Source organism: Lathamus discolor, chromosome 13, assembly GCF_037157495.1.
Source record: "Lathamus discolor isolate bLatDis1 chromosome 13, bLatDis1.hap1, whole genome shotgun sequence".
NCBI classification, from domain to species: Eukaryota; Metazoa; Chordata; class Aves; order Psittaciformes; family Psittacidae; genus Lathamus; species Lathamus discolor.
In genome coordinates, this window is record NC_088896.1 from 2,597,734 (window position 1) to 2,655,581 (window position 57,848).

The following is a 57,848-nucleotide window of genomic DNA, read 5'->3' on the forward strand; positions in this document are numbered from 1 at the left end:
TCATAATCAGGTTGAGGGAGGTGATCTTCCCCACTGCTTAGCACTGGGAATGAGGTAAAATGAACTGCAGACATTATCAGAGCAGGGAATGGAGAAACAGAAAACAACAACAAAACCCACAAAATAAACACAAAACGAAGCAACAAAAACCCCAAACAAATGAGTTCCCAGATTTTTGCTGCATTACAATATAAGTCTGTAATACCTGAATACAGTGGCCCTTCTTATCCCTAATGTCAAAAAGGAGATAGCAGAACAAGATCGAACTATTAGTTTCTACCTGGTTCTAGCAGGACTAGCAGAACTGTCCTGGGAGAACAATAAAGATAGTGGATTAGAGATTTGAACAGGATGGTTTACCTGGACTCATATGAATAATTGTTTCTTATGGACTTATTCTCCAATAATTAGCCTAATTTTTTATGTAATTAAAAAAAAAAAAAGAAAAAAAATAACTAAAAGAAAGCTTTTTAATTCTTTTTAATCTCATTTACCCTTTGACCCTCACAGTGTTCTGTGGAAATTATTTTAATGGCTAAATTGCAGACTCTAAGAAAAAATATTTCATTAGTCCTGGGTATCCCTTAGCTATTTTTCCATACTCATTTTTTTCCAGATTATTATCCAGACAGTATTTTCCTGTTGTCTTTGAGACCTAAGTGTAATCAGCCACTCCCAAAAGAGAAGGGTTCTGTGCTATGTAGTATCCTTTATGTGAAGGCCACTCCTGATCCCTGGTCACCATCACGTTGTGATTTTTGGGCACGGGGGGTGGTTCTACTATTTACATCAGTTTTTAAGTGAAGTGACTACATGGACTCTCATGCCTAATTGTGGGTGCCAAATCAATTTATTAGCATATCAGAGTAATGTCTCCTTGGCTTAGATTCTATTAATGTTCTGAGTGCTGCCAAGCTCTGACCGATTTTTTCTTTTTTTCTTTCTTTTAAAAATCACAATTTTTACTTCCTTTTTCTGAAGTCTCTGAGATGTCTGATTCTGCCAGGACCCTGAAATGATCAAAACTTTGCAGCTGATTTTTATAAGGGACTCCATGTGACACTGTTTACATTGGGTTGGCTTATCAAATTAGAAACAAAATCTGACATTTACATAGCTCGTCTGTTCACTGCAGAGGTGGCAAAACTGTGTCCAACAGGGAGGCGGCTCCTGGTCCCTTCTCACAGAGGTCATCACTGCAACCCCTGCTACAAAAACCTTGCCACAGACACCTAATACATAGAGTTAAGTAATTTAGCACTGGGTTGTTTTTTTCTTGTGGTGGAAAATGTTTGTGCTGTATGTTTAAAGAAGGATTGAATTACACTTTTTCTAAGCGTTTTTTACTTCATTTCTCCTTTTTTCTTTTTTTTTCCTCTCTGTAACTTTGAAAAACATAAGAAGGCCTCAAAAGTTACAGGACACTTACTGAAGCGAAGAAAAGGAGTGAGGAAAAATAATTGTGTTGGAAAAGATTGCTTCCATGAATAAACAAATAGCTATAGGGATGAGGGGAAAAAACAGGTGAACTTTAGTAAGGATCTTATATTGTATTCTGCAGCAGTCTTACTCAGGCAATGCATTGGATAGATGGACTATTAGGTTTGTTGAATTTTGGCTGGACCTCTGAGTTCAAGAGACAGTTATGAATGGCTTGATATTCGGTTAGCTGTCAATAACAAGAACAGTGGTTCAACACTGTGGCCCATATTATTCAACATTCTCATCACCATCCTGGACAATGATGATGCAGGGAAGTCCTTGAGAAATCTTCAGATGACAAGTGTGAATATGAGCCAGCAGCGCACTCTTATTGTAAAGGAAACAAACCCTATATTAGGTTGCATTAGGAAGAGTGTCACCACCATACTGAAGAAAGCTATTCTTTCCCCTCTGTTCAAGAAGGATATGGAATAACTGGAGAGTGCAGCAGTATGTTAGCAACTTGATCAGCACACACAACCTGCAAGGAGTTTGGTCTGTCAAAGAGGCTTGGGATTGGTACAGCAGCCTATAACTACTTGGCATGTTGTTAAAAAAGCGATGAAGGCGAACTCTTGGTAGTGTCTGATAATAAAACACAAGTAGAGGCTTGGAAGTTTCAGCCTTGACTCTGTTTTTCAGTATGACAACAGTGAACCATGGCAACAGATTTTTGAAAGACGTGGAGTATTTTCCTGACTCAAAAACATGACTAGGGCCCTCCAGGGGTCCTTTACCACCACCATGTCTGTGGTTCTATGGAGTTATTATTCTTTTTCTGCTGCAGACGGATGAGTCTGGGGAGCGAAGACCTACAAAGTGTCAAGCTGGAGAAGGAGAAAGATGAGTTAAAGATTAAGATCAATGATTTGGCCAGTAACATGAAGTCCACCTCTACTACCAATCACAGGACAAGTATAACCATCGCTCTGTTGTATTTACGAATCCTTTTCCATACACAAGTGAAAAATTTTCATGCATTTTTTTCCAAAACTTTAAAAATAGGAGGGAGCATCTGAAGTGCAGGTTGACATTATACCATCCCAGTTGAACAAATTCTTTGAAATGAGTTTAATGGGATCAGGGAATGTCACAAAAATGAAAAATTATTCAAAAGACTGACAGAACATTAAATTGTTGCTTTTCTGTAATAATAACTTTCTGTTTTCTTATTTTCTAGACACTGAAGATTACAGAGATCACTGCAAGTAATAAAAATCCAAATTTGGGGGTGTACTATGGATCTGTCCACCTCTGAATTACATTCTACAGGTACTCGCATTATGATATTGTCTACTGTTTAACTAATATTTGTTCACCCTCTATTGCACCTTATGTTGTTGTCTGTGGGAAAAAAAAACCACATCAGTTTACCACAAAAATTAGAAAGATCTTGGCTTGAAAAATTCCCAGACCTACTTTTGATAGTTATGCCTTTCCATCAACTGTTTTAGGCCCAAAAAGCGCTGATTAAAGGGTTGTGACCTTGTTTAGGAAAACCTTTATCTGACCATCAGCTTTGCAACAACAACAGCAGTCTCCTCAGGAACAGGAAATATGATGTTAAAGACCAGAGCAGTATTTCCTGGCTAGGACTGAGGGAGCCTTCTGTGACTGTCATCCTTTACTGTGTTCTGACCTTGCATCAACACCCCAGGCAGAATCAGCCTTACTCAGAAGATGGACCGGGGACATTTAAGCCAAATATCCTATGCAAGGCAGGGACAGCTCACTTACTGCTCTTTATACGCTCATCAGGCTGAGAATCAGGATAGAAGTAATAGGAATACCTCATCTCTTATGCAGCAAAGTGAGCAGAAATGCTTCTGCCTTGGCAAGTTGTCTTTCTAGACAGGTAATGGATAGAACCTTTTCCCAGACAGGTTAAAGTCTCCCCATTCTCACTTTTCCAAGCTAAATAGAGGGACAAGGCAAACACCAAGAACTCAGGGCTCCAGGATGGCAAGTGTACTTGCTGTGGGGTAAATATATGTGAGGTGCTAATTCTTGAGCTAGGCAGAGGAAAGACATGTATTATAGAAGGTGGACCTTTATCACCAGCTCTCTAGGAAGGGAAGCTAAAGGCACAGGGAACAGAAAAACAAGTCAGCTGTCATTCCTTTTGTTGCCCTCCCAGATGATTTCCATTACCCTATGAGGTGAAACAAAACACAAGAAGTCAAACTGACAGAGAAGATGATATACTTCAAGTGTGATCTCTGAACTAGTGTCCTGGAATTCAAGTCATCTGCTTTAACATGTGCAGAGGTCCCAAGAAGGAAACTGAAATAGTAAGAATCATTTTGCAATTACTACTAGAAACATAAGCAAATTAATGACCGTAACAGTGGATAATGCCAGTGTCTGAGAGAGTCTTTATCAGAATTAAAAAGTTTAGAAGTTTCTCACAGCTAGGTGGATGTCAGCTGCTAAGTTTTCTGTTCCTGAACAATTTGGAAGTCACTATGTCAACAGTCAGAGGCAAATTTAAGAAAGAACTGCAGATCTAACTTGGAGTTAATTTCATGTGTCATAGAAAGAACAGTCAAGTCTATTCTTTGCTAAACAATTATTATTTCTATCAATAACTTTTTAATTTGCTAAACAACTAGAAGAGCTATAGTTTCTTTCCCACCCATTATCCTCTTTTGCAATAAGAGTTTTCCATTTTCTTCAATGATACTTCTACAAGTATTCAATATTATTTTTCAAACAGAAACAAAATCTCTACATCTATTGTTCAGAAAGACATTGGCAGCCTCATAAAAGAATACTCGATCTCAGATATTTCAGTTGTATGTGCAGTGTTGGAAACATGAAAGTTCATCAAAGCAGTGAGTTGAGAAGACTGGTCATCCTCTCTGACCCTTCTTAGACTGCTTCAAATCCCAGACATCTGAGGGAGAGTGTGAATTCCAGAATATGACAGCTCTGCAGGACCCAGAAAGTATTTCCATCCACCTCATGAATCTCAAACTTTTATTATATAAAGCAGCTAGAGCATTCCACTTGTGCCTTTTCCCTCTGCACCCTTCCCACAAGATATGATACAAATTTTCTGCTGTATGATGAATATCTGCAGCACCAGAGGTTATGGCCACACCACCGTAAAGTGGCCACAACTGTAGAAGACCCTATGAATTGCTAAAAGCCATGAGTGGCTTTTTTTTCCATTACTTAATACATCTCTTAATAGGTTTACCTTAAGTTCACCTTCACTGAGAACTATCATGCTTATTTTGAAATATACCTGTAAAAATAAACTTGTTTGTCCATAGATAAGCAACATGCTTCTCTTAGGGTACAATTCATTGTAATAGATGTATCAAAACAGGTCAAGTGCTCTTCTTTCTCTGTGTGTCCAAACAACATCAAAAACCTCTGTGAATTTTGCTTAAACTAATTATTTTTTGGTTTTTTGTTTGTTTTAGAAATTTCAAGGCATTTTAAGATTAAGAAAAAACTTCCTTCTTCATCTTGATTTGTATTTTTAAGGTAGAGTTTAGGTTGCTTTTGTTAATACATTCTGTTGAATGAAGCTCTGAAAGAATAAAATACACCTAGAATACCTAGGATTTTCATTGGATTGATGCAGGGAGGAGGGGGAAAATAAAATCATCTCTACACCCACAGGTGAGACATGTGAAGACCCAGAGACTCTCAGGGGTTCTCTGAATTTCTGTGGAGTTTGTGTTTGGGAAGGCTGGAGGAGGTGTGTTTGTTATCTAAACCTTATGCTTGCATTTGTTACCTATAGCTACTGTCCAAGGTCTCTACAATAGCAACAAATTGGTGACTTAAAACTGCCAATTAACCTAAAAGACGAAGGACACAAAATGCCAGTGAGCACAGCTAATGTGGCCATACCAATACTTCTGCTAGAAATACATCTGAGCAAACCAGCACAGCCAGATATGAAGAACAGCAAAACAATGTTTTTAAAATCCAATTTAAAATTCTAGCCAATTGGCAATACTTCAGAAGAAGGAAAAAGATGTAATTAAATTGTGAATCAAGTGGGATAAACAGTCTTCTCTGATCTTTTGGAAGTAGCCAGGAAATAGCTAAGGAGCTGTAAACAGGTGCAGTAGCACAAGGGTGATATGGTAGTCCAGACTTTCAATTAAGACTAGACTAGATTGTTTCTGTTCTTTATTTCCAGGATATTTCAGAATAGAATCTCCCCAAAGCTCTCTATAACAGTAATCCTGCCCACTACTGCCAAGTCCTGAGGCACATGAATCTTTAATGTCAAACAGCAATTCAGAGTCAGGAAAAGAGTAGCCAACTGTTTCAAGTCCCAGTGTCCTACTCTATTTGCTGGGCTGCACTTCCTCCTTTCAGATTCCTAGTCAAAATATTTATAGGAGATTTATTCACATAGCTAGTAAGACTTCATATATTTCTAAATATATCCATTAGCACGAATGGGAATCATGCACTCGGTCAAGTTTGCCAAACAATGCTTTGCCAAAAATTTTTTGACCTAAGAAAGAGGAGGAGGGAGTTGTATATGCAGACCAGAATCTATAAAAGTGCTGGTATGACCAAGTGTGTTCTGTCTCCACGGAAAGCTTCAAGGTAAGAGTATGGAGGGCTGGGTGCTAGCAGAATGCCACTGCAATCCTGCTGCTTGTGGGACTGCTTTCATCAAAGGGCTGTCTGTATCAATAGATTTTCTTTCCGCTTTCAAGTCACCAGCATATTTTTGCCCTTGGAATTCCATGCAAAATAAGAAAGAAGTTGTCATTTCTGTTTTTCAGTATTGACCAGCTCCAGCCTGAGAGGCAGCTGGTACCACAAGAGGTAAGACTGATTTACCTGCTCTATAGGAATAGATATCCCTGTCAGTGCCAGGTTGGATGGGGATCTGAGCAAGCTGTTCTAGCGGAAGGTTTCTCTGCCCATGGGAGGGTGTTGAAACTAGATGAGCTTTGAGGTTCCTTACAAACCAAACTATTCTGTGATTCTAAGATTCTAATATTTTTATGTTTTTTATGCAGCAGTAATGGCACTCCCCATACCCCTTTACATCTGTGCATGCTAATGCAGTGCAATTCTATCTGAGGTGTACTGCCTAAAATAGCATAACTGCGTTGGACACGTTTGTTTCGTACCTGATGGAAAATAGATGACCTTTTACCACACACAGAACTATTTAAAGGAGATTGACTGTAAACAGAAATCCAGGAAAAATAAGATGAATGAACAGTGCACACAGAGAGATTTTGTCAAATGCCTCTAAGTACTTTTTATTGAGATGTTTTCCTTTTTTGATACAAGTTGATCTAAAGGATCAGCTTGAAATGGAAAACAGAAAACCCAGAGAAGCTAGCTGTCTGATTTCTAACTGAGAAAAAGCTTTGCATAGACAGTTCACACCTGTGCCTCTGCTTATTCTACACATTTTTTCTTGATGTTGCTCATCTTCTATATTTGATGCAAATTACATGGTATAAAATGTGCAAGAAAGAAAGGTTATAAGTGGGTTTTCAAAATTTCAGTAAGATTAGTTCCCTTGGTAGCTGCTGTTTTGTATTAAAAATGTTTCTATTATGCCAGTCAGTCTAATTATTCTGCAGAGCATACTAACACACTATAAGACCTAAAGAATTGAACACATAAACAGGACTAAGGGAAAGAAAGTTAATACAAATCAAAGACATATCTTATTTAGGATCTAAATAAATTAAAAGATATCTAGAGTGAAATCAGAGAAGACAAAGAGCGAAGTTCTTTGAAGAAGAACTGAAGAACTGGCAGAGAACAATACAGAGAGTCAGGTGTGTGGTGCTAAGGCATTGCTTCCTTCACTCAACGCTGTACCATGTCTCTCCACTTCAGTCCCGTGCTGTGCTGCACTCAATAAACTGCAGCCATGTCGACAGATGCTGACATGGCTATCTTCGGAGAGGCAGCTCCTTACCTCCGGAAGTCAGAAAAGGAGAGAATTGCTGCCCAGAACAAGCCTTTTGATGCTAAGACATCGGTCTTTGTGGTGCATTCTAAGGAATCCTATGTGAAAAGCACAGTCCAGAGCAAAGAATCAGGGAAGGTCACTGTCAAGACTGAAGGCGGAGAGGTGAATAAAATGCAAGATTTATAAACAACATGAAATTCCCATTTTGAGCTCCTAGATGACATGCATGTACCTTTCTTTCCTCTGACAGACCCTGACCGTGAAGGATGATCAGATCTTTCCCATGAACCCTCCCAAGTATGATAAAATCGAGGACATGGCCATGATGACCCACCTCCATGAACCCGCTGTGCTGTACAACCTCAAAGAGCGTTACGCAGCCTGGATGATCTACGTAAGTACCAGCTGCAGCCTTCCTCTGGGTAGCTGGGAGGAACTGCTCTGCCAGCCTAAGTGGAAGCCAACGTGCTGTCTCCCTTCCCCACAGACCTACTCGGGTCTCTTCTGTGTCACCGTCAACCCCTACAAGTGGCTGCCGGTGTACAACCCGGAGGTGGTGTTGGCCTACCGAGGCAAGAAGCGCCAGGAGGCCCCTCCACACATCTTCTCCATCTCTGACAATGCCTATCAGTTCATGCTGACTGGTGAGTTTCTCTGTCTCAGTAATACTCTGTCTCAGTAATGTGAGGAGACTTCTTGAAAGCTTTCATGGTTCTGATGCGTACATACACTGTGTGCTTTACTATCTTCACACCATTGTTTCTACTGTTCTAAGTGAAAGACACCCCTGCCTTCAGTGAGGTGCTCTGTCATTTGCTTGTTTGTTCAAATTCATTCTAACAGCTGAGTGGCTGTCAGAGGGTTTCTATCAAAAAGATATTTTAACAGTAATCACAGAGTTTCCTTTTCTTAAGGCATCATTAGAGTTTTATTTCAGCATAGCATTAATCACTGATAATTTAAACATGTATTTTTCATGCTGATATTTCTAAAAAGGAAGTATATTTCCACAGATAGTTGTCAGGAAGACCAATAAGCCAAATGGACTGGGTGGAGCAGGGAATATAATTACGCTTGTAATGAAATACTAAAACTGAACAGATGATGTGAAATTACTGTCTAGTGATGTCAAATTATTTCACCAGAGCACAGAAAACATCTACATCCCAAATTCAGATTTGTCTTGATAAAACCATGACATGAAAATTTAAATAGAATTACATATTACTGCTAGTTTTGCTTCCACCATTTCATTCCTTTCTTTTTCCTGTGCTGTTGAGTTCAGAGCTATTAACCAGTCTCAGGATTCTTTTGTCATATGCTCTTACTATCCCTCTCTAAATGCAGTCTGTGTCGCAGAAAATTAATGCAGAAGAAAAAAAAGACCATAGAGTGGAGTAGGGAGGAACCGTATGACTTTTCAAGGCTTTTCGATGTCCATAGAAAACTACTATAGAGTCATAGAATCATAGAACAATTTGGGCTGGAAAGAGTATTTAAAATCATATAGTCCTTCCCTCTGGGATTGGAAGGGGCATCTCGCACTAGATTAGGTTGCTCAAATTTCTCTCCAGCCTGACCTGAAACACTTGTAATGATGGGGCATCCACAGCTTCTCTAAGCAACTTGTTCCACTGTCTCACAATGCTCATCATAAAATATTTCTTCTTTATATCCAAATGAAATCTACCCTCCTTCAATTTAAAACTGTTTCCTCTTGTTCTGTCACTACAGGCCATCATCCTGTCACTATAGATCATGGTAAAAAGTTTCTCTCCGTCATTTTCATAAGCTCCCTTTAAGTATTGAAACGCCACAAGGCTCCCAGGAGCCTTCTCTTCTTCAGTCTGAACACCTCCAACTCTCTCAGCCTTTCTTCATAAGAAAGGTGCTCCAGACCTCGATTCATTTTCATGGCCCTCATCTGAACCAACTCTGCTAGGTCCATGTCTTTCTCGTATTGTAGACCCAAGGGAATATATCAGGTGAGGTGTCACAAGAGCAAAGGAGAAGGACACAATCATGTACCTTGCCCTGCTGGCCACACTTCTTTTAATGCAGCCCAGGATCTGGTTGGCTTCCTGGGCGGTAAGTGCACATTGCCAGCTCATCCACCAGTACCCCCAAATCCTTCTCTACAGGGCTGCTCTCATGGCAGCCATCCCGCAGTCTAGACTGATACTGGAGATTCCCACAGTTGAGAGCAGGACATTGCACTTCACCTTGCTGAACTTCATGATGTCCACATGGGCCCACTCCTGAAGCTTGTAAAGGTAATTCTGGATGGAAAACCTCCCCACCAGCACATTAATAGCACCACTCATCTTGGTGTCATAGAATCATAGAATAATTAGGGTAGGAAAGGACCTCAAGATCATCCAGTTCCAACCCCCCTGCCACGGACAGGGACACCTCACACTAAACCATCTGACCCAAGGCTCTGTCCAGCCTGGCCTTCAACACCTCCAGAGATAGAGCATTCACAACCTCCCTGGGCAACCCATTCCACTGCCTCACCACCCTTACAGTAAAGAACTTCCTCTTTATATCGAATCTAAACTTCCCCTGTTTAAGTTTTAACCCATTACCCCTTGTTCTATCACTACAGTCCCTAATGAAGAGTCCATCCCCAGCATCCTTATAGCCCCCGCTTCAGATACTGGAAGGCTGCTATGAGGTCTCCACGCAGCCTTCTCTTCTTCAGGCTGAACAGCCCCAACTTTCTCAGCCTATCTTCATACGGGAGGTGCTCCAGTCCATCTTCAAACTTGCTAAGTCTGCACTCAATCCCACTATGTATGTCATTGATGGAGTTATTAAATAGTACTGGTCCACTACAAAACCTTGTATGACACAACTCATTAACCATTTGGGTATTGAGCCTTTGACTGCAACACTCTGGATCAAGCCAATTACTTAACCATCTGACAGTCCACCCATCAAACGCATACCTCCCTAGCTTAGAGGCAAAACTGTTGTACGGTTAGAGGTAAGAATATGGTAGAAATTGCTTTGCAAGGAATTGAAATAGAAAAAGAAATTAGCAAAAAAGGAAGAAAACCATGCAGAATTGTTTTCTTGTCATAACTTTCACTTACTACATTAATTTTCACTCTTTTTTTTTTTTTATTTTGTTCTTCATTTACAAAATCTATTTCTTTGCCTCCTTCACAGATCGCGAGAACCAGTCAATCCTGATCACGTATGTACACTCCCTGCTCTAGTCCCTGCAGGGCTACCTGGTGCCAGGGAACCTCCTGCCTAACCACATGCTCTCTGCTTCTCTTTGGTTGCACAGCGGAGAATCCGGAGCAGGGAAGACTGTGAACACAAAGCGTGTCATCCAGTACTTTGCAACAATTGCAGCGAGTGGGGACAAGAAGAAGGAAGAGCAGCAGACGTCAGGCAAAATGCAGGTGAGATCCTAGGAGCAGGAACCTGCAACTATCAAATTCATTGATGAGCTATATCATGACAACAAGATTTCTATTTTAGGGGACACTTGAGGATCAAATCATCAGTGCCAACCCACTGCTGGAGGCTTTTGGTAATGCCAAGACCGTGAGGAATGACAACTCCTCGCGCTTCGTAAGTTGTCGCCTGGCACTAAATTTCTTCTAGCTGTCAGCACGCTGACTCACATGTTCTTGCTATCAGGATTGATCAAATAGATCTCCACTGGCTTTTCTGCTTCTTTCAGGGTAAGTTCATCAGAATCCATTTTGGTGCCACGGGGAAACTGGCTTCTGCAGACATTGAAACATGTAAGTGGCCCTCCTGGCCTCATCCCTTGCCTTCCAGCCTTCCTCAGTTCTTGCTCTAACTCTGTCCTACCGTCCTTGCCAGATCTGCTGGAGAAGTCCAGAGTCACTTTCCAGCTCAAAGCAGAAAGAAGCTACCACATATTCTACCAGATCATGTCCAACAAGAAGCCAGAGCTCATTGGTAGGAAAGATCACTAACTTCTACAGACAAAACTCACGGAACAACATTTAACTCTTTATGTGCTAGCTACCATTGATCTGTATGTGGTTTGCCCTTCTTTCCAGAGATGTTACTGATCACCACCAATCCATATGACTATCTGTATGTGAGTCAAGGTGAGATCACGGTTCCCAGCATTAACGACCAGGAAGAGCTGATGGCCACAGATGTAAGTAATGCACTGAAGTTATCAGACAGATTGTGACCTATACCAGGCACGTTATTTACTTGTGATTCTTTTGTTAGAGTGCCATTGACATCCTGGGCTTCACTCCTGATGAGAAGACAGCCATCTATAAGCTGACAGGGGCTGTCATGCATTATGGCAACCTGAAGTTTAAGCAGAAGCAGCGTGAGGAGCAGGCAGAGCCAGATGGCACAGAAGGTACTAGCAAACCTATACTGGTGCATAGTATAGACCAGAGCCCTCACTAACACAGGCAGTAAAATTCACGGTCAGAATCATTGATTCAGCCTGCACTTTTCCGCACATGCTAGTATTGTATTGTAAAATGACTAGATGGAGTAAAATTGAAAGGAATCTCATAGTGATGAACAGTAATAGTAGAATAGGCTACAAATAATAGCTGTAACTTTACTCAGGTGATGGCATTTTGCTGTGGAAATACTTGGAGTAGTGTGTACTGATTCCATTGAAATCAGTTCTGATGCACAGACACTGGAATCCTCTTCTGAGGACTACTCAGAGCCTATGAACAAATTTCTCAGTGTGACAAAGTCGTCTTTTATTTTGCTTGTTTTAGTTGCTCGTGAAGCTGAGAGTGAAGTGTGGCAGTGCATCTTCTCCACCTGCTATGGACCCTGCTTACTGTGCCATCTTTGTATCTGCTTTTGAAAACATTGAGAAAAACATTCAACCTATTCTAGTATTTCACTATCCTAACTCATTGGAAACTTTTCCCTAGTTTCTAGCCTAAATGTTTCTTGACACAAGTTCAGACTGTTAGATCATGTCCAACATTCATGCATGAATCTGCTATACTTTTGTATGATGATTACATACTATGCCTGCTGGCAGCATTAAAAGCAATAGCAGAATGTTAAATGCCAAACTTTATTTCAGGCCCATATGTTTATTTGTAAAGGCATAATTTGCACTTTTTACCTTTTTAACTTTACCAGAATTGAGTTTTAATACTTGTTTTAAAGGAACACTAATGTCTTCTGGTACCTTATTTTGGTCTTTAGTTGCTGACAAGGCTGCCTATTTGATGGGTCTGAACTCAGCTGACCTGCTGAAGGCCCTTTGCTACCCCCGAGTCAAAGTTGGGAATGAATATGTGACCAAGGGTCAAACCGTGCAGCAGGTAACAAAACTCCCCATTTTGTTGACTAATCCTCTCGCCTTCCTCTTTTGATTTACATAATAACTATGAGAATTCTGTTTTTTTTTTATTTTAGGTCTACAATTCAGTTGGTGCCCTGGCAAAAGCCGTCTTTGAGAAGATGTTCTTGTGGATGGTTGTTCGCATCAACCAGCAGCTGGACACCAAACAACCCAGACAGTACTTCATTGGTGTCCTGGACATTGCCGGCTTTGAGATCTTTGATGTAAGAATAGTGTTTTATTAGCATGCCTTTAGAAGTAACTCTGTTATATGCCAAAGTACTTTAGAAGGAATTATATGCTTTTTTTTTTTTTCTCAGAAATTATTTGATCCTTTGAGATTGCACCTAAAGTATCACGATTCCCACAGATTTTTAATTAGAATAAGTTTTGGTGTTGCACATATACCAGTGGAAATCTATAAATATAGGGTTTTTTACCGTTTACAAACAGTAGATTAACACAGCGTTTCGTACCTATGTGCAGAGACATCAGTTCCTTAGTCAAACTTGTGATTAGAATTCTTGGGACATGCTTTGAAATCAGCATTTGGGAATGTTGGATAAACTGTTGCACTTTGGGGTCTCCAATGTCTGAATTAGCCCAGTCCAGTAGGTATCAAAACTGACAAGTCTGACAAGTGGCCCAAACTTCCAGGGGTCGTAAACATTCAGATGAGAAACATTCAGATTGACAAGAGAGACACTGACAGCAGTTCCAAACTCCTGGTTAAGCAAAGAAGAAACAATTGCAGATCCTGCTGTGGTTTGGTACAAAAAGCCAGTACTGTTCTTTATCCCTATCTTTTAAAATTTACTTTAATAGTAATCTTTATTTGCAATTGTGCAGTTCAACAGCCTGGAGCAGCTGTGCATCAACTTCACCAATGAGAAACTGCAACAGTTCTTCAACCACCACATGTTCGTGCTGGAGCAGGAGGAGTACAAGAAGGAAGGAATTGAATGGGAGTTCATTGACTTTGGGATGGACCTGGCTGCCTGCATTGAGCTCATTGAGAAGGTATTTGTGCAATTCAAACCTAGTATTTCAGAAATGCATCAATCTTTTGTATCTTTATAAATGTGGCTTGAAAGGGTGAGTATGATGTTGTAAATACATTACAAATACATTGTGAGCTTAGATTATTTTGCATAATTTGCCCTGCTGGGAAGAAAAATCCTTGGGAGTGGGGATTTGATGTTGTCCCCCTCAGGAAACTTTTTCTTTATCTGTGATTCTTTCTGCCTTTTCACCTCTTCTTTCTTCCTTCTGCTTCTCCCAGCCCATGGGCATCTTCTCCATCCTGGAAGAGGAGTGCATGTTCCCCAAGGCAACTGACACCTCTTTCAAGAACAAGCTCTATGACCAGCATCTGGGCAAGTCCAACAACTTCCAGAAGCCAAAGCCTGGCAAAGGCAAGGCTGAGGCTCACTTCTCCCTGGTGCACTATGCTGGCACGGTGGACTACAACATCACTGGCTGGCTTGACAAGAACAAGGACCCCCTGAATGAAACTGTTGTGGGGCTGTATCAGAAATCATCCCTGAAGACACTGGCCTTACTTTTTGCATCTGCTGGAGGAGAAGCAGGTCAGTTCTGTGATATTCGTATTTTTATCATCTAGAGTGTTTTAAAGGAACTACATGTTGTTCAGTCTCCCATGTCTTCGATTTTTCAGTAAATGAAAAGATTAAATCTATTTCAGGCCTTCCACTCAGGCATGATAATCTCTTGGATTATCACACGCCTTTGGTCCTGTGTTCCTTTAGATAGAATGTTGACTCTGTTTGTTACTGCTTCCTAGGTTCCTTTCTTAGCATGACTGATACATGTAAGGAAGCTTCTTGAAGCCTCATAGAGAAAAATTTTACAAAACAAAGTTTTAAAACCATCTCTTTTTTTTTTTGCTGCTCTTCAGAGGCTAGTGGTGGCAAGAAGGGAGGCAAGAAGAAGGGTTCTTCTTTCCAGACTGTATCAGCTCTTTTCAGGGTAAGTACAAAAGTCATTCTATTTTCTCCGTCTTTCTCTCTATTTTAATTTTAATTTTGGTTAAAGATTGTGAAACCTCACTCTAACTCCAACAAGGCTGTTTTACTGCACCTATGAACGTTTTTCTGCACGAAGACACCAAGAACATTTCTTCGTTTCTTTATAAAAGAACTGACTGCAAGCCAGCTGAGGTCATCTCAGGAAGATACATCTTGATCTAGCCTTTCTTCCAGTGTTAGAAAAAGTACTCTAGGTCAGGCTACAATTTCACTTAGAGGGAGTCTCAATTTGGATCTGGATTTGAGCATGATTATATGTATGAAGACAAGGCAATAGGGAAATGCCACCAATGGACAGAGCTTAAGGGAGATGAAAACACATTTGTTTCAGCACCTGCATGCATCTATATACTGACTGGCATCCTGAACAGTTTTTCACACTATAAAAAAAGTACTTGAGCAGCTTTGTTCCTGCACCAAAACAGGGCTGAACTGGGAACTGTTAGGACCTAGCTAGTAACAGGAATTGCTAAAATCAGAGAGAGATCATGGGTTTGCTTTTAGAAGCACTTCTAGAAAGTGGTGCTCTGGGACCTGTCACTCATGCCTTTTCTCTATGACTTGTGGCCTTATTCTAACTGAACAGGGGGTCCTTCTTGTCTTCCCAGATCAACCAAATATATCTTCACAAGTAGCACTTAATGCACTTAACCTTCCCCTTCCCATCCCTTTCTGCAAAACTAGTCCTTGCCCCTCTTACCTTTTGTCCTGTTTTTGGTTTTGTTTCCATGCCCATCAATAGTCAGCATCTTCCATTCAGTGAGAATCATCTTTCACTCAAAATTATGATTTTTGCCACGAACTTCTTGTCACTATTCTCAATAGGTGTCCTGTCTGAGTATGGGTATCCCTCAGTCTCATGAGAACACATTACACAGTTTTGCGACTTTCTCTCATGCTTAAGACTGAAAGGCAGAAGAAAACATATAGCTATATGTGGGAAAACTAAATTCATTGTAGCTTTCTAACAGTTTTGTCACATTTGAGAGTGTAACTGTGGAGGTATCATTTGTTAATGAAAAAGCTTTACTCATGAAAAAGCAATAATGAAAAATTTACTCATGAAAAATTTGTTGGAGCAATCCCAGGCACAGCTACAGGTTGGGCAGAGAAGAGATTCAGAGCGGCCCTGCAGAGAAGGACTTGGGGGTGTTGGTTGATGGGAAAACGAGCATGAGCCAGCAGTGTGCACTCACACCCCAGAGACCAACCGTATCCTGGGCTGCATCAAAAGGAGCGTGACCAGCAGGTTGAAGGATGTGATCCTGCCCCTCTACTCTGCTCTCGTGAGACCTCACCTGGAGCATTGTGTGCAGTTCTGGTGTCCTCAACATAAAAAGGACATGGAACTGCTGGAACAAGTCCAGAGGAGGCCACGAGGATGATCAGGGACTGGAGCACCTCCCGTATGAAGACAGGCTGAGGAAGTTGGGGCTGTTCAGCCTGAAGAAGAGAAGGCTGCGTGGAGACCTCATAGCAGCCTTCCAGTACCTGAAGGGGGCCTATAAGGATGCTGAGGAGGGATTCTTCATTACGGACTTGTAGTGACAGGACAAGGAGTAATGGGTTAAAACTTAAACAGGGGAAGATTAGATCGGATATAAGGAGGAAATTCTTTCCTGTTAGGGTGGTGAGGCACTGGAATGGGTTGCCCAGGGAAGTTGTGAATGTTCCATCCCTGGCAGTGTTCAAGGCCAGGTTGGGCAGAGCCCTTGGGTGAGATGGTTTAGTGTGAGGTGTCCCTGCCCATGGCAGGGGGTTGGAACTTGATGATCTTGAGGTCCTGTCCTACACTAACTATTCTATGATTCTATGAACCCACAGGAGAACCTGAACAAGCTGATGACCAATCTACGGAGCACTCACCCCCATTTTGTGCGCTGTATCATCCCCAATGAAACAAAAACACCTGGTAAGAACTTCAAGTAAAGACAAACAGTATTGCAATGCAGCCGTTATTCTCTATGCTTTAACATGAAGTATCAAATAATTGTCTTATTTGCTTAAGGTGCAATGGAACATGAACTGGTGCTACACCAGCTGCGCTGCAACGGCGTGCTGGAAGGCATCAGGATTTGCAGGAAGGGATTTCCCAGCAGAATCCTCTATGCTGACTTCAAACAGAGGTCAGTCTCCTTTCTGCTGTCCCTTCTGTCTTTACTGCATAAGTTGTAATTCCTAACAATTTTAACATTTGTTAACTTTAATTAATGTTAATTAATTAAATTAATTAATTTTAATTAAGTTTAATTAATTAACTTTTTAATGCCAAATATCTGAAAGATAAGTATCACAAGATAAATATCAAAAAACGGAAAGAGGAGAATAATGAAATGTATAAAGAAAGAGTAACATGTAAGGCTAGAAAAAGAGAAATTGTTGAGAAATTAAGAGATGTCAGGTGTCCTGACTGTTTGCTGGTCACCCCACAACTGAACTCTGCCGGTGTCTCTGGATATGGAAGCACAATAAAGCTATACAAACCAGTGATCACAAGATTTAAAAATGCAGATTAGCATGTGGCTACAAGAAGTTCTCCAAAAAAAATTTCCAAACTCAGTAGAGTGCTTTAGCCATTGTATCAGCTGCAAGTTTCAGGGGAAGATGCTTTCTTCCTATACACATAGGGACGATGTTCCTCTAGAGATTTTTTCTACAGCGTAGGTTAAGTGAAAAAGATCTCAGAATGAAACAGCTGGAGATCAGTGTCCTCATCTATGATGGATCACCTAAAGACAATAAAAGTTTCCTTAACTTTCTTATCAGATTAGAACTTCAGTATAACTGTATCTCTAAACAAGAAATGAATTTCCAGCTTTCTCCCCCACTCTGCTGCACAGACTAATGGTAACTTCAATGACATTTATACCGTTATGATTTGAAATTATCCTTATTTGTATTTCCTCCTCATTCCACAGGTACAAGGTGCTTAATGCCAGTGCAATCCCAGAGGGACAGTTCATTGACAGCAAGAAGGCTTCTGAGAAGCTTCTTGGGTCAATTGATGTGGACCATACCCAGTACAAATTTGGTCACACCAAGGTACAATCCTTTCTTGAGTCATTCACAGCATCTCTGTGCTCTGCTCTACCTGCCAGTGATGTGCAGCAACATTCCCTTTCTCAAGGTGTTCTTCAAAGCTGGGTTGCTGGGACTCCTGGAGGAGATGAGGGATGAGAAGCTGGCACAGCTCATCACTCGCACACAGGCCAGATGTAGGGGCTTCCTGATGAGAGTGGAGTACCAGAGAATGGTGGAGAGAAGGTACACATTTCCCATCTTCAGTTAAGGTCATTGTACTTGGAGGAAAGTGTTGACACTCATCCTACTGAAAATATTTCATTTCCTTTTTAATTGTGCTTCAGGGAGTCCATCTTCTGCATCCAGTACAATGTTAGGTCCTTCATGAATGTGAAGCACTGGCCTTGGATGAAGCTGTTCTTTAAGATCAAGCCCTTGCTGAAGAGTGCAGAATCTGAGAAAGAGATGGCCAACATGAAGGAAGAATTTGAGAAAACCAAGGAAGAGCTTGCAAAGTCTGAGGCAAAGAGGAAGGAGCTGGAGGAGAAAATGGTGAAACTGGTGCAGGAGAAAAATGATCTGCAGCTCCAAGTGCAGGCTGTGAGTATTACTAGCACTTTTCTTGCAGAGGAAAATGCATAAGGTCTAAGTCCTCTCTCGTAGTTTGGAACCCTCACGCTGCTTACTAAATTTCCTTAGCAAGTATTTCGATCTGAATTACTAAAGGTAAAATACAGATCACTCAGTGTCAGATTCCAACTTGAGAATGACATGTTAAGTCTCTGTGTCTACAGGAATGTTTCTGAATGCAAGCTTACAATGTAAGGTTCAGCTGCAGTCGCTAGAGATATAGTACATATTACCAGAGCCTGGAAATCAATTTAGTTGACTCCTGACTCTGGTTTTAATCAGTTACCTAAATTAAAGGGCCTTATGGTTTTTCTTCTGTGCATAGTATTTCACCTGTCCTACTCAGCTACTATTCCAGAAAGACTCACAAACCTACTACATCCTGTGAGCCCTATGTGTGTTTCAAATGTTCCTTGGAAGATCAAAAGATTTGGCAACATTCACATGATACTCTTCTGTCTCTAAGTGTCTGCTTCACAGCTTCAAGACAAAGCTTCAAACAAAAACCACCAATTGTAAATAAATTATGTACCACTTTATATGGAACAAGAACAATACTAAGTCAGTCTTGCCAAGGGAAGAATTTACAGAGATCTGTGCACAATTATATTCATTTATTAACTTTTAGGGAAAGCAATCAAAATCCTTAAGGAAAAAAGTGTATTTAGATACTTACACATCTCTAAATAAGCAAGAGAGAATAATTAGTGAGAGTAAAAAAATAGAATAAGATCCTACTCTAATTTAAAAGAGGCTGTGCAGAGATAATTTCCCTTAAGATAATAACAAATGGGAATTCCATGGGGATTTTTCAATAGCAAATACAATTTTTCTATTCAGCTTTTCCTAAAACTTACAGTTAGCAAACAATATAATGTTTCTCTAACAGGAAGCTGATGCTTTAGCTGATGCTGAAGAAAGGTGCGACCAGCTAATTAAAACCAAAATCCAGCTGGAAGCAAAAGTTAAAGAGGTAACTGAAAGAGCTGAGGATGAGGAGGAAATAAATGCTGAGCTGACAGCCAAGAAGAGGAAACTGGAGGATGAATGCTCAGAGTTGAAGAAAGATATTGATGACCTTGAGTTAACACTGGCCAAGGTTGAGAAGGAAAAACATGCCACTGAAAACAAGGTATGAGGCAGAACCTGTCACTCATGCTCCAGAAAAGAGCCCTGTGCTCTTACAGGACTTCTGTACCTACTTCCTTTGTTTTCACTTCCTCCTTTCTTCTCAAAGGTGAAAAACCTCACAGAAGAGATGGCAGCCTTAGATGAGACAATAGCCAAGCTGACAAAAGAGAAGAAAGCCCTCCAAGAGGCCCATCAGCAGACACTGGATGACCTGCAGGCAGAAGAGGACAAAGTCAATACACTGACCAAAGCTAAGACCAAGCTGGAGCAACAAGTGGATGATGTAAGCACACAGGCATACAGCAAGAACAAGGCAGGTATGGGGGTAGATCTGGTGGGCAGAGAATTGATGGTCTTGTTAATTTCAGCTGGAAGGGTCCCTGGAGCAAGAGAAGAAACTGCGCATGGACCTTGAGAGAGCCAAGAGGAAACTCGAAGGAGACTTGAAGCTGGCCCAGGACAACATCATGGATTTGGAAAATGATAAGCAGCAACTGGATGAGAAACTCAAGAAGTAAGTGTGGCTGTGGGACACCTGAGAGCTGGTCTATTGCACTTTTTTTTTCTTCCAGCTCTAAACAGTTTTCTTTTCCCAAAGGAAAGACTTTGAAATCAGCCAGATCCAGAGCAAAATTGAGGATGAGCAAACCCTGGGCATGCAATTACAGAAGAAGATTAAAGAATTGCAGGCAAGTCTCTGTTCCTTGCCCCTCTCATCCAGCCTCAGGTCGGGTAAGAGGAGGGCACGGGTGTGAATGGCCCCTGATGTTCTCCAGGCTCGTATTGAGGAACTGGAGGAGGAAATTGAGGCAGAGCGAACCTCTCGGGCAAAAGCAGAGAAGCATCGGTCTGACCTCTCGAGGGAGCTGGAGGAGATCAGCGAGCGCCTGGAAGAAGCAGGAGGGGCTACAGCAGCTCAGATCGAGATGAACAAGAAGCGTGAGGCCGAGTTCCAGAAGATGCGTCGTGACCTCGAAGAGGCCACGCTGCAGCACGAAGCCACGGCTGCTGCCCTGCGCAAGAAGCACGCGGACAGCACCGCTGAGCTTGGGGAGCAGATCGACAACCTGCAGCGAGTGAAGCAGAAGCTGGAGAAAGAGAAGAGTGAGCTGAAGATGGAGATCGACGACCTGGCCAGTAACATGGAGTCCGTCTCCAAAGCCAAGGTACACAAATACCTTCTAGGTATTTCTGCCCCAACAGAATTCTATTAAATTCAAGGTTTTGCAGCTGCTATTATTAAGAATTAGCATCATTAACTACTTCCATGTATTACCACACAGGCAAATCTGGAGAAGATGTGTCGCACCCTGGAAGACCAGCTGAGTGAGATTAAGACAAAGGAAGAAGAGCATCAGCGCATGATCAATGACCTCAATGCTCAAAGAGCTCGTCTGCAGACAGAGTCAGGTGAGAGAGCCTCCTCTATGTCCTTGAATGGGAGAGCATCCCAGAAGAGTTATTTTGGCTCACAAATGATACTGTATATATTTTCTTTGTTTGTGCTTTGCTAGGTGAATATTCACGCCAAGTGGAGGAGAAAGAATCGCTGATATCTCAGCTGTCAAGAGGCAAGCAGGCTTTCACCCAACAGATTGAGGAGCTCAAGAGGCACCTAGAGGAAGAGATCAAGGTGAAAAGATAGTATCAGAAATGTATGAAATCACAGAATTTACAAGATGAGAGGGAGAAAAATAACTACTTTGATAGTGCAGTCCTTTCCAGCCTGGAAAGAGTCTTCTAGCCCTACAGCCTAGCCGTTAATTACCTTTACATTGTCCATCAATACTGGAGATATTTCTGGATGTTTCCATTCACTGTCACAATGAAATTTTTCCCCACTCTGCTGCAGGCCAAGAACGCGCTGGCCCACGCCTTGCAGTCTGCTCGCCACGACTGTGACTTGCTCCGGGAACAATATGAGGAGGAGCAGGAAGCCAAGGGGGAGCTGCAGCGGGCCCTGTCCAAGGCCAACAGCGAAGTGGCCCAGTGGAGAACCAAATATGAGACGGACGCCATTCAGCGCACGGAGGAGCTGGAGGAGGCCAAGTATGTGACAAGTGTGATCCTGGAGAAGTCTTAGTATCTGCAGGGAAACGGCAGTCTCTGAGACTGCGTTAGGACAGGGGGGAATGAAGGCTGGGATGTAGTGTATTTGCAGTAGAGGGCAGAGAGGAGGAGAGAAAAAGTGTCCTGTGGAAAAATGGACTGGAAAGACAAACGTCACCTTTATGGCTAGAATCTTTAAGACAGGCCTAATAATCAGCAGGTGCTGGGACACAGCTGTGGCAGACCCTTTACCCCTAACCTGCAGCTATACTTACCACATTGCAGAAAGAAGCTGGCACAGCGCCTGCAAGATGCAGAGGAACATGTTGAAGCTGTCAATGCCAAATGTGCCTCCCTGGAAAAGACAAAGCAGAGGCTGCAGAATGAAGTGGAGGACCTGATGATTGATGTGGAGAGATCCAATGCTGCCTGTGCAGCTCTGGATAAGAAGCAGAAGAACTTTGACAAGGTCTTTTGGGCTCCAGACTGGGGACTCCTAGATAGAGCATCCCCTCCTGGTTGTCACAACCGTACTGACACCCTGTTTCTCTTCAGATCCTGGCAGAATGGAAGCAGAAGTATGAGGAAACCCAGGCTGAGCTGGAAGCCTCCCAGAAGGAGGCCCGCTCTCTCAGCACAGAGCTGTTTAAGATGAAGAATGCCTACGAGGAGTCCTTGGACCACTTGGAAACGCTCAAGCGCGAGAACAAGAACTTGCAGCGTAAGTGCCTGGCCCTCTGCTGCTGGCAGGGCTTTCTGAGCACCCACCAGTACCCACTGCTTCCCATGGGTCTGTGCCTGCAGGTGGGCAAAGATGCCTGTCACGGTGTGTGAGGGCCCTTCCCATTCTGCTCTGTGGCCAACCATGCCATTGGTCCTTGTTCCCACAGAGGAGATCTCCGACCTCACGGAGCAGATTGCCGAGGGAGGAAAAGCGATTCATGAGCTGGAGAAAGTCAAGAAGCAGATCGAGCAGGAGAAATCTGAGCTCCAAGCCTCCCTGGAGGAAGCTGAGGTGCAGCATTCTGTTCTTAATTGTCCCCTTACAACACACTTTAGCAACCTCAGATACAAATTATGAAATTATATGCATAGAGAATAATCTCCATGCACACGAGGTAGGGAATCTAGGACATCATTAAAGTCTTTGGATATACAGAAATTTCTCCTGCACTGTCAAACCTCATACTATGTATTATTCTTCAAGAATAAAGTGACTGACATTGGTATTTATATAATTAAAAAATATTAACATTTTCTTTCAGGCCTCCCTAGAACATGAAGAGGGGAAGATCCTGCGCCTCCAACTTGAGCTCAACCAGGTCAAGGCTGAGATTGACAGGAAGATAGCAGAGAAAGATGAGGAAATTGACCAGATGAAGAGAAACCACCTCAGAATTGTGGAGTCCATGCAGAGCACCCTGGATGCTGAGATCAGGAGCAGGAATGAAGCCCTGCGGCTGAAGAAGAAGATGGAGGGAGATCTGAATGAAATGGAGATCCAGCTCAGCCATGCCAACCGCTTGGCTGCTGAGGCACAGAAGAACCTGAGAAACACACAGGGAGTGCTCAAGGTACAGCACAACAAAACTGGTGCTCACTGGTTTATGAATAAGATAAATATTTCCCTGTTGTACAATTCTATCAGATCTATAACTATGTGAAAATAGGAAAATATACTCCATAGCCTTTCTTGTCTTTCTTTCCAGGATACTCAGATACACTTGGATGATGCTCTCAGGGCACAGGAGGACCTGAAGGAGCAGGTGGCCATGGTGGAGCGCAGAGCAAACCTGTTGCAGGCTGAAGTTGAGGAGCTACGGGCATCTCTGGAGCAGACAGAGCGGTCAAGGAAATTGGCTGAGCAGGAACTGATGGATGCAAGCGAGAGAGTTCAGCTCCTCCATACCCAGGTCAGTGTAGAAATATATTTAGTATTTATACTTTTTCTCCATACAGATAAAATAACTGAAGACTGACTGAACTGTAACATTGCTAAAATACACTGTAATTTTCACTCTGTGGATAACAAATACTAAATGTGATCTTACAATCGCAGATACAGATTTCACTAGACAAAAGTGCAGGTACTTTAAAAGTAATAAATTTTAGAGATATATATGAAATTCTTACCCTACAACTCGGTTAAGTTCAACAGGTTTCAGGTTTACATTTGAGACTGTAAAGTCAAAAATTAATCATTAAAAAAGCAGGAATACACTATACAGTTACTGACGTCATTTAACACTGTCATTACAAGCATTCTATATCACCATCTAAAACTTCTACTGCCACAAGATTGAAAACTGTAAGGAAATATTGCATCTTTTATCTTAATAAGTCTAAATTCCTTTTCTGTTGAGTGAAGAATTTTGAGGAAAGACTTTATGGAGGATGCTCTTAAAATACAGAAGCATATCATGGCTGAGAAACTAACAGCTGCCACAGCAGATCCTTTAGAACAGAATCCCATGTGACCTGATGGTGCAATTTACAATAAAAAACAATATTTATGCAATATTATTGATATAATATCACAAGGTAACAAAAAGAAAATGGTCATGTTGATGCTCTTCAATAGAACACCAGTTTGATCAACACCAAGAAGAAGCTGGAAACAGACATTGCCCAAATCCAGGGGGAAATGGAGGATACCATCCAGGAAGCCCGCAATGCTGAAGAGAAAGCCAAGAAGGCCATCACAGATGTGAGTTGGGGGCTCCCTTCATTGCTGGTAATGCATATATTCTCTGCAAAAATGTCTCCTGCCTCAAAATGCCATTGGCCCATTGCTCTCCTCAGGCAGCCATGATGGCAGAAGAGCTGAAGAAGGAGCAGGACACCAGCGCCCACCTGGAGAGGATGAAGAAGAACCTGGACCAGACGGTGAAGGACCTGCAGCACCGTCTGGATGAGGCCGAGCAGTTGGCACTGAAGGGAGGCAAGAAGCAAATCCAGAAGCTGGAGGCCAGAGTGCGTAGGGCTGGTGTTTGTGCAAGAGTGAGCATGTCCCTTGGAGAGATAGCAGGGAAGCTCCAAAGATGGGCTTGTGATTGCAGGTGCGGGAGCTGGAAGGGGAGGTTGATGCTGAGCAGAAGCGCAGCGCTGAAGCCGTGAAGGGTGTGCGCAAGTATGAGAGAAGGGTGAAGGAACTGACCTACCAGGTAAGGCAGGAGGTGTCCTTGCTCTCACAGCAAGTCCCATTTTGCACACACCATCCCCAAGGGGAATTCCTAACCTCACATGAGGCAGTACCAATAATTCACTTTCTTTTCTGTTTGCCAACCACTCTAGTCTGAGGAAGATCGGAAGAATGTTCTGAGGCTCCAAGATCTGGTGGACAAGCTGCAAATGAAAGTGAAGTCCTACAAGAGACAAGCTGAGGAGGCTGTAAGTACCACCCTGGCTAAATTCAGAATTCCTTCTGGTAAAGGTGGATTTTTAGTGTTTTCTTCTGTCCAACCTTTTAAGACCTTGTCTGATGCATTTGCTGCTACAAGGGAGTGGGGAATGTAAGAGTAAGAATTTCTGATTTTGTGAGGAACTATATTTCCCCATCTCTATTTGTTTTCCTCTAAGCCTCCCTTTTCACCTCTGTTTCTTCCTCCCTACACTTCTCTGTGTGTCAGAGGCAGCTTCTAGTCTGATTGGTGGGAACTCTGTCATTGAAGCTGCCTAGACAATGCTGTGTGTTTTGTGGCCTTTTTGACTTTCCCTTGTTCTTTGTCTTCTGGCAATCTTAACATTCTGAGCAGCTTCTCACCTTGTTTTTGGACCTGCCCTGCTCTCCCAGCTGCGGCATTTGAATGTTTGTTTGCCCAGTTTTCAGATATTCAATCTCACTGCTGTTTTTCTCATAACTCCCTCTCCCCGCACAGGAGGAGCTGTCCAATGTCAACCTCTCCAAGTTCCGCAAGATCCAGCACGAGCTGGAGGAAGCTGAGGAGCGGGCTGACATTGCAGAGTCCCAGGTCAACAAGCTCCGAGCCAAGAGCCGGGAGTTTCATGGCAAGAAGATAGAAGAGGAAGAGTGAGGCTGTCATGAGGCAGCAAAGTGACCTGGGGGCCGCACAAAATGTGAACCTCTCGGTCACTTTCTCCTGTAATTAGTCTTTGTAGCAATGTCAATGTCTAGAGAATAAAGACCATAGATTCTTCTGCATATACAGCAGAAGCAGTGCTTTTGGTTGTTACAGTTCAATTCTGTCAAAAAGCTCCATGCCAAGAGCCAAGAGGTTCATAAGAAGATAGAAGAGGAAGGATGAGGGTCCCAAGGCTAAAAAGTGACCTGGGGCATGCATAAAATGCGAATCTCAGTGTTGCTGTTTCTGTAACTATCATTTATGTCTAGGTAATAAAGACAGTAGAGATTTTTCCAAGGAACAGAGATCAGCTTGCAAAAGAATCTCTCTCCTCCTGGTTAAGAACTCACCCTTACCCCTCTTCCCTGTGTGCATGCCCTTCTGCTCCACAGCCAGTCTTACACAGGCCAGCCTCACATATACTTCTAAGATATTTCAGCCAAAGTACAAGGAATCTCATGCAAAGGCCTAAGAAAAACATTCCTTTCTCCAAGCTATTACATCACAGTTTGTGTAGTACTGGACAGTAAAGCTACACAGAAGCACAGACGGGTGGTCAGCTTAGTGGGACAGCTGAGTGAAGACTATTAAACACACACGGTACTTACCTCAAATGTGATGGTGTGTACCTGTACCATCAAAGCAGGGGAAAGATCAGTGGAGAACTGTCCTGTGTGTTTCAGTTGTGAGAGACAATCACAATGATTCATATCCCAAAAATCATAAAATAAATCAGATATCATCATCATATTGATATGCTTTGGCAGCCAGCAATGCTGTCTTAGAAGATTGTCTCAGAGTAGGAAAGTACCAAGGGGGATTCCTGAATGCACATCTGTTCTCTTAATTATCTGTACAATCAGAATATTCACTTTAAGCTGATACCTGATCAGGCCGGTCTCCTAAAGGTCTCCTACTCTCACAGACCAACATCTTTGCTATGAAATATCCTGTGTCATCCAGAATGTAGGGGACCAGAAGAGACTGGATTCCCTGAAGGGGAATATAAGGGACATTGTAACCATAGCTGGAGGCTCTTTCTACCAGGCACTGTGTGGGAACACAGCAGAACCAGGCTGGATAAAGGAGTGATACTTGCCACAGCTTCTGGGTTCAGAGCCCTTTCACCAAAGGGAAGACTTACTGGGTAAATAAGTGGCAAAAACCACATGGTGATTTTCCTCAAGCCCCTCTTTTTTTTTCACACTCCATTGCTATTTATTTCACAAGACCCTTAAAGGAGCTGAAGGACACCCTAGAGTTGATGGGCATTTGATTTGGCCATCATAGTATATTTAACCTGTTTATAATTTGAGTCAAGCCCCTCCTTGCTTTTCTAGGAGTCTTCACTCTGTCCAGGGAAAGTCTAATGCAGAGTCAAGAACAGGCCTTGGAAACAGTGTTTTTTCCAGTCTCCAGATCAATAGCAAAGGCATAGCTGCCTCCTCACAGGATTCCTGTAGTTCTACCACCATGCAGAGCAAATCATAGAATCATAGAATCATAGAACAGTTACGCTTGGAAAGGACCTCAAGATCATCCAGTTCCAACCCCCCTGCTGTGGGCAGGGACACCTCACACTAAACCATCTCACCCAAGGCTCTGTCCAACCTGGCCTTGAACACTGCCAGGGATGGAACATTCACAGCCTCCCTGGGCAACCCATTCCAGTGTCTCACCACCCTAACAGGAAAGAATTTCCTCCTTACATCCAATCTAAACTTCCCCTGTGTAAGTTTTAACCCGTTACCCCTTGTCCTGTCACTACAGTCCATGACGAAGAGTCCGTCCCCAGCATCCCTATAGGCCCCCTTCAGGTACTGGAAGCTGCTCTGAGGTCTCCACGCAGCTTCTCTTCTCCAGGCTGAACAGCCCCAGCTTCCTCAGCCTGTCTTCATATGGGAGGTGCTCCAGCCCCTGATCATTCTCGTGGCCTCCTCTGGACTTGTTCCAGCAGTTCCATGTCCTTTTTATGTTGAGGACACCAGAACTGCACACAGTGCTCCAGGTGAGGTCTCACAAGAGCAGAGTAGAGGGGCAGGATCACCTCCTTTGACCTGCTGGTCACACTCCTTTTGATGCAGCCCAGGATACGGTTGGCTTTCTGGGCTGTGAGTGCACACTGAAGCCGGCTCATGTTCATTTTCTCATCGACCAGCACCCCCAAGTCCTTCTCCGCAGGGCTGCTCTGACTCTCTTCTTTGCCCAGTCTGTAGCTGTGCCTGGGATTGCTCCAACCCAGGTGTAGGACCTTGCACTTGTCATGGTTGAACTTCATAAGGTTGGCATCAGCCCACCTCACAAGCGTGTCGAGGTCCCTCAGGATGGCATCCCTTCCCTCAGCGTGTCAACCGGACCACACAGCTTGGTGTCATCAGCAAACTTGCTGAGGGCGCACTCAATCTCACTGACCATGTCAGTGACGAAGGTGTTAAACAAGACCGGTCCCAACACCGATCCCTGAGGGACACCACTCGTTACTGGTCTGCAGCCAGACATTGAGCCATTGACCACAACTCTTTGTGTGTGGCCATCCAGCCAGTTCTTTATCCACCAAGTGGTCCATCCATCAAATTGATGTCTCTCCAATTTAGAGAGAAGGATGTCGTGAGTACTAATGTGGGTATCCAGACTGAGCCTTCCTGCAGACATGCAGCTGTGCAGGTCTCTGGCTGCAGCGAATGCCTGAGCCTGGCACTTGTATTGGAGGGAGCCAGTGATACTGCTTGTGTTCGCTGTGAGCAAATAAATGACCTGCTCAGGCAGGTGGCTGAACTGAGGGAGGAGGTAGAAAGGTTGAGAGCCATTAGAGAGTGTGAAAGTGAAATAGATTGGTGGAACCACACCCTAAGGCAAGGGCAGAGGGAAGTGGTTCAACAAGATATGGATCCCCTTCCCTCCTACCATCAGACAGAAGGAGAGAGCTTAATGGACAAGGATGGATGGAGGGAGGTTCCTCCTCGGAGAGGTAAGCGAAAACCCTCACAATCCCTTCCTCCCTCCCAGTTGCCCTTGAATAACAGGTACGAGGTCTTGGAAATTCAGGGCCAGGTGAATGGAGATGGTGAGGCAAATCTATCTAGTGAGTCACCCAGGGCTAGTCACTCACCCCCATGCCTCAGAACTTCTCCAACCAAGAAGAAAAGAAGAGTAATTGTGGTGGGTGACTCCCTTCTGAGGGGAACAGAAGGGCCCATTTGTCGACCGGATCCACCCCACAGGGAGGTCTGCTGCCTGCCTGGGGCTCGGATTAGAGATGTTAAAAAGAAGCTCTCTGAACTGGTGCAGCCGTCTGACTACTACCCACTGCTGGTTTTTCAGGTTGGCAGTGACGAAATTATTACGAGGAACGTAAGGGCAATGAAGAGAGACTACAGGGCCCTGGGACGGCTGGTTAAAGGGTCTGGAGCGCAAGTGGTGTTTGCCTCCATACCTGTTGCAAGCGAGGGTGAAGGGATATATAAGAAGACTCTGCAGGTTAATGCATGGCTACGTGACTGGTGCCAAAGGCAGGGGTTTGGGTTTTTCAGTCACGGGCTGCTGTATGGGACACCTGGTTTGCTGGTGACAGGCGGGATACACCAGTCCCAGAGAAAAAAAAGGGTTTTGGGGCAGGAGTTAGCAGGGCTTATTGACAGGGCTTTAAACTAGTTAGGAAGGGGGGAGGGGATTTAACTGGGCCTGTTGGGGACAAGCCCAAGAGGAACATGCTAGGGATTGAAGGATGGCGGGCTAAGGAGGACTATCAATCTCTTGTTTCACTTGTGGGAAAGGATAGCTTTTTAGACCCTGTCCCGCAGGGGAAAAAGGGTACTAGGACTGGCTCCCTGAAATGCCTGTACACCAATGCACGCAGCATGGGGAATAAACAGGAGGAGTTAGAAGTCTGTGTGCGGGCTAAAGGTTATGATCTAGTGGCGATTACAGAGACGTGGTGGGACAGTTCACATGACTGGAATGTGGTCATGGATGGCTATGTCCTTTTTAGGAAAGATAGGTCAGCGAAGCGAGGTGGTGGAGTTGCTCTTTACGTGAGAGAGCAACTAGAATGTATTGAGTTCTGTCCGGGGTCGGATGAGGAGCAAGTGGAATGTCTGTGGGTACGAATCAAGGGGCTGACTGGCACGGGTGATACAGTTGTGGGGGTCTATTACAGACCTCCTGATCAGGACGAAGGAGTTGATGAGGCTTTCTACAGGCAACTGGAAGTAGCCTCGCGACTACATGCCTTAGTCGTCGTGGGGGACTTTAATTACCCCGATATTTGCTGGAAGACTCACACAGCCAGTCATTCACAGTCTAGGAGGTTCCTCGAGTGCATTGATGATAATTTCTTAATGCAAATGGTGGACGTACCAACTAGGGGAGCAGCGCTGCTAGATTTAGTACTCGCCAACAAGGAGGGTTTGGTCGAAGTGGTGACGGTCAATGGCAGCCTTGGCTGCAGTGACCATGAGATGGTGGAGTTTAGGATCCTGTGTGGGAGGAATAGAATACCTAGCAAAGCCACAGTTCTGGATTTCCGAAGGGCCAACTTTGGCCTCTTCAGTCAACTGCTAAGGGAAGTCTCATGGGAAAGTGTACTAGGCGGTAAAGGGGCTCAAGATAGTTGGTTAGCATTCAAGGACCGCTTCTTCCAAGCTCAGGATCGGAGCGTCCCAATGAGTAGGAAGTCAAGTAAGGGATCTAGGAGACCGGCGTGGTTAAACAAGGAGCTGCTGGGCAAACTCAAGTGGAAAAGGAGAATCTATGGATTATGGAAGGAGGGGCTGGCCGCTTGGGAGGAATATAGGACAGTTGTTAGAGGATGTAGGGAGGCAATTAGGACAGCTAAGGCCTCCTTGGAACTCAATCTTGCTAGTCGGGTTAAAGACAATAGAAAGGGCTTCTTCAAATACATAGCAAATAAAACTAAAACAAGAGGCAATATAGGCCCACTGCTGAACGAAGTGGGTACCCTGGAGACAGAGGATATAAAGAAGGCAGAGGTGCTGAATGCCTTCTTTGCCTCTGTCTTTACTCCTGCAGACTCTCCCCGAGGGCCCCGGATCTCTATAGCCCCAGAAGGAGTCAGGACAAAGGAGGAGTTTGCTTTGGTAGATGAGGATTGGGTTAGGGATCAGCTATGCAAACTGGACATCTGTAAATCGATGGGTCCGGATGGAATGCACCCACGGGTGCTGAGGGAGCTGGCGGAGGTCATTGCTAGGCCACTTTCCATCATCTTTGGTAAGTCGTGGGAAATGGGCGAGGTGCCTGAGGATTGGCGGATGGCAAAGGTCACACCAATCTATAAGAAGGGCAAGAAGGAGGACCCGGGTAATTATAGACCGGTCAGCCTTACCTCCATCCCTGGAAAGATGATGGAACAACTTATTCTTGACTCCATCACTAGGCATATCAAGGATGAGGGGGTCATTAAGAACAGCCAACATGGTTTTATGAGGGGGAAGTCATGTATGACCAACCTTATAGCCTTTTATGAGGAAGTGACTAGGTGGAGGGATGATGGTAGAGCGGTAGATGTAGTTTTTCTTGATTTCAGTAAGGCATTTGATACTGTCTCCCACAGCATCCTCATAGATAAGTTAAGGAAGTGTGGGCTTGATGATCAAGTAGTGAGGTGGATCGAGAACTGGTTGAAAGGAAGAAGACAGAGAGTTGTGGTCAATGGCGCAGAATCTAGCTGGAGGTCTGTGACTAGTGGAGTTCCTCAGGGGTCGGTGCTGGGACCGGTGCTGTTTAATATTTTCATCAATGACCTGGATGAGGGAACTGAGTGCACCCTCAGCAAGTTTGCTGATGACACAAAACTGGGAGGAGTGGCTGACACACCAGAGGACTGTGCTGCCATTCAGCGAGACCTGGACAGGCTGGAGAGTTGGGCGGGGAGAAACTTGATGAAATTTAACAAGGGCAAGTGTAGAGTCTTGCATCTGGGGAAGAACAACCCCATGTACCAGTACAGGTTGGGGGTTGACCTGCTGGAAAGTAGTGAAGGGGAAAGGGACCTGGGGGTCCTGGTGGATAGGAGGATGACCATGAGCCAGCAATGTGCTCTTGTGGCCAAGAAGGCAAATGGCATCTTAGGGTGCATTAGAAAGGGAGTGGTTAGTAGGTCAAGAGAGGTTCTCCTCCCCCTCTACTCAGCCTTGGTGAGGCCGCATCTGGAATATTGCGTCCAGTTCTGGGCCCCTCTGTTCAAGAAGGACAGGGAATTGCTTGAAGGAGTCCAGCGCAGAACCACAAAGATGATTAAGGGAGTGGAACATCTCCCTTATGAGGAGAGGCTGAGGGAGCTGGGTCTCTTTAGCTTGCAAAAGAGGAGACTGAGGGGTGACCTCATCAATGTTTACAAATATGTGAAGGGTAGGTGTCAGGATGATGGAGCTAGGCTTTTTTCAGTGATATCCAGTGATAGGACAAGGGGCAATGGGTGTAAACTGGAGCATAGGAAGTTCCACGTTAACATCAGGAAGAACTTCTTTACTGTAAGAGTGACAGAGCACTGGAACAGGTTGCCCAGGGGGGTTGTGGAGTCTCCTACACTGGAGATATTCAAGGCCCGCCTGGACAAGTTCCTGTGTGATGTACTGTAGGTTACCCTGCTCTTGCAGGGGGGTTGGACTAGATGATCTTTTTAGGTCCCTTCCAACCCTTGGGATTCTGTGTGGGACAGTGTCAAACGCTTTGCACAAGTCCAGTTAGATGACATCAGCTGCTTTACCCTTGTCCATCAGTTCTGTAGCCCCATCATAGAAGGCCACCAAATTGGTTAGGCAGGATTCCCCCTTAGTGAAGCTGTCGTGGTTTAAACCCAACCACAAACCTCGTCCACTCACTTCCCCCCCTTCTTGCCCTCCCCCTGCTCCTGGAGGGACGGAGAGGAGAATCAAAAAAAGAATGCAACTCCCACGGGCTGAGATAAGAACAGTTCAGTAACTAAGGTATAACACAAATCTCTGCTGCTACCACCAATAATAATAATGCTAAAGGAAATAACAAGAGGAAAGAATACAACACCTCAGCACCAGCCGACCGATAACTCACCCCACTCCCCCCAGCCAAGCACCGACCGATACCTCCTCCAACCCTGCAGTCCCTCTACCCCCCTTCCGGGTCACCCTCCGTTACATCCTGGGCATGACGTGCTGTGGTATGGAATACCTCTTTGGCTAGCTTGGGTCAGGTGTCCTGTCTCTCCTTCCTCCTGGCCTCCCCTCCTCCCTGGCAGAGCATGAGGCTCACAAAGTCCTTGGCCAGACCAAACATTCGAGCAGCAACTGAAAACATCGGCGTTATCAGCACTGTTCCCAGGCCAAAAGATCAAAGCACAGCACTGTACTAGCTCCTAAGAAGGAGAAAACTGACTGCTGCTGCTCAAACCAGGACAGAAGCCGTGCTGGTTGTCACCAAGCATGTCGTCAACATGGTCACGTCTTGTACAGCTACCATCCAACAACACTGACAGGGTCTGGCACTCACTACAGCCTGGATGGCTACATGTTTCTGAGGGATCTCTGTCTGGGTCACCAAGTCCTTTCTGGCCAGCAGAGATGACTTTGTTTTCTTTGCCTTCTGCCAAGAGAATACTATCCTTGAGCACCTTCTCGGTGACCACTGGCTGAGCCTAACTCTTATGCTTGCTGGACTTCTGAGTCCTGCCTGGTGGTCACCACTCCTGGTGCTGCCTGCTGTGAGGCAGGTCAGGTCAACAGAGCATCCTGGGCCTGTTAATTAACCTAAAACTAGATCGTTAGCCCAAACATAGTATTCTGAGTTAAGCTGAACTAGACATTCAACATTTACATGTTGATTGCAAATGTAATGTAAGATCAAGTACAGCATTGATTGCATAAGGTATCTAATTACTATCACCTGTTACAGATGGGTAAGCAAATTAGATGATTTGGGACTACATTCAGTATGACTAAGGTCTCTGATAAATTAGAAGTGAAACTGTATAGGGACTCCTGTTACTGTTAAATAAATGTTCTTTTGGGAAGTCACAGAGAAAATGCATGAGATTGACTTGATTGGTATTTTTGGCATATGTGACAAGCTTCAGCAGCTACCTTCAAACTTGCTGTTTATTTAAAGCAAGTGCTAAGCATCTTTGGTCATCCCATCAGAATTGCCAATCCCTAGCTGACCTTCATGTGTCCTTCTTGGATATCTTTTTGAGTCCTCCAGCCAGCCTTCAAGTGCTGTGAAAGAACACTGTTGCATGGGGATGAAATTGTTTATCAGTAAAGAAAAAGGTCCCACTGACCTCTTCATCACTCCCCTGCTTGTGCTGTTGCTGTTGCAGAATGTATGTACCCCCCCTCCTTAATGTAGGTGAAGAGCACCCCAGGGATCAGCAAAGTAGATTGCATTTTTCACATGGTGTTCAGTTCCTTCTGAGTATAATTGCCTGCCCTCCAGACTAGCATAGGGCATTATTGATTCTCTTCTAGATAATACAGATTTATTAATCCTTTCCTTCTGTCTAGCACTCTCGCCCAGCAAAAATATTGTTGAATGACTCCCCTATGTCGAGACAGCTCTCATTTCTGCTGCTTCATACAGGATATGTGTCTTCAGTTCAGTACAGTGGTTCCATAGTTCTGTTCATACGATTTTTGAAACCCTCCAGCCCCAGAAACAAGCATTGAATTTCTGTGCCTTTCCTCTGGGATCTAAACTCGGTGACTTCAGTCTTAGAGACTTCTGTCTTCAACTATAGACTTGTTTTGCCCTTTTATTGGCCCCTCTGTCTTGCTGTTATCCCCTTGGAATCACACCCCTATTTACTTACTATTCCTTAATCAATAACCTTCTGTTGTGTTTTTCCCCCACCTGGCAACTAAGCCCCACACAGACACTCGCCCCCTCCCCAGTGGGATGGGGAAGAGAATAAGAAAAGTGAGAAAACTCGTGGATTGAGATAAAGGCACTTTAATAAGTAAAGCAAAAGCTGCACACACAAGCAAAGCAAAACAGGTAATTCCTTCATCACTTCCCATGGTAAGGCAGGTGTTCAGCCATCTACAGGGAAGCAGGGCTCCATCAAGCATAGTGGTTTGATTGGGAAGATGAACATTTGTTAACAATGAGTGTTCCCCTTTTCCTACCCCCACACCCACTCTCCCACCCCATGTGATGAGCATGTTGTTATTATGGTATGAAATATCCCTTTGGCCAACTGGGGTCAACTGTCCATCCTGTGTCCCCACCCAGCTCAATCAGTCTGCTTGCTGGTGGGGTGGGGTAGGAAGCAGAAAAGCCCTTGACCCTCTGTAAACACTGCTTAGCAATAAGGAAAACATTCTTGTATTACTAACACTCTTTCCAGCACAAACCCAAAACAACAGCCTCATACTAGTCACTGTGAATAAAATTAGTTCTATCCCAGCCTAAACCATCATACCTTCCTTATCATTGCCTTCAGACTCATCCTTCCCCCTGCTTCTCTTGTTTTGGCTATGGTCCATTTTACTACTTGGTCATTCATACCATCCCTTGATTTTCATTCCTGAGACTTTCGTTCCTATTCAGATGCTTCCTCTTACATATGGATTTCCTTCCTCTAACAGTGATCCTGCACCTCAGTAGTACCCTTCATGCTCTTCCACATTGCAGATTCAGAGCATTTGCAGCATGCAGAGGCTGTGCCTTCACCTCTCCATCCCTATGTTTGCTACTACAAATACACTGCCTCTTACTCTTCACTTTGTCTGCTTGAGTCAGCATCTGATGGATTACAGTACCAATGTAGCCCTTTTCATCTCCTTTAGCACAGCCTTCTGCCTCCCCCCACCCCCTTCTCAGACTCTCTTGTCAAATTATTTATAGGAGATTGATTCACAGATCTGTTATGTCTAATTATATCCATTTACTTCTAATATGAATGGCAATTCTGCTAGCAGTTAAGATTGCCAAAAACGTTTTGACCTAAGAAAGAGGAGGTGGTGGTTACGTATGCAGATCAGACCCTATAAAAGTACCCTGGGATCAGTGTGTCTTGTCCTTCCTCAGAAATCTCTAAGGTAAGAGTCTCAAAGACTTTGGATTGGGGAGGTGGGGGATGAAGGGAAACTGGCCCTGCATTTCACAAGCACCAGTGCATTCCTACAGATGCCTACTTTCATTCAATGGGGTCTGCCAACGTCGGTTGTGATTTTCCGTCAGCTTTGACGGCATCCATTTGTTTCCTGTCTTTAAATTTTCTCTATGCAGCAGTAAGAAGGAAGTTGCTAATTCTATTTTACTATACTGAACAGCTTCCAGACTGTAAGTCATTCGTCTTGTAGCACAAAAGGTAAGATACTGATTTACTCACTCTTCAGGGACAGAGTTGGTAGGACTTCTGCAGAGGTGTGCTGGCACGCCCTGGATCCTTATATTTATGTCCATTGTATAAATATAGTGTATTAATCTGGCTGGATTGCTGATATATTTGTCACAAGATTCTCAAAGACAGGTCTTAGTACTAATCACTGCTGCATTGTCGACATTCTCCCTAGGATTCTCCCATAGAGAGCAAATTCCTACATTAACAGATACTAAGTCCTAAGCTTAGGAGAAACTGTTCTGAGAAGAAAAGCCCTATCAGGAAATAGTTTTCACTTACTTGTCCATAAATTAAATATATTCTTTACCTCGAACATCAAGGGTCACTAGCAGTAGCTGTTGAGTGCCATATAAATGCATATTTAAATATATATGTAATTAAATAATGTTTTCTCATTTTTTTCACAGGGAAGCTTGGGGATTGGGGTTAGAATGTTATGTATAAAAACATCAAAGTACTAAAAGAAAACATTTCAGTCTGAGCTTCCTTATAGGTTTGCTTATAACTATGAAAATATTGCACAATTATGATATAATTATATAGGCAAATATTCATAGTCACAGGGAAATGAAGAAAGGATGGCACCTTCTTGGATAACTAAAGAAAGATGGAACAGCAACTATATTCAAAGTTTTAAGTATTTGCACCCAGGAAAATTAACTGGTTAAGTTTACTTCTGACATTAATTTGTATAAATTTTAACAAATATTGTCACTGAATTATATCTGTCGAAATAATAAAATGCAAACAAGCTGTGATGTGTAAAGAACATAACTAGAATGCCTTGAGTAAGTGGAGGAAAGTTAGCAAATCACTGACTTCAGGGAAAAAAAACATATAAAGTGGTAAAAAAATACTTTAAAAAGGCAGTCTACTGACATGTATTATGTACTAAGATAATGTATACTAACCTACTATATATACTATAAATTGCAATAATACCATAAAGATAAATTGTAATAGTAGCATACAATATCTAAGTAAAATAAATACAATATATATGCAATTTACATAATACACATTACTATAGTATCTCCTAATATATATTATATGCTGTTATTCCTGTTAAGAATCTTGTAAGAAAATGTGAGATATTACAGGCAACGATAAAAATGCTGGTGAAAGACTGGTTCTATTTTATAACCTTACCTAATTATTTTGTGAAATAGTCTCATTTGGTTAATAACACGAAGTGAAAAATCATGTAGTTAGAAACAAAACCATCAGTCAGGAGATTGTACCCATGCATTTTAATCCATGACACTAAGTTGTGTCACAAAGTCTGTCTTTGCCAGCTAAGAAGGCAAAGCAATTCTGTTCATGTGTAAGCAGTGGAATGCTGAGTGGAGCAAGGTTTATAAAGTGCAAAAAACCTGTGATCATTAATAAAATATAGTTTCTGTTAGGCTGGACGTACTGTAATGAGGAGTTTGCTAGATGGTAAGGGGTTCAGAAACCAGTTTAAAAATATTCTAAGTTCAGAATGCCTTTCTTGCAATCAAAGTGAAACCATTTTGGAAGGAAAAGTTAACCAATTTTTTGATTTTCATCTAGAGGTCTGGATAGGTGAAGGTATTAATACAGAAATTTGCTTCTTAATTCAGAAAAGCTCCTCAAAATCCAGATTCTAGGTGATGAGCTAGAAAAAAATCAGGCTAAAAAGAATATATACATATAAATTTGTAGCAATATTAATTTTGGAACAATATAAAGTCCAGCTTTTCATGAAACATTTGCATGAAACTTCTCAGTAAAGACAATTATTTTGCAACAATAAACTGGGTTATTGTTTTGTTTCGGGGTTCCTTTTAAAGTAGTGAAGGAATACAAGATTACTTGGTTTCTGTTACAAAGAAAAAAGATCAAAGCGGAGGATATGAGCTTTGTTTGCTAGCAGACGGATCTGTGGAATAATTAAAATATATGACAACTTGAGCTATTATATTACAGGGGAATGTCTTTAGTGAGAAGTGCTAGTAATATTAGCTCTCTGCATATCCAGTGGCTGTGCCTCTTCCAGTGTTCTACTGTAAACAAATCTCAGAGTCTGAAAGGTGGTAAACAAAAAAGACATGAGAGAGCTTTCACAGTACCAGAACTGAGAATACCTAGTGAACACACAGAAAGCATTCCTCTGTAAAAGCTGTCATCCAGGAGGTGTGGACTACATAAAACAGAAATAAAGGCAATAAAATTATAGAACATTGCTATGACTTAGCAGAAAAAGGAGGGAGTCAGTTCAAGCAGTTGATGCCTACAGCAAAGCAGCATTTGATCCATTGCACTGTGGGAGTGTTTCTTCCACCATGTGATATTGTAATGCGTTTTCTACCCTTGCAGATACTTGTTGCAGTACCTCTAGTAAAGACCAGCCATGTCGTCAGATGCTGAGATGGCTGCCTTTGGGGAGGCAGCTCCCTACCTCCGAAAGTCAGAAAAGGAGAGAATAGAGGCCCAGAACAAGCCTTTTGATGCTAAGACATCGGTCTTTGTGGTGCATTCTAAGGAATCCTATGTGAAAGGCAAAATCCAGAGCAAAGAACCAGGGAAGATCACCGTCAAGACTGAAGATGGAGAGGTGAGTTAAATAAAAATTCATAGCTTAAGAATACAAATTAATCATACTGTGGACATTTAGATGTCAATTTTGAATCCTTCTATTTTTTGACAGACCCTGACCGTGAAGGACGATCAGGTCTTTCCCATGAACCCTCCCAAGTACGATAAAATCGAGGACATGGCCATGATGACCCACCTCCATGAACCCGCTGTGCTGTACAACCTCAAAGAGCGTTACGCAGCCTGGATGATCTACGTAAGTACCAGCTGCAGCCTTCCTCTGGGTAGCTGGGAGGAACTGCTCTGCCAGCCTAAGCGGAAGCCAACGTGCTGTCTCCCTTCCCCACAGACCTACTCGGGTCTCTTCTGTGTCACCGTCAACCCCTACAAGTGGCTGCCGGTGTACAACCCGGAGGTGGTGTTGGCCTACCGAGGCAAGAAGCGCCAGGAGGCCCCTCCACACATCTTCTCCATCTCTGACAATGCCTATCAGTTCATGCTGACTGGTGAGTGCTTGATTACCTCACAGCAGTGCAGACCAAACTCCCCACTGACCTCACTGGGGCACTTGACAAGCCAGCTAAAACCACCTCTAAGCTGTGTGACTGAGAGCTTGAGCGAGTTACACAGGAATTAATTTTAAGTGACCCAGAAGAAAGCCTGGACTCAACAATGTGTGTTATTTACACTTTATTGTATGAAATTAATCATTCTCCCACTGCATAAACTACTACTGCACTTTATTTTTATTTCCTGACGGGACAGAAAGACTTACTCTATATAATTCTCTATTTTGGATTCATACAGCCAATATGATTAGATTTCTTGATGAGAACTATGTGCAAGGCAAGAGGGTACACAGATCGTGAGGACCACATGTTTCTTACAGCTCAATTGCCGTAAGAGGCACGCTCCAATGCATTCATTTCAGTTTATACTTTCTACTGTTTGAATATGGAAGGGAATTGGGTAGCCTTGGGCTGCTTGGACCACCACACCTGGACTTGGGGGAAGACCCAACTTCCATTTACGGCTTTATTTCTAATTCAGCCTAATGACCCTTAGGACAACAACTAACACTATGATTCATTTCGCCTCTTTCACAGATCGCGAGAACCAGTCAGTCCTGATCACGTATGTACACTCCCTGCTCTAGTCCCTGCAGGGCTACCTGGTGCCAGGGAACCTCCTGCCTAACCACATGCTCTCTGCTTCTCTTTGGTTGCACAGCGGAGAATCCGGAGCAGGGAAGACTGTGAACACGAAGCGTGTCATCCAGTACTTTGCAACAATTGCAGCGAGTGGGGACAAGAAGAAGGAAGAGCAGCAGACGTCAGGCAAAATGCAGGTGAGATCCTAGGAGCAGGAACCTGCAACTATCAAATTCATTGATGAGCTATATCATGACAACAAGATTTCTATTTTAGGGGACACTTGAGGATCAAATCATCAGTGCCAACCCACTGCTGGAGGCTTTTGGTAATGCCAAGACCGTGAGGAATGACAACTCCTCGCGCTTTGTAAGTTGTCGCCTGGCACTAAATTTCTTCTAGCTGTCAGCACGCTGACTCACATGTTCTTGCTATCAGGATTGATCAAATAGATCTCCACTGGCTTTTCTGCTTCTTTCAGGGTAAGTTCATCAGAATCCATTTTGGTGCCACGGGGAAACTGGCTTCTGCAGACATTGAAACATGTAAGTGGCCCTCCTGGCCTCATCCCTTGCCTTCCAGCCTTCCTCAGTTCTTGCTCTAACTCTGTCCTACCATCCTTGCCAGATCTGCTGGAGAAGTCCAGAGTCACTTTCCAGCTCAAGGCAGAAAGAAGCTACCACATATTCTACCAGATCATGTCCAACAAGAAGCCAGAGCTCATTGGTAGGAAAGATCACTAACTTCTACAGACAAAACTCACGGAACAACATTTAACTCTTTATGTGCTAGCTACCATTGATCTGTATGTGGTTTGCCCTTCTTTCCAGAGATGTTACTGATCACCACCAATCCATATGACTATCTGTATGTGAGTCAAGGTGAGATCACGGTTGCCAGCATTAACGACCAGGAAGAGCTGACGGCCACAGATGTGAGTGGTGCATAGAAGTTATCTTAGGCAGACTCTTACCTTTACCAGGCATGTTATTTACTTGTGATTCTTTTGTTAGAGTGCCATTGACATCCTGGGCTTCGCTCCTGATGAGAAGACAGCCATCTATAAGCTGACAGGGGCTGTCATGCATTATGGCAACCTGAAGTTTAAGCAGAAGCAGCGTGAGGAGCAGGCAGAGCCAGATGGCACAGAAGGTACCAGCACAATCTATACTGGAGCATAGTATAGACCAGAACACTCACTAACACAGGCAGTAAAACTCATGGTCAGAATCATTGACCCAGACTGTCAAGAAGCCAGAATCCTGAAACTGCTCCTCTTTGAGGCTGAAGACAAGTCACAGTGCTTGAATTGAGCATTGTGCTACTTCATTTTACATGGGGTTGCTAAAAAGGAACATCACTTAATGCTGCATCTGTGGCATATAAGTTCTGCATTTTCTGTAGAGTCTCAACATGTCTCAACACATCTCATCACGTCCGTGTTTGAAAAATAGGCATTTAAAGATATGTCTATCAGATTTGCTTTGCCTATAATTGTTCACAGCTGCATTCCTTTAAAAGTTTAAGGAAGTATTTTTATGAAAACAGAGTTATTTACATGTATCGAAAACATGAACTATCAAGGTGTCTTTTCTTCAATTGTTTTTTAATATGTGTGGTTTGAGTGTCTTTTAGAAAAGTAAAGAGAAATGAAAATGGCTGGCAGAAATACAGTTGCAATGAATCTGATAATAATGAACAGTAATAGTAAAATAGGTTACAAATAATAACTGATCATTGCATGAATATAACCAAAAGAAAGAATTACAGATGAATGTAATAGTATTAGATTACTATATAATTATAAAAAAATAACTCTTAAAAAATGAAATAAAATGTAAGTTCCAATTTTGTTCTTGTTTCATACCTTACTTTTTCTATTGATAAATGTACATTAAATAGTTATAAATACCACATAAAATAGAAGCAGCTCAAAATTAGCATCTGTAAATATATATTTATAATTAGGTCTGGGCTTCTTATGTTAATGACTTTGTCAACAATACCTTTGCTTGCTATCATCTTTGCTGTGAGAAGACAGAAAGCAAATTGGAAAGTGATGACAGTGTATATCCAGTGCTACAGTGCCTGTGTTTTATAGTTTAGTTTCAGATACAATGAGAGCTGAAAAAGACCTGTTAGTGTCTCCTTAGGAGGAAATGTGGACCCACTATAAAATTTGTATGAGATACTGTATTCATGCTTTTGCTGTAATACTTCACTAATCTCTCTCTCACTAATGACAGTACAGTTTCACTGACTACAATTTTCAGTACAGTATACTTCAATACCAACCAGTTCCCTTTTCTATTTGTCCAGAAATTTTTACTTCTTTGACCTGCATTCATGGCCCTATGACCTTTTGTCTGTCTGGTCATTTGTTTCAAAAACTTACATGTTTATTGTAAAGGCGTTTAGAAAAATCTTTACATTTACAAATTGTCTAAACTAAATGGGGAAAAAATCAGTAAATTAAGAAAAAATACAATATTTTGAAGTATGTGACAAATATATGTAGCTTCTGCAGAAATTATTCTGAATGACAAGATAGATCTACTGGAGAGTTAATACTCAATCCTGCTGTATGCTTGGTTCCTTAGTTGCTGATAAGGCTGCTTATCTGATGGGTCTGAACTCAGCTGAACTGCTGAAGGCCCTCTGCTACCCACGAGTCAAAGTTGGGAACGAATATGTGACCAAAGGCCAAACCGTGCAGCAGGTAAGAAACAAGTGATTATAGAAAAAAATGACATGAGTTAAAAATTTTGAACTTCCTCTTTTGCTCTGGATGGTAACATTTCTTCTACTTTTCTTTAGGTATACAATTCAGTGGGTGCCTTGGCAAAAGCTGTGTTTGAGAAGATGTTCCTGTGGATGGTTGTTCGTATCAACCAACAGCTGGATACGAAGCAGCCTAGACAGTACTTCATTGGTGTCCTGGACATTGCTGGCTTTGAGATCTTTGATGTAAGGAGAGCGTCTTTATACAGGTTTCCTGAAAGGGGCATTAAGAAATGGGAATAATATTGGGTTGGATTTGTTTGTTTATTTTTAATTAGGGATTGTCTTTATTTATTGGATAAGCCTGACATTCCTGTAGGAATGGCACTCTTCTGGTTCTCATAGTAAGTATTATCTCACTAAGGCTGCAGATTTATAGAGATGTCGACTGTAGCATGCAAATGTGCAAATTGCATTGAAAAGTGCTATGGGGATGTAGAGCAGCTGATAGGTAATAGCAGAAACAGATTTTGAGGAAGTTAAAATATGCCATCTTGAAGGAAGATTTTTTCAATGCTGAAGCCATTGGGAATGCTCTGAATGCTTGTAAATAGATTGACCATATAAACAAATTCAAGCAGATGAAAAGCTGGACTTGGCCTAAGCTCTGTAAATCATTTCATAACTCAGAGATACATTAAGACAGTGCTAGGGTCTGAAAGGGTAGATTAGAGGATGGACTGTGCCAGACACCTGTCCAGTCCCATGACTAGAAATTCAGGACCTCAAACATGGGTTATAAATAAAACCTACTGGAAGATGAAAAGTGTTTCTGAAACTGAACACAAGCTTGTAAATCTCTGAATTCTGCAGTTCAACAGCCTGGAGCAGCTGTGCATCAACTTCACCAATGAGAAACTCCAACAGTTCTTCAACCATCACATGTTTGTGCTGGAGCAGGAGGAGTACAAGAAGGAAGGAATTGATTGGGAGTTCATTGACTTTGGGATGGACCTGGCTGCCTGCATTGAGCTCATTGAGAAGGTTCTGGGCCCTACACACTTAATAGTTTTCCAGATGTAAAATGTAAAAGAAGTCTTCAGTGCTCAAATTAGATCACTCTAATGTGTGGCATCTACACTTAGCGAGCACTTACCATCATTTTTTCACATACATTTTAATTTGTCTGTTACTACACTGTTTGTGGGATAGTACGTATGACCTAAATGGGGCAAAAATGTCAGTCCTAGCCACTGTTCTGGAGTTCTTACTCAAATTTGTGTATTTATTAATGCATGCTGAGTGAGTAAATGCACTGAGCAACTTCTGGTTTAATATATATATAAAGAAATTTTTTTGTCTTCTTTCCAAGAAAAAGCATTAAGGAAGTGTAAACCCTTATGTCTGAATGCTGTTAATGTAATTTCTTTTGCTTTCCATCTTCAGCTATCATGCACATAGTGTATTTCTAGATGCTAGGTCCTTATTACATCACAAGTCTGAAACTTATTGATGAACTTGTTTTCATATAACTGATGGCATATCCACTAACAAAATGCCAATTCTGGAAGAACATAAGATTACACATTCTGAGGAGGATTTTTTTATGAATTTTATCTTCCATTCCTCTCTCATATACATTCTGTCTGCTTCTTGCTTCCACACTTTCATTCATCACGTGTTGCTACTTCTTCCAGCCCATGGGCATCTTCTCCATCCTGGAAGAGGAGTGCATGTTCCCCAAGGCAACTGACACCTCTTTCAAGAACAAGCTCTATGACCAACATCTGGGAAAGTCCAACAACTTCCAGAAGCCTAAACCTGCCAAAGGCAAGGCTGAGGCTCACTTCTCCCTGGTGCACTATGCTGGCACGGTGGACTACAACATCACTGGCTGGCTTGAGAAGAACAAGGATCCCTTGAATGAAAGTGTTGTGGGGCTCTACCAGAAGTCATCCCTGAAGACACTGGCCTTACTCTTCGCCTCTGTTGGTGGCGGGGAAGCAGGTGATTCCTTTTAAATAAGTTGTATTATAATTCACAAAAAAAAAAAAAATTGCAATAACATTTTGAAATAACATTTAAGATTTAAAAACTGAAAACTCCAAATCTCATCTAACTTTTGGAACTCAGTCAGTCAGACTAATAAAGGATATTACATTTCCCTAGAAACCTTAATAGATCTGTAGGTTTTAAGACCAGACAGCGGTACTACGGCATTAACATTGACTAGCCAACAAACCAGATTTCTGTGATATGGGGCATTCACAAATACTTCAAGAACTAAATCAAATGTATCAATGTGCTGCTAAATTTATGCACATCCTTAGATGTAAAGATACATAAAGACTGCATTTAGTATATTCACTAGGGGTGTACTTAAATCCTTAAATATCTTACTATGCAAAGTGTTACAGTTTATGTTCGCATTTTCTGAACTTCAACTTGAAGACATTAGATGTCATTATGCTATCATCTGAACAAGTCAAGTCTCCCATTGTATCTTTTATGAGTCTCCCTTTGTAACACTGTATACATTTGCAAATTTTGATCATGTTATTATATTTTCTATATTTTAAGATGAGCACAGAGGTTTTTTCAGATTCTAACTGCATGCTTTTGATGTTATTCTCTGTTTCAAAAATTACATTACTGTTTAGAGAGTGGTGGTGGTGGCGGCAAGAAGGGTGCCAAGAAGAAGGGTGCTTCTTTCCAAACTGTCTCAGCTGTTTTCCGGGTACAGTAGAATAATCATTATAACTTTCTCATTTTCTGAAAAGAAGATAGAAAATCTGGTTCAGAAAAGTTTTAGATTAATTTCATATGCAAAATATTTATGGTCAGAAAAAATAAAAGCATGTGCTTCTTAATAAAGGATTCTCATTGAATCCTCAGAAGTATTCTTTCAGAACTGCATGAAAATTTGATAAAAAAGAAAATACTGCTGATGGGTTTATTGCAGCATCTTTACTCCATCTGTTAGTGATATTGTACACATGACATTCTTCCACTTAAGTCTTTGCTCTTGCTCTTCAAGGAGAATTTAAACAAGCTGATGAGCAATCTGCGAAGCACACATCCTCATTTTGTGCGATGCCTCATTCCTAATGAAACAAAAACACCTGGTAAGTTGTTAAAGTTCAAAGATACGATAAATTTCTTCTCCATGCAGTACAATGAATTAGCAATTCATTATGTCATTTATTAGGTGCCATGGAACATGAGCTGGTGCTGCATCAGTTGCGGTGTAACGGTGTGCTGGAAGGGATTAGAATTTGCAGGAAAGGATTCCCCAGCAGAATAGTCTACGCAGACTTCAAGCAAAGGTCAGATTCCATGCCATCCACTCTCCACCATATCCACAAATGCTGAATAACTTGCATTTCCCGATTATTTTAACTACTGTGGGAGTTACAAGAGGAGTTTATTGTACCTACATTTTAGGCATAAAAAGGTCAATGGTCCAAGTTAGTCATCCAGTTTCTTTCTATAGCTAACTAAAAGAAGAGGCATTTTTTAATTATTTATTCCTGTCCTTGATTCACATTCTGATATGGGATAAGGCATTTTTTAATTAACTATCCAGAAATGAAGTTGACTAACTCTGACTTATTTAACTTCTAGGCAAGTTAAAGAAGGTAACTTGCAGCCATCAGCAGAGAAATGTGAATAAAGAATCTATAGCATATTCTAGACTAACTTGTTGGAAAATTAAATAAAAAGATCTCTCTCCTTGTTCTGTATCAGCAGTACTCACATAGTACATACTGCCAATATTTTGGATGAAGTATGGTTTCTCTTCTCCCTGTATTTTGTTCTTGCACATAAAGTTCAACTAGATGACCTCAAGGTCCTTTCCAACCCTAACCACTCTATGATTCTATTTTGAGATGAGGCATTAGGTAACAGGGCATGTGAAATATGTCAGTTCCCAATACAAATCTGTACCCATTCTGTGTCAAGAATTTGTGGACTAAGAAAAGTGCAAATTTTTCTCAAAAATGTATGTTTACCCAAGCAAATGTGATTTCTAAAGAATGGAACAGAGTTCAGACTTATTCACCTCTCTTCCTCTCTTGGTCTCTCTTCCAAGAATCTTAACAATGGCATCAGTTGGTACAGGTTTGATTGAGCTTTCAGGAATCTGAATTTCTTCAAATTCTGCTTCATCCCATAGGTACAAGGTGCTTAATGCCAGTGCAATCCCAGAGGGACAGTTCATGGACAACAAGAAGGCTTCTGAGAAGCTCCTTGGATCCATTGATGTGGACCACACCCAGTACAAATTGGGTCACACAAAGGTACAAATACTGCTTGACTGATGTATTGCTCCTGCTCTACCTGTCAGTGATGTGTAGCAACATTCCCTTTCTCGAGGTGTTCTTCAAAGCTGGGCTGCTGGGACTCCTGGAGGAGATGAGGGATGAGAAGCTGGTACAGCTCATCACCCACACACAAGCCATGTGCAGGGGCTACCTGATGAGACTGGAGTTCAAGAAAATGATGGATAGGAGGTAGATACTTTTTTGGCTTGCTGGGTCAATCCTCATAAGATATCAATGACATGAACAAAACTGAAAACAATCTTCTTCTCACCAAATCTCATTTACTTATCATTAATTCAATTTACCAATAAGGATGTATTTGGGAGCATACCCTTGCAGTAGATGAAGAGTATAAAATCCTGATACAGGGGAAACATCACCATTTTTAACTTATATCACCCTTTTTTTTCCTACATTCAGTAAATGGTTACATTATACGTATGTCCAGAAACCAGATATCTAGTAAAGCTGATTATTTTAAGTCACCTTTATAATCAAAGGTGAGAAGGACATAATTTTAGCGCAAGAGAAGTGTACTCTTCCCTTGGATAACTTTTGTGAAAGAAATCAAGTCAGGTTCTGGAGCTGTTCCATTTTTTACCGTGAAAGTAAGCCAAACATCTTTCAACAGTCTTCATAAGTACTTCAAAAGTGTTCATAACATTTGATAATCTGCATCACACTATGGAGTTTTCCTCATGTATGTACTTATATTAAATATCCTAATTATAGTTAAGAAATATATATTTAATAATATATAATATTTTATATGCACAGTGATACATGGAACTGTAAAGTACATAGAACGTCATGTTATATGTGTCAAGATATATGATTAAATATGTATTATAAATTTAACAGAAGATAACATTTTTTATTACCTTTCAGGGAGTCCATCTTCTGCATTCAGTACAATGTTCGTGCATTCATGAATGTGAAGCACTGGCCCTGGATGAAGCTGTTCTTTAAGATCAAGCCCTTGCTGAAGAGTGCGGAATCTGAGAAAGAGATGGCCAACATGAAGGAAGAGTTTGAGAAAACCAAGGAAGAGCTTGCAAAATCTGAGGCAAAGAGAAAGGAGCTGGAGGAGAAAATGGTGAAACTCGTGCAAGAGAAAAATGATCTGCAGCTCCAAGTGCAGGCTGTGAGTATTCTTAATGTTTTTGGCTTGTAATGTCATCTCTAAAATGATTCCAAAGGTTTCAGTAAGAGGCACATTATCACAAACAGTATTTCTTTTTAAAATGTATTTTATAAAATAGCAAGGAAAATCTAGAAATATTAATCAGTTCACAATGAATTATTGAATCTGGCTCCTTATATTTTCAATAAAGAGAAAAATCATCACTTTCCAGTGAGCAAATACTATGTTTTACAGTATGACATTTTTAAATATGTGTGGCACATATGTGCTATATAATTCTTATGTCTTATAATCTGATCAGTGAAGGTAGTCTAGAGGTTCCATTAACACCTTTTACTTGGACAATCACAAGGGGATTCAGGTGGAGTAGGAGGGTGTGATATTGTCAGGGATTTCTCTAGCAATTATTGTCCCTGTCTCCTCTGGAAAAACAGTGATAGAAGTGGAGTCCTCCCCTTTTTCTCTGAAATAAAAAAGTAACAACAATAATCCTCTTAAAACTGACTTTACAAGCAAGGATTACAATTCATCTGACCCCATTTTGATGTCTACACTTTTAAAGTCTACATATGAGCTAGCAGCCTCAGCTACTCTGCTCTTCATCAACGAGAAATTCATCGTTTTAGAGTGTATTACAATTGGTTTAAAGATGTAATATTTTTTTGTTGTTGAATGGACTGTATCTTGATATCATGGCAGACATCTAAATCTACACAAGACAAACCGCAACCTAGTTATCTTGTACTATAAAAAGTCTTCTGCCTGGGTAGTACCATTGCTCTTCACTAGAACTAAGAGAAGAACAAGCAGTATTTAGACAATAAATATTACTTCTTAATAAATTTAATCTTAAAATGCATGGAAACCCAGGTAATTCATACTGCCCTGATATACACAGTTCTCCCTTCCAAACTGTTCTTCTTGACCACAAGGGCTAGAAAAAGGCCTGATTCAACTACTCTCTTTGAAACAGAGATCTTAGCACAAAGTTGTCCAAAACCAAAAATTAAATTCATGCTCAGTAAATCTTTTTGGAACAGTTTTAATACAGTATTCTCAGCTAAATGTTTCAGGTTTTAAAGACTGTATCCTACAAAATCTGCCTACATCATAGAATAATAAAATCATTGAACAGCTTGAGTCAGAAGGGACCTTAAAGCTCATCCAGTTCCAACCCCCGGCCACGAGCAGGGACACCTTCCACTAGAGCAGCTTGCTCCAAGCCCCTGGGTCCAATCTGGCCTTGAGCACTGCCAGGGATGGGGCAGCCACAGCTTCTCTGGGCAACCTGTACCAGTGTCACACCATGCTCATAATGAAGAATTTTTTCCTAATATGTAATCTGAATAATGATCACATCTAGATGGTCTCTTAAGTAGAAGACTATACCACTTTACAGTCGAGTCAAATGCAACATCAGTAAAACAATGAAAAGTTGCAAGGGTGATATTGCTTTATCTGATATCAGGAGATATACTCAAATTAATTCTAGATTTGCATGAGCAATTAAAAAATTTTAAAATTTTAAAAAATCCTAAGAGTCTCTATCTATAATGTGATAATATATTAATTTATTTTCTGGGATGGATGTAGTCCAAACCAAACAGATACTGAACAGTAACGAATTTTAACTACAAAGGACTTCTTTGAAAATAAGAATTCATGGTTTGAAAATCGAAAAGAAAAAACACTTATGTAGAACTACTTTATTTAACTGAATCCTGTGTAGGAAGCTGATAGTTTAGCTGATGCAGAGGAAAGATGTGAACAGCTCATCAAAGCAAAAATCCAGTTGGAAGGCAAAATTAAGGAGCTGACAGAGAGAGCAGAAGAGGAAGAAGAGATGAATGCTGAGCTGACAGCCAAGAAGAGGAAACTGGAGGATGAATGCTCAGAGTTGAAGAAAGATATTGATGACCTTGAGTTAACACTGGCCAAGGTTGAGAAGGAAAAACATGCCACTGAAAACAAGGTATAAGGCAGAACCTGTCACTCATGCTCCAGAAAAGAGCCCTGTGCTCTTACAGGACTTCTGTACCTACTTCCTTTGTTTTCACTTCCTCCTTTCTTCTCAAAGGTGAAAAACCTCACAGAGGAGATGGCAGCCTTAGATGAGAATATCAGCAAGCTGACAAAAGAGAAGAAAGCCCTCCAAGAGGCCCATCAGCAGACACTGGATGACCTGCAGGCAGAAGAGGACAAAGTCAATACACTGACCAAAGCTAAGACCAAGCTGGAGCAACAAGTGGATGATGTAAGCACACAGGCATACAGCAAGAACAAGGCAGGTATGGGGGTAGATCTGGTGGACAGAGAATTGATGGTCTTGTTAATTTCAGCTGGAAGGGTCCCTGGAGCAAGAGAAGAAACTGCGCATGGACCTTGAGAGAGCCAAGAGGAAACTTGAAGGAGACCTGAAGCTGGCCCAGGACAACATCATGGATTTGGAAAATGATAAGCAGCAACTGGATGAGAAACTCAAGAAGTAAGTGTGGCTGTGGGGCACCTGAGAGCTGGTCTATTGCACTTGTCTTTTTTTTCTTTCAGCTCTAACACAGTTTTCTTTGCCCAAAGGAAAGACTTTGAAATCAGCCAGATCCAGAGCAAAATTGAGGATGAACAAGCCCTGGGCATGCAATTGCAGAAGAAGATTAAAGAATTGCAGGCAAGTCTCGGTTCCTTGTCCTCTCCCTTCCACCTGGGTCAGGTAAGAGGAGACATTGGTGTGAATGGTCTCTGGTGTTCCCCAGGCTCGTATTGAGGAACTGGAGGAGGAAATTGAGGCAGAGCGAGCCTCTCGGGCAAAAGCAGAGAAGCATCGGTCTGACCTCTCGAGGGAGCTGGAGGAGATCAGCGAGCGCCTGGAAGAAGCAGGAGGGGCTACAGCAGCTCAGATCGAGATGAACAAGAAGCGTGAGGCCGAGTTCCAGAAGATGCGTCGTGACCTCGAAGAGGCCACCCTGCAGCACGAAGCCACGGCTGCTGCCCTGCGCAAGAAGCACGCGGACAGCACCGCTGAGCTTGGGGAGCAGATCGACAACCTGCAGCGAGTGAAGCAGAAGCTGGAGAAAGAGAAGAGTGAGCTGAAGATGGAGATCGACGACCTGGCCAGTAACATGGAGTCCGTCTCCAAAGCCAAGGTACACAAATACCTTCTAGATATTTCTGCCTCAAAAGAATATTTCTTTGTGGTGATTCAAATATAAGCAAGTATTTGTATTTTAACTTAGAAATTTAAGTTAGTCATGCTTAAAAAGAAATAGTTGCAGTCCATCATCTGAACTGAATTCTATATTTCTGTAGTAGTATAAGTATATATTATAACCTTTGGTTGACAACCAAAACAATTCATTTGCAGTACCTAACCTAAAGAACTATAGGAACTCATTTCCTGGTTCAGAATATTATATGAAATGAAAGGCACTGATCTTGTCACTTCTTTGTTTCTCCTAAAATAGAAATTACTTCTACCTTACCCTTTTCTTATCATTCCTTCATTCCTATAATTGGCGTTATTTTTGGCCCTTGAGAAGACTTGAAATTCTCGGTAATTATGTGTTGAACCACCAATCATCTTTCATTCTGTTTTTCATGAAAACAGGCAAATCTGGAGAAGATGTGTCGCTCCCTAGAAGATCAGCTTAGTGAGATTAAGACAAAGGAGGAGGAACAACAGCGCACAATTAACGACATTAGTGCTCAGAGAGCACGGCTGCAAACAGAATCTGGTAAGATATCTGCAGGATTTAAAGAGAAAACTATATGATATGAGGCTTAAAAAAATGGTCAGAAAGATCAGGGAGTCTTGCTGGAACCACAGTTCAACACGAAACAGAAATGTGCTCTTGTGACAAATGCAGGCAACAGAATCTCAAGATGCAGGAGAAGTGCTGACAGCAGGTTAAAAGGGATGATCCTTCTCCCTGCTTGGCACAGGTGAAGGCCCACGTGGGGTGCTGCCTGTGCTAGGCTACCCATACCAGAGAGATACAGACATCCTGAAGCAGGACCAGTAACATGGACTGGAACAAACAGTGGCTGGAACAACCTTCACAGGGGTGTGGTAGAGTCTGATCACTGGAGGTTTCCAAGACCTGACTGGAGAGGGTGCCACATAACCATATCTAGGTGCTCTTTCCCGTGAAAGGTCTCTTCCAAATGGGACTGTTCTATAATTCTATGACTGGAGTTTCAAAGAAACTTCATAACCTCACCTTCATAACTTCATAGCTTCATCTACTTCATAACTTAGACTTCATCATTCTTCTCCCGGCCACATACGGGAGAGGACAGGGGTATACCTGAGCACATACACAGTATAGTACTAATTCTGAAAGCTTGAGGCTTGAAGTGACCATGGGACTTAGTGCAAACATACATTAAGACTAGTCAGATATTGGAAAAAGGGCATGATGTATCCCATTTCTGGCCTCCAAGATAAATACTTCGGCATCCTCAGAGATACGGATAGGTATAAGCAATTAGAATTCCATGTAAGAAATAAAATTATGTTAAACTCCAAATATTTTTATATGCATTTAATTATCAAGGTTGGCACTTTTCAGTAAGTCATAAAAAGGCTCCTTTACTCATCTGACCCCTCTCAGGGGAATATTCACGCCAGGTGGAGGAGAAAGATGCTCTGATTTCTCAGCTGTCAAGAGGCAAGCAGGCTTTCACCCAACAGATTGAGGAGCTCAAGAGGCACCTAGAGGAAGAGATCAAGGTGAGAAAGCTTCCCAGTCTTCTCCATTGGATTTCTCCTGTCCAGGAGGGGCTTCAGATACATATGAAATCACAGAATGAACATGAGGGAGAAAAAAAACACTTGGGTAATGCAGTCAACTGTTCTCGTACTAGCTTTGCTCTACCTTCCCTACAGCCTAGTCATTAGTTCTTCTGCAGGTTCCCAGATCTTCCTTTCTCCTTCAGTACCTTGCCATCATTCTCACAATAGTATAATCCAGCACCCATGTATACTTCAGCCAGATTTACAAGGGTGTTTCTATTCACTGCCACCCTCAATTCTTTCTCCACAGGCCAAGAATGCGCTGGCCCACGCCTTGCAGTCTGCTCGTCACGACTGTGACTTGCTCCGGGAACAATATGAGGAGGAGCAGGAAGCCAAGGGGGAGCTGCAGCGTGCCCTGTCCAAGGCCAACAGCGAAGTGGCCCAGTGGAGAACCAAATACGAGACAGACGCCATTCAGCGCATGGAGGAGATGGAGGAAGCCAAGTACGTGGGGAAGCTGGGCAGGGCTGGCAGAGACTGAGGATGGAAATTTGAGAAGACCACTGTGATATTGTGAGGAAGAAATTAATTCTCTGCTTTAGGAAGGGCTGGCAGGAAGAGAGAGAACATAACCAAGAACAGGTATGCAAAGGTGGAAAGCAGAATCAGCAAAGCTGTTCAGAGGCAGAATAGAATCATAGAATCATGGAATCATAGAACAGTTAGGGTTGGAAAGGACCTCAAGATCATCCAGTTCCAACCCCCCTGCCATGGGCAGGGACACCTCACACTAAACAATCTCACCCAAGGCTTCATCCAACCTGGCCTTGAACACTGCCAGGGATGGAGCACTCACAATCTCCCTGGGCAACCTATTCCTGTGCGTCACCACCCTAACAGAGCTAGCAGAGACATGCTGACGTGAGAAGCAGAGTGAACAGAGGAGAATGAATTCTCTGAGCACTGTATTTAGACATAGAAATACAGTGGCTTTTGGGGAGAGGTCCTATACTTCTGTGTAAATGAGAATCACACGAAACAAAGTGGCATAGGGTGCTCCTCTGAAAAACGTATTGGCTGCACACCAGAGGCTCCTATTTGCTTCCTCATCTGGACATGTGTTTACACATTGCAGAAAGAAGCTGGCACAGCGCCTGCAAGATGCAGAGGAACATGTTGAAGCTGTCAATGCCAAATGTGCCTCCCTGGAAAAGACAAAGCAGAGGCTGCAGAATGAAGTGGAGGACCTGATGATTGATGTGGAGAGATCCAATGCTGCCTGTGCAGCTCTGGATAAGAAGCAGAAGAACTTTGACAAGGTCTTTTGGGCTCCAGACTGGGGGCTCCTAGATAGAGCATCCCCTCCTGGTTGTCACAACCATACTGACACCCTGTTTCTCTTCAGATCCTGGCAGAATGGAAGCAGAAGTATGAGGAAACCCAGGCTGAGCTGGAAGCCTCCCAGAAGGAGGCCCGCTCTCTCAGCACAGAGCTGTTTAAGATGAAGAATGCCTATGAGGAGTCCTTGGACCACTTGGAAACGCTCAAGCGCGAGAACAAGAACTTGCAGCGTAAGTGCCTGGCCCTCTGCTGCTGGCAGGGCTTTCTGAGCACCCACCAGTACCCACTGCTTCCCATGGGTCTGTGCCTGCAGGTGGGCAAAGATGCCTGTCACGGTGTGTGAGGGCCCTTCCCATTCTGCTCTGTGGCCAACCATGCCATTGGTCCTTGTTCCCACAGAGGAGATCTCCGACCTCACGGAGCAGATTGCCGAGGGAGGAAAAGCGATTCATGAGCTGGAGAAAGTCAAGAAGCAGATTGAGCAGGAGAAATCTGAGCTCCAAGCCTCGCTGGAGGAAGCTGAGGTACACAGCATTATTTGTTGCTATTTACACATCTTGGATCTCTATCTCATTACGAGTACTATCAATTCATTCTCAGACTTGAGGAAATGAGTGTTTGCATCAAAGTGTTAAATATTATTTAAACATGGCTCTTCATTTTACTCGGAGCTTCAGGTTAAGCATTTGCCACAGAGGAATTGTTCTAATTTACTCTTGTCCAGGCATCCCTTGAACATGAAGAGGGAAAGATCCTGCGCCTCCAACTTGAGCTCAACCAGGTAAAGACTGAGATTGACAGGAAGATAGCAGAGAAAGATGAGGAGATTGACCAGATGAAGAGAAACCACCTCAGAATCGTGGAGTCCATGCAGAGCACCCTGGATGCTGAAATCAGGAGCAGGAATGAAGCCTTGCGGCTGAAGAAGAAGATGGAGGGAGACCTGAATGAAATGGAAATCCAGCTCAGCCATGCCAACCGCTTGGCTGCTGAGGCACAAAAGAACCTGAGAAACACACAGGGAGTGCTCAAGGTACGGCACAACGGAAGAGGTGCTCACTGGTTTATGAATAAGATAAATATTTCCCTGTTGTACAATTCTATCAGATCTATAACTATGTGAAAATAGGAAAATGAAAATAGGAAAATATACTCCATAGCCTTTCTTGTCTTTCTTTCCAGGATACTCAGATACACTTGGATGATGCTCTCAGGGCACAGGAGGACCTGAAGGAGCAGGTGGCCATGGTGGAGCGCAGAGCAAACCTGTTGCAGGCTGAAGTTGAGGAGCTACGGGCAGCCCTGGAGCAGACGGAGCGGACGAGAAAGGTGGCTGAGCAGGAACTGATGGATGCAAGCGAGAGAGCTCAGCTCCTCCATACCCAGGTCAGTGCAGAAATATATTTAGTATTTATACCTTTTCTCCATACAGATAAAATAACTGAAGACTGACTGAACTGTAACATTGCTAAAATACACTGTAATTTTCACTCTGTGGATAACAAATATTAAGCGTGATTTTTTCAGCTGCGGGTATGAATTTCTCTAGACTACAGTGCAGATACCTTAAAAGTAGTAAATTTCAGAGAGATATGTGAGGTTCTTACCCTACAACTCAATTGAGTTTAACAGGTTTCAGGTTTACTTTTAAGACTGTAAAGTCAAAGTTAGGATGATCATTAACAAAACGGGAATACACTAATACAGTTACTGACATCATCTAACACTGTCATAATAAGCATTCTGTATCGCCATTTAAAAGTTTTACTGCCACAAGATTGATAACTGTAAGGAAATATTACATCTTTTATCTTTATAAGTCTAAATTTCTTCTCTGTTGACTGAAAATCTGTGAGGAAAGACTTTATGGAGGATGTTCTTGAAATACTGAAGCATATCATGGCTGAGAAACAGCTGCGAGAGCAGATCCTTTAGAACAGAATCCGATGTGACCTGATGGTGCAATTTACATTAAAAAACAATATTTATGCAGTATTCTTGATATAATATCACAAGGTAACAAAAAGAAAATGGTCATGTTGATGCTCTTCAATAGAACACCAGTTTGATCAACACCAAGAAGAAGCTGGAAGCAGACATTGCCCAAATTCAGGGTGAGATGGAGGATACTGTCCAGGAAGCCCGCAATGCTGAAGAGAAGGCCAAGAAGGCCATCACAGATGTGAGTGGGGAGCTCCTTTCATTGCTGGTAATGGATATATTCTCTGCAAAAATGTCTCCTGCCCCAAAATGCCATTGGCCCATTGCTCTCCTCAGGCAGCCATGATGGCAGAAGAGCTGAAGAAGGAGCAGGACACCAGCGCCCACCTGGAGAGGATGAAGAAGAACCTGGACCAGACAGTGAAGGACCTGCAGCTCCGTCTGGATGAGGCTGAGCAGTTGGCACTAAAGGGAGGCAAGAAGCAAATCCAGAAGCTGGAGGCCAGAGTGCGTAGGGCTGGTGTTTGTGCAAGAGTGAGCATGTCCCCTGGAGAGATAGCAGGGAAGCTCCAAAGATGGGCTTGTGATTGCAGGTGCGGGAGCTGGAAGGGGAGGTTGATGCTGAGCAGAAGCGCAGCGCTGAAGCCGTGAAGGGTGTGCGCAAGTATGAGAGAAGGGTGAAGGAGCTGACCTACCAGGTAAGGCAGGAGGTGTCCTTGGGCTCACACACCCTCATCCCAGAAAACCAAAGCTATTTCAATGCAATCCTGGACAAAATGCTGTTCTGTGGTGTGGAAAAACTAATAATTCACTTTCTTTACTGTTTGCCAACCACTCTAGTCTGAGGAAGACCGGAAGAATATTCTCAGGCTCCAAGATCTAGTGGACAAGCTGCAAATGAAAGTGAAATCTTACAAGAGACAAGCTGAGGAGGCTGTAAGTATTACTGAGTGCAGAGTCAGTCTCCATCCACATGGAGGGGGAATTCTGTATTGGTGTTTTACCCTGCACTGTCCTTGCAAGTGTTCACAAACCATGTAGAAGAGGCCCTTAGTGATATGGTTTAATAGTGGCCTTGGCACTGCTGCGGTAAAGCACTTGGTGATCTTGGACTTGATGACCTTAAAGGTCTTTTACAACCCAATTGATTCTGTGATTCTTTAATTATGAAATATTTTTAAAGCTATTTTATCTCTCTTTTTATCCCCAGGAGGAGCTGTCCAATGTCAACCTCTCCAAGTTCCGCAAGATCCAGCACAAGCTGGAGGAAGCTGAGGAGCGGGCTGACATTGCAGAGTCCCAGGTCAACAAGCTCCGAGCCAAGAACCGTGAAATTGGCAAGGCAGAAGGTGAAGAGTAAATGCCTCAAGTGGTGCGAAGTGAAAGAGAATTGCACAAAATGTGAAATTCTATCACTTTGACTTTGTAATCACGGCTTACTCCTTTACCAAGATAATTAACAAGTAGACAATAAAAATTGTAGAGATTTTCTCAAGGAAATAATGGTTCACCTTTGTATTTTGATTATTATCCTGAATTCTTTATTTCTAGGTTAATTTGTTTTTCTAATTTATTTAAATTCATCCAATTAAAAACTTGTTTCAGGTATTTTCAGTGTTTCAACCACTGTAAAAATGGTGTTTTGAGACATCTTGCTTCATTCTCATCATGGAATTTCATCTGATTTCATTATGGCAGAAATCACTGACTGTTCTATTAAATCACGTAGAAGATTTATCTTAATAGAAATAAATCTTCTTCAAGATTTACAAGAAGATAATTTTTGGGTTAAACGTCTTCAGTCCTTCAAGGTACTTTGAAACATATTTTAGAAGGCATTTAAACCTAAAATGAGGTCTACTTTAAAGTTGCATTCATGAAAGTGATGTGCAAGCCAACATTC

At 42.5% G+C, this 57,848-nt stretch overlaps 2 protein-coding genes across 6 annotated transcripts; both read left to right on the plus strand.

Moving 5' to 3' along the window:
- The first annotated feature begins 7,360 nt into the window (after positions 1 to 7,360).
- On the plus strand, positions 7,361 to 26,126 carry LOC136021499 (myosin-1B). Its single transcript, XM_065693804.1, has 38 exons — positions 7,361 to 7,564; positions 7,653 to 7,796; positions 7,890 to 8,046; positions 10,577 to 10,604; positions 10,701 to 10,818; positions 10,898 to 10,990; positions 11,103 to 11,166; positions 11,249 to 11,347; positions 11,452 to 11,555; positions 11,633 to 11,771; positions 12,596 to 12,714; positions 12,809 to 12,958; positions 13,584 to 13,754; positions 14,017 to 14,323; positions 14,653 to 14,723; positions 16,607 to 16,694; positions 16,791 to 16,908; positions 17,701 to 17,824; positions 17,910 to 18,046; positions 18,148 to 18,403; positions 19,323 to 19,565; positions 19,671 to 19,847; positions 19,933 to 20,078; positions 20,163 to 20,253; positions 20,341 to 20,730; positions 20,848 to 20,974; positions 21,079 to 21,197; positions 21,417 to 21,613; positions 21,899 to 22,082; positions 22,169 to 22,334; positions 22,504 to 22,628; positions 22,879 to 23,187; positions 23,323 to 23,526; positions 24,195 to 24,320; positions 24,416 to 24,586; positions 24,673 to 24,777; positions 24,908 to 25,003; positions 25,492 to 26,126. Exons 1-38 carry the CDS (start codon positions 7,361 to 7,363, stop codon positions 25,645 to 25,647), a joined length of 5,823 nt encoding a protein of 1,940 aa, XP_065549876.1. The 3' UTR covers positions 25,648 to 26,126.
- Positions 26,127 to 38,405: 12,279 nt separating this feature from the next.
- LOC136021496 (myosin-1B-like) lies at positions 38,406 to 57,305 on the plus strand. Of its 5 annotated transcripts, none has more exons than XM_065693792.1 (38): positions 38,406 to 38,609; positions 38,703 to 38,846; positions 38,940 to 39,096; positions 39,697 to 39,724; positions 39,821 to 39,938; positions 40,018 to 40,110; positions 40,223 to 40,286; positions 40,369 to 40,467; positions 40,572 to 40,675; positions 40,755 to 40,893; positions 42,342 to 42,460; positions 42,559 to 42,708; positions 43,336 to 43,506; positions 44,160 to 44,469; positions 45,123 to 45,199; positions 45,500 to 45,587; positions 45,671 to 45,788; positions 46,640 to 46,763; positions 46,840 to 46,976; positions 47,676 to 47,931; positions 49,661 to 49,903; positions 50,009 to 50,185; positions 50,271 to 50,416; positions 50,506 to 50,596; positions 50,682 to 51,071; positions 51,533 to 51,659; positions 52,539 to 52,657; positions 52,971 to 53,167; positions 53,799 to 53,982; positions 54,069 to 54,234; positions 54,404 to 54,528; positions 54,729 to 55,037; positions 55,187 to 55,390; positions 56,061 to 56,186; positions 56,282 to 56,452; positions 56,539 to 56,643; positions 56,786 to 56,881; positions 57,156 to 57,305. In XM_065693792.1, exons 1-38 carry the CDS (start codon positions 38,406 to 38,408, stop codon positions 57,303 to 57,305), a joined length of 5,826 nt encoding a protein of 1,941 aa, XP_065549864.1. The 5 variants fall into 5 exon arrangements, with proteins under 5 accessions (XP_065549864.1, XP_065549865.1, XP_065549866.1 ...); XM_065693793.1 differs by having other exon boundaries at positions 44,160 to 44,465; positions 45,125 to 45,199; XM_065693794.1 differs by having other exon boundaries at positions 44,160 to 44,457.
- Positions 57,306 to 57,848: the final 543 nt, after the last annotated feature.

Excerpts from the sequence above, each read along its gene's own strand:
- LOC136021496 (XM_065693792.1), top strand. The coding sequence starts at position 38,406 with ATGTCGTCAGATGCTGAGATGGCTGCCTTTGGGGAGGCAGCTCCCTAC. Across the intron at positions 50,597-50,681 it reads AGAAGATTAAAGAATTGCAG|GCTCGTATTGAGGAACTGGA; the intron begins GCAAGTCTCGGT and ends GGTGTTCCCCAG. Across the intron at positions 56,882-57,155 it reads AGAGACAAGCTGAGGAGGCT|GAGGAGCTGTCCAATGTCAA; the intron begins GTAAGTATTACT and ends TTTTATCCCCAG.
- LOC136021499 (XM_065693804.1), top strand. The coding sequence starts at position 7,361 with ATGTCGACAGATGCTGACATGGCTATCTTCGGAGAGGCAGCTCCTTAC. Across the intron at positions 22,335-22,503 it reads CGAGAACAAGAACTTGCAGC|AGGAGATCTCCGACCTCACG; the intron begins GTAAGTGCCTGG and ends TTGTTCCCACAG. Across the intron at positions 25,004-25,491 it reads AGAGACAAGCTGAGGAGGCT|GAGGAGCTGTCCAATGTCAA; the intron begins GTAAGTACCACC and ends CTCCCCGCACAG.